The 71,056-nt window shown below is 50.9% G+C and overlaps 1 protein-coding gene and 1 long non-coding RNA gene across 2 annotated transcripts in view; one reads left to right on the top strand and one right to left on the bottom strand.

Moving 5' to 3' along the window:
* Positions 1 to 16,802: 16,802 nt before the first annotated feature.
* On the bottom strand, positions 16,803 to 52,329 carry SFRP1 (secreted frizzled related protein 1). Its single transcript, XM_032468788.1, has 3 exons — positions 51,552 to 52,329; positions 46,893 to 46,970; positions 16,803 to 20,354 (listed from the first exon to the last, which is right to left on the bottom strand). Exons 1-3 carry the CDS (start codon positions 52,075 to 52,077, stop codon positions 20,032 to 20,034), a joined length of 927 nt encoding a protein of 308 aa, XP_032324679.1. The 5' UTR covers positions 52,078 to 52,329; the 3' UTR covers positions 16,803 to 20,031.
* Positions 52,330 to 66,990: 14,661 nt separating this feature from the next.
* LOC116659972 overlaps positions 66,991 to 71,056 on the top strand; it is a 5,600-nt gene continuing 1,534 nt past the window's right edge. The window contains exons 1-2 of the long non-coding RNA XR_004315318.1: positions 66,991 to 67,917; positions 68,595 to 68,686. This is a non-coding gene — a long non-coding RNA (uncharacterized LOC116659972). The remainder of the gene's footprint in view (positions 67,918 to 68,594; positions 68,687 to 71,056) is intronic.

The following is a 71,056-nucleotide window of genomic DNA, read 5'->3' as shown; positions in this document are numbered from 1 at the left end:
AGGAAAGTTCACCAAGTCTTAGGTATTCAATTTGCTATGTTTTGACAACTGTATACACTCTTGTAACTACCACCCAAACCAAGATACAGAGTATGTCCACCACCATCAGCACCTACTGACATCTTTCACTATAAGATTACATTTGGATTTTTATAAAAAGAGGAATCATACTTTTTTGTGACTCTTTTTGCTCACTTAGCTAAAATGTTTGAGATTCAATCATGTTGTTTGGTTTCTGAGTAGTTCATTCTTTTCTGTTGCTGAATATGCTATGAATAGACAAACAATCTATTCTATGAATATCTTATGTAAATATAGTAGGTTTTTCCATTCTCCTGTTTATTGACATTCGAGTCGTTTCCAGTTTGGGGCTATTAGGAAAAAGGCTAATATGAATATTCTCGTAGAAATACCTGTTTATACACATGATTTTGTTTCACTTGGAAGTGGAATTGCAGGGTCATTGAATAGGTGCGTGTTTTAAAGCTAGGGTTTGCAATTTGACTAAACAAACCAGGCCCTAGGCTGTTAAACCACACCGTCTTATGGTTACCAGGGGAAAGGGATAAATTTGGGAGTTCGAGATGTGCAAATATTAGCCACTATATATAAAAATAGATTTAAAAAAAAAGTTTCTTCTGTACAGCACAGAGAACTATATTCAATATCTTGTAATAACTTTTAGTGAAAAAGAATATGAAAATGAATATATGTATGTATATGCATGACTGGGACATTGTGTTGTACACCAGAAATTGACACATTGTAACTGACTGTACTTCAATAAAAAAATATATAATAAAGTAAATCTGGGGTCTGCAATTTGATTAGGCAAACCAGGCCCTAGGCTGTTAAACCACACTGTCCCTCAGAAACCAGGAGATCAAGTGCAAATTCGAGGTCTTCCATTTCCTTGCTATGTCAGCTTGATCAAGTGAAATCACCTCTCAGTGCCTGTTTCTCCATCTGGACCAGCCGGTCAGGTTGTCATGGAGATTCACTGAGTTAGCACAAACAAAACACTTAGAATGGGGGCTGGCTCATGGTTCATTTTTATTGTTATTGTAATAAGAGAACGTGTCTACATTCCCATAAAGTCAGCTGGAGCTGACACCTAAATGACTAGTGTCCAGACCTGCTGGCCTCAAGCATCCTGGCTGCTCTGAGGGTCTCATTCTCTAGTTCTTGCGCTCGTCCTTGTCTGGTTCAGCATACACCTAGCCCTCCTTATCCTTGGAGTCCACATCACAGATTCAACCAGGTGACATTTCACATAAGGCACTTGAGCACCCTGGGATTTGGGTGGCCGTGGGAGTCCTGGAACCAATTCCCTGTGGACACCGAGGGATGATGGTACACAGCTCTCCATCTCGGTGTCCAGCCCCAGCCAGCCCTTGAGGATTCACTGCTCTTAAATCCCCTTACACATCTGAGCAGGAGCCAATACCTGGCTGCACGTCTCCCCCCTGGGCAACAACCACATTGCCCAAGACTCCATGGGTGCTGTCCAGTCTCTGAGGTCCCAGCCTGAGGTCAGTCCAGGGGCAGGTCTTCAGGAGGTCCACGTTAGTGGCCTGAGGTAGTGCTATTGGACTGAACTGAAGAACACCTTTCCATCCTGAGGAATTCCTGTGCCTTACGGGACATCATCCATTCTGCCCTTCCCCCATGCCAGGATCTCCCACTGGCCAGTGAACTTCATAAGGGCAGAGTCCAGGCTCTTTATTTCATGCGCAGTGGCACACCGAGTGCCTAGCAGGGACTGGGGTGCACAGCTGGGAAGATACCCAGTAAGTATGGTGGATGTATAAGGGAAAACATACTTACAGACAAGTACTCAGCGTCTCTCCCGTCTTTTTACCTGCTGGGGAGACTCCCACCTTCCCTCAGAGTTCAACTTCTGGGCTTTTATTTTAAAGATCAGAAAATAGTTGAGAAGGAAAACAGTGCCAAGAGAGACTGCTTAGATTTCTTTGGAAAATAGAAGCAAATTCTTTATCCATCAATAGGAGTATTTATCCATCATATGACATCACTTATATGTGGAATCTTTAAAAATGACACAAATGAACTTATTTACAAAACTGGAAACAGATTCACAGACATGGAAAACAAACTTATGGTTACCGCAGGGAAAGGCGTGTGGTGGTGGTGGGGATAAACTGGGAGTTCGGGATTTGCAAATACTAACTACCATATAGAAAACAGATAAACAACAAGGTCCTACTGTACAGCACAGGAAACTATATTCAGTACTTTGTAATAGCCTATAATGAAAAAGACTATGAAAAGGAATATATATATGTATAACTGAATTACTATGCTGTACATCAGAAGCTAACACAATGTTATAAACTAGACTTAAATTAAAAAAAAAAAACAGGAGTACTTATCAATAAATTATGCTCATGAATGTAATAAAGTACATAGTTTGAATACACAGCCTAACATGCGCTAATCCGTGAACTTTCTCCATGCACGTGTCAACATGGATAATCACACAAGGTTCAGCTTTGAACATTTGGAAAGCGACATATACATACATATATGGGATGCCATTTAAATAAAATTTGAAAAATGCAAAATCATGCTATTATGGTTATAATACATGGTTATGCATAATACTATGTAGAAATACATATATATAAAATAGTATAACGTTTGTAATAACCTTTAATGAAAAAGAATATGAAAATGAATATATCTGTATGTGTATCTGTATGTATATATACATAAAACTGGGAAATGATGCTGTACACCAGAAATTGACACATTGTAACTGACTACACTTTAATAAAAACATAAAAATAAAATAAAATAGTATGAAATTGAGAAACATCAAATTCAGGTCAGAGGTCACATAATTTGGGGCCAAATTATATGATAAATGTATTTTATGTGTCGAGCATCACTGTGTATTGAGGGATAGAGGTTTTCATTCCATGTTCATCGAGTGACCATTAGGTGTCAGGCCCTGCTCTAGGCACTCCGGATGGCTCAGGACCAGACACACAGAAGCCCCCATTGTCACTTGCACCCTTGTTTCCTAGCCTGAGGCAGAAGAGCTTGTTTCTGGGCAGTCCAGCTGGCAGCTAACCAGGGAATGAAGAGGAGGGTGGGGAGCTAGAGGTCACAGGGGTGGGGGTGGGCAAGCACAAAGCTGGTTAAAGGTGCAAGGTCTTGGTAGGGGAGGGGAGGGACAGCCTCACGTAGGAAAGTAGGGTTTTGCATCTGGGGGACCCGAAGGCTGGGGTGTCCCTGAAAAGAACAAGGAACACAGGACAAGAAAGCAGGGACTCCTGCCCTGGGTCTCGCCCTGCAGCAGAGCCAAGTTCGGCAAAAACGGAGGGCGCGTTCCCTTGCCCCCAAAGAGCTCGCAAATTAGTTGTGACAACCATTCACGCGGCAGTTCGTACAGCAAATACTTTCTGAAGAAGCGTGCCGACATCTGCACTGGGGAACTCGTCCGACTAGCAACCCAGCCAGAACTTGACACACAGCCCCTGCAGGCAGGGGTGCGAGGGCGAGCTCCGGGCGGGGAAGGACCCGGGAGAGTTACGACGCGCGCTCGCCTCTCGCCGGACAGAATCAAGTACCCGCGCCTGTCTTCCTTAAACATCGTTAATTCCCGGCGCCCTGGTCCCTTGCTGGCTCAGCCCCCAGGAGCAGCAGGCCACAGCCATAACTTTGCAAACTCAAAACATCCACTCAGGGAAGATAAATTCTGCTTCGGGGAGGACCCTCTGGGAAGGGCTGTTACAAAGACACACCCAGGGCGGCTGGCTACCGAGGGTAGCTACATACTTGAGTTGCAACTTTCATAATACCTTAGTCCCTGGTTTTGCCTTTTTGGTAAAATTGTACCATCACTAATTATTTATCTTATATTCTCTACATCAAAGTATAGTGTTTTCTGTCTCCTGCTGGGACAGATCACCTTCCTCCAGTTTAAAATGATAGGAAAAGATGTGGAGGGAGGGGCTGGTGACCACATTTCTTTTTTTTTTAAGTTAGTAATTTTTTTTAAGTGAAGTATAGTCAGTTTACAACGTTGCGTCCATTTCTGGTGGACAGCGTAATGCTTCAGTCATACATGAACACGCATATATATATTTTCATATTCTTTTTCATTATAGGTTACTATGGGATATTGACCATAGTTCCCTGTGCTAGACGGTAGAACCTTGTTGTTTATTGATAATGCATTTCTTTTTTTTTTAACAATTAAAAAATTTTTTTTATTTGGGGAGAGGTAATTGGGTTTATTTATTTTAATTTTTTTTTTAATGGAGGTACTGGGGATTGAACCCAGGACCTTGTGCATGCTAACTAAGCATGTGCTCTACCACGGAGCTATACCCTCCCCTTTGATAATGAATTTCTTGAAGATGGTTGGTGGCTTCATCCAAGTAGATACAGAAGGACCCCTTCCCTCCTCTGTCTCCCCACCTCAAGCAAAAGGGCTCTCGGACTAGAGCAGAGGTGGTGCGGAAGTTCCGAAGTTGCATAAAAAGTGTCCCCCTGGAGCTGGGATGTCCTGAGGTCTGGGTCTTGACAGGAGACCTCTGAGGGCAGAGGGTGGTTGCTATTTGGGAAGGTGGCATGATGGGAGGGCTGTCCTCTAGAGAGTGGCCTTCCAGGGCCTGACAGGGCCATCACGCCAGGGTTTCCTCTGGGCCAGAAATGGTGGCGGGGAGAAGCCCATCTAAAGAGCTACATCCTGAGAGCTCCCTCCAGGAGCAGGTGACCCTGACAGACAGCTTTGGGCTATACTCCCCTAAGCAGGACCTGAGCGGGTGGCTTGTCAGCTGGCAGATGAGCAATCTCCATGAGGAGCAGGGAGGATTTCCAATAATTCTTAAAAATCCCCATGAGAGGAAGAGCCTAGTTTGGGGCACCATTCAAATATGAGGACCCCCATTCCAGACCACTGTGCACTAGAAGGGGGAGAACATATCCCATCTGGAGCTCCCAGTGGGGAGGAGGCAGGACCGGGGGACAGGACCGCCTGCCCTTTCTCCCCTGTAGGTTTCAGAGGTCATGGAGGCGGGGGAGTTTAACTTGAATAAGAACTGAGCATCTTTGGACAGCCTGGACTCTTTGGTACCTGAAAACAAGATTGCTCCTTAGTCCCTGGAAGGGACCAGAAAGCTCTGGAAGCTGCATGAGTTCCCGGGAACAGGAGCCAACTGAGCAGATGGGAAAGGCAACAGTGGGGAAGAGAATTATTTCCTTATGGCAGCCTAAGTCCAGCTGATTCCGTAAACCAGTTACAAATACTAGGGATAAACTGGGAGTTCGGGATTTTGCAGATACACACTACTGTATATAAAATAGATAAACAACAAGGCCCTACTGTCCAGCACAGGGAACTATGTTCAATACCTTGTAATAGCCTAGAGTGGAAAAGAATATGAAAAGGAAAATATAATATATGTATACAACTGAATTGCTATGCTGTGCATCACAAATTGACACAACATTGTAAAGCAATTATACTTCAATACCAAATAAATTAAAAAAAATACTAAACAGGTGAACGTAGTTTCTAAGAAAAGAGACAGGACTCCAAAGGTCAAAGATAAAGCGCACCTGCAGAGGGGTCTCCCCTGAATCCATGCTGGTGGCCAAACTCAGGTCCAGACCTGCCTCACCACCCAGGGTGCCCATCACGGGGCTGGGGCCCAAAACATCAGCCCCTGCCAACCTGGACACCTTTGATTCAGGTCCTGACCCACTGTATGCCTCCAGCATGGCTGCGCAGACACCACATGTGGTCCATCTGGAGAGAGGAGACAGACTGGGCTTCAAACCTCGTGTGCCGGAGGGAGAATGGGGTTTATTTCAGGAAGAAGGGCAGGCGTAAGCCGGGGTGGTGCTGCTCCAACTATCCGTCATCAAAGACCTAATGGGGTTTTTCTTTCCAGTCTGGTGAGGAACTCCCTATTTTGTAGAATACAATAAAGATGAGTTGTCAGAAAAAAAAAGTGAATAAAAGCAAAGCATGCGAAATGCAAGCTCAAAATTTGTCTTATGAGATTCAACAGACATTACATCACCCCATCGAATTGCAATGTCTACACCTATTTCACGTGTCCGGGGACAGCACTCCCCGGATCGTGCTCTGAGTAGCACTAGCCAGGTCAGTTCAGCGGTGGCCACCACTCACTCCTCAAGCAGCCGGTCATTAAGATGCACAGCACTGGACAGAGCCAGGCTGTGTCTTTCCTTCTCCCTTCTGGGCTCTTGGGGCTCCTTGAAGCAACTTCTGATGAGATCTGTCTCTGGAGCATCAGTCTTCCGTGGCTCCTGCAGCATCAGCTCCAAGCCCCGGTTCTCCCAGTGTTCTCTGCCCAGACCCCTCTTCCTGACTCTGCACATCCCATTCTCCACATTCTCTGGGACCCGACTTCAGTGCCCCCTGCCCTCCCTTTGCCACCCTCCTGGATAGCACTGCTCTCAGGGGAGCTCATTCGTGCTTCTCTGATTTCACACTGTAAGTCCTACCCATCTCTGTGGTCGCTGACATCCATGTCTTCCCTTCCCTATGAGTCTGTAAGGTACCTGGGGACAGGATTCAATTCTGCCTTATCTTTGCCACCTTCATAATAGGGGGGCCAGTGGTAACCCAACAAAGTTGGCTTTGACAAGTGACTAAGAACAACAGAACCCTCTCCCTCCGTCGGATGGAGCAGGCTGGGCAGAGAGAAATGGCTGTTTGTCTGTTCTTCCCACCTTGAGTGCCAGTAAGTTCCAGACCCCAATGCCCCCTGGCCAGGGAAATCCCCATAGTACTAAGGAAAGCAGTTGACAGGGAAGGGGACCCTTTGGAAGGGCTCTGTGCCTCTCGAAGCTCTTCGGAAAATGAGGCCACCAGCTATCCTCTGCCTCAGTCAGGCAGAACGTTTCTTTCATTTCCCTCAGGCCTCTCCCTGCCCAGCAGGATTTCACAGCCCAAGGCCAGTAGTCCCAAGCTGGGGAAGGGACAGACAGAGGATGCGTCTGCTGTGTGTGAAAGGAAGCACTTTTGTTTAGAGTCTCGTGTGCGTGGCGGGCACCAGGCTTGATTACAGGGTGATGAGCTGTGGAAGGAATGTGCCGCCCAGGCTGGAAAACAATTGTGGCTGGTTTTTGTTCCTGCATCCAAGGATGAACCAGGACCGGGGGGCAGGGGGGGCAGGCGGAACATGCTACATTTTACACCTACGGGAACAGCCCACATCCCCCTTTCCCTGGAAGAGGCTGCCGTTCCTCCAGCGCTGCTGCAGTGGCCCAGCCAAACATCAGCACATCAGGCTTGGGTACCCTCAAGTCAAAGGCAGGCTGAACGGGGCAACTGAGAAACATGAGGAGGAGGGCTTCGCCAGTGTAAAGGAGGTTGACTGACCTTCTACAGTGGGGACAGGTTCCCCAAGTGTGGCCCAGCCTGTAGGAGGGTCCCTGCTGCATCGCACCACAAAGCCAGAGTCCCTGAGCCAAAGGTTGTATCTGGCTATGAAGGGATGCTGAGAAAGCAAGGAAGACAAGGAGAGAGCTTGGAAAAGACAGGAAGACTGAGCGTTGGCGTGGGAGGAGCCAGAGGGAGAGCCAGGAAGGAAGATGATTTTTGTTTTGCCTTTGAATTTCTTTCATTGAAATATATTTGACATTGAAATATATTAGACCGCTGTGTAAATTTCAGGTGTGCGACATGTTGACTTGATATATTTATGTGTCGTGATGTGATTGCCATTTCAGCAATAATCAGCACCTCAATCATGTCACATAATTTCTCTATGATGGGTGGAATAATTAAGATCTAGCCTTTCGGTGTGCTTGATGATTATAATACAACATTTTTGTCTATATTCACTATACTGTGCATTAAGTCTCTAGAGCTTAGAACTCATTCTAAGTTTGTACCCAAAGCTCACTGCAAATTTGTGCCCTTAAACCTCTGTCCTATCTCCCCCAACACACACAGCAGGCACGGACGGTGAGAGCATTGTGCCAAGTGAGGTGAATCACACAGAGAGACGAAGGCTGTGTTATCACTGAAATGCTGAATCTAAAAAAGCCAAACTTGCAAAAATGGAAGGTGATTAAAAGAAAAAAAAAAGTGGAAAAGAGAAAAGACAGGGAAAAAATGAGTAGACAAAAAAGGGAAATAAAGAAATCTTAAAAGCTGGGGGGTAGAGATGGTATATCCGAAGTAACATTTGTGGTAACAGTTTTGGAGAGCCTCGTGGATTGATGGATACTGTTGCTTGGTTACATGTCCCCTCCAAGGTGGGGCCCCTGGTCCAAGCTCCCTCTTCTCCCACCAGGGAGGAGCAGGGCCCCGCGGGTGAAGCTGTGAGCTTCTCAGTGATGCCCAAGGCAGTCCCGCCCTCTTCCTCCTCCCAGCACAAGTCCCGGGGCTGGGGGCCCAGGGAGGTGAGTTCAGGGATCCATTCCAGCCCAGCAGGAGGGCTGGGAACCAGCGTCATCTCACAGAGGGCAACTGCTGAGCTGGCTGGAAAAGCGTGTATGTACGTGTTCTGTGACTGTGTTCATGTGTTGCATGTGCGTGTGTGTGCATGAATGAGTGTGCGTGTCTGTGTGGAACCAGAGAGGAGGAGCTTGCCCACCAAGGTTGGAAAATCTCACCACTGCAAGGCCCGATTACTTTTGCTCTGGGCGGAGCTGTTTTCCTCTTGTAAGCCCCAGTGCGGTGAGTGCAAGGAGGTGGAAAAAACTTGAAATTCTATACTCACTAAACAACTCTCCACTTCCCCCTGCACCCCCACCCCTGGCAACCACCATTCTACTTTCTGTCTCTATGAACTTCACTCTTCTAGGGACCTCCTATAAGTGGAATCATACAGTGTTTGTCTTTTTGTGACTGGCTTATTTCACGTCACAGAATATCCTCAAGTTTCATCTACGTTGCTGTATCATGTGTCAGGATGGCCTTCCTTTGTAAGGCTGAATAATATTCCATCGTATGCACATACCATGCTTTGTTTACCCACTCATCTCCCTTTTGGCTATTGTGGATAACGCTGCTATGAACATGGGTGTACAAATCCCCACAAGACCTCACCTTCCATCCTTTTGAGAACCTACCCAGTAGTGGAACTGCATGGATCATGTGGTAATTCTATTTTTCATTTTTTGAGGGACTGCCACGTTATTTCCCACAGCAGCCGTGCCATTGTGTGTTCCTACTAGCAGTGCCAGAGGGTTCCAAATTCTCCACATCCTTGCCGACACGCGTTTGTGTTTTAATAGTAGCTATTCTAATAAATGTGAGGCGGTATCTCATTCTGGTTTTGTTTTGCATTTCCCTCCTGACCGGTGATGCCGAGAACCTTCTCATGTGCTTATTTGTGCATCTTCTTCGGGGATAACGCCTATTCACATCTCTTGTCCATTTCTTACTCACGTTGTTCATTCTGTTGTTGTTGAGTTGGAGAGGGTTCTTTATATATTAGGGGTATTAACCCCTTATCATACGGATGATTTGCAAATTTTCCCCTTACGTGGGCTGCCTTTTCACTCTGCTGATTGTGTTTTTTGATGCACAGACATTTTTAATTTTGACGTAATCTAATTCATCCAGTTTTTTTTTTTCCTTCTGCTTCATGTAAGGAGCAGTATTTTAAGCCGATTTCAATGCCATGATTCTTCTCAAGATGCCTTTAAGTGAGAGAACAAGATAGCACCCTGAGCTGATGATATGTGTCCTGGATCTCAGAGTATCCCAACGAGCACATATGGACCTGGATAGGAGCTAACCTTCCCTTTTGTTACTTTCGGAGTCAGAGTCTCTATCAAGTTTTCAGAAATCCTTTTTTTTTTTTTTCTCTCTCTCTCTCTTTTGCAGATCTATGCTAAACTCAGAGGTTTGTTTCCTGACTTCTTAATTTTGTTGTTGCTGGTTGGGTTTAATGTTGATACTGGTGGTTCTCCCCCCTGCCCCCTCGCCGTCTTCTGAGTGTGCATTTTCAAGTCATACAGCAAGGAATCTTGAAGAATTAACTTCACAGAAAAGATCCACTTACTTAGGAGAAAATATCCCAGGTTTTCTGGCCAGCTCAGATCTTCATGGCTTGTATCAGACAGGATCATCCTAAAAAAAATCAATAAAGGGTTCCCCAGGGGAGAGAGCCAAATGCAGGCAGTTAACAGTTCTGAGAGATAAGGAGCTGAAAACATCTTACAAGAAAGAGCTCAGTGTTCAGGTCCTGGCTCTGTGCTTTATAAGCCTTAATTCTGATCAGTGTCGGTTGCTAGGTCCCCTGCCAAAATAATACTGGAAAGCCAGCTCTCCTCTCATTTCCTTGGTATGTCAGCAGCTGATGGACACCGTCTGTGAAGCCACACCAATCTTTAATACATTCAGATCTACTGGCATGTTTTCACCATCTTCCTCTCCTAATGGAAGAAAACAAAGCTAGTTTAATTGAAGACACCTTCCACCCACTGGAGCCAACAGGAGGTGAGGGAAATCTCCTAGGCAGGGACAGCAAAGCCACTGGGACGCTGCCCAACCTCTCCAGTCACTTTCCTTTCTCCTGGGAGGCTCCACACCTGCAGATGCGGAAGTCCAGCTGTTTGCACCCATCGCTCTTTTTTCTTAGCCATCAATACAAGTTACCCGAGCACAAGCCCCATACACTGAGGGGAATGCAGTGGAGGAGGGCAGCCCCGAACCAGTATCACACAGATATAATGTGAGGATAACGGAATACCATGCGTCACGTATGGTGTAATGTATATTACACTAGTGTTACGCTCATCGGCCTACAAATGGGTTGAAGGGCTCAAAAGACATCCCAGAAACAGAAGTGGCCAATAGGAGACAGACTTGGCCGCAGCACACAACTTAACACTCCATTGTACATTAAGGATGGTGGGCGCTGGCAGAAGAGGGGCCCAGTGGAGGGGGACATCCCAGTGGGCTGGTATTGGAGCCACGTTTCACACACAGACACCAACATAAGCACACACACCCCGACATCAGCTCCTATATGCTCGGACATACACACACGTGTGCATGCACATCCATCTATAGACATCCACACCCTGAAATGTGTGTTCTCAGCACACCAGTTTGGGGATCAGGATTTTTAGGTACCTCTGCTAAAAGAAATGAGAAATGAACAAAAGCTCATGGCTTCGTAAAGAAGTCGGGGGGTCCAAGTGGGAACTCTGGGCTGAATTCACCATCACTCATCAGCCTTTCGCCCCATTCTAAACGGGTTTTACTTGAACCCAGGAAGACAATGCACCCTAAATTCCTGGAAGGGCTGGGCTCTCCGAAGGAGTAAATGTTCATCCCGGAATTCCCAGTGTGCCTGCGGTTGAGTGTTTATTCCTGTGAGTGGACACCGGCCTCTCTTTTCATGGACTCTGGATCATTTTCCGCACAGGTCAAGTTCAAATGCCTTGTGCTGCCTGGACAGTGACTTGGCTGTGAGCAAGTCCAGGTGGTCCTGATTAGGTCTAGAAATGCATGACTTGTCTAGAGAACAGGTCGCTTCCAAAGGTCAGCATTTCCAGCTTCTCGGTCCAAGTTTCATTCCTGATGGAATGTCACTTCGAGGTTCAAAATCAAGATCTTCGATTCCTTCACCCCACCTACACTACTCATGGAAACTCCTAAGGGGAAAAAAAAACCAGCTGGGACTAGAGGCCCTGAGGTTTGTTTGGACATCACCCACCCCTTGTAAATCAACATTTTAATGAGTTAAGTACACATTAAGAAACACAGGGGTCACATTTCCTCTGAAATACTTGGGGTGGGGGTGCATTTAGCCTAATTCTAAACTGGGAGGCAGGCCAGGCTGTTGTCTGGTCTCCCTTGTTCCCGTGTTTGGCCCAGGAAGCCCGGATGTTCAGGACAGAGCGGGAGCTCACAGCCCTGAATTCCTGCTGGCCGATGGGTGACAGCCGCCTGACGGCCTGCGTGGGGTGGGGGGACCCACCCCTGACTCCATGACCCACACCAACAATACCAACAGCGCCAGCATGGCCTCCCCAGCGGGCGGGCGGGCAGGCAGGCGGGCAGATTGGGAGGCCAGCGATAATGAGAACAATGAAAGGGTCTGACATGGAAATTTCAGTAGGAAACAAGCAATTACATGAGAGCAAACATTCCCAACGCCACTCACAATCATCCCAACACATAACAGTGATTAGAAGAATGATAGCAACAAATTTAGACCCGGAGCTGTTTGCACTTGGGGAAAATGAGTCCTGATGGTGCAGAGCTCAGACCCTCCTCGGGCACATGTGTGACTCTGTGTGTGTGTGTGTGTGTGTGTGTGTGTGTGCGCGCGCGTGCACACACATGCGCGTATGTGTGAGGGCCTTTTGAAACACATGACTTTGATTTGACTTGATTTAAATCTGGATATCTTTCTCCAGCAGTTGAAACCAAACCGCTTCACATTTCCATCCACCAGGAGGGGAGGAAATAGTGAGTCAGAGAGGAGGGGAGGATTTTCTCTGGACCTGCTGTGGGTTCAGTGGAGCCCTGATGGGATGTGTTCAGACCCGGAGAAGGACAGACCCCAGTGCAGAGCTGTGCTGGACGTTGGATCATAGCTAGGAGGGTCTAGGATGCAAATATTTGGCTAGGAGTTGATTAAGACCACCAGCTGTCCGTTCTTTTTTTTTTTTTTTTTTTTTTTTTCCCCATCAAGATTCACAGCAGAATCAGGCAAGTTCCTAGGGTTTTAAAGATGAGTTCTTTCCTTCCAATTTGTCAAATGGAAATACAAGCAAGTCTCTGGATCCTGATGTTCATCAGAACAGTCCCCACTTAGTCTCTGTCGTGGGATGCGGAAGCATCCCACGACAGAGACTAAGGAGGCACCATCTCCAAGCTTCACATCTTCAACAGCCTGCAGAGAGGAGGCATCTGAAAGGAAGGAGGCAGCTTGGGAGAATTATGAGAGGGCATGGACTTGGCAAGTCAGGGGCAGAGCTGGGAAGGCTTCCTGCTGACATTAATTGCAGTTTACAGGCTGGGGCTCATTGTTTTCCTCTAGCCGACTCCAAGCTACCTCTTCCTCCTCTTCCTCCTCTGCAGGAGCCTTGGGGCCTCCCCCAGGCCTGGCTTGGATCAGGGCCCCATCTGCCATGCCAGAGGGGACAACACACTGCTGCTAGAAGTCACTGAGGAACCTGCCAAGTCGGGCAGCCAGATTCAGATTCCCAGTGGCCTCTGCTGCCAACCTTGGGAGGGAGTGCTGACCCCAGATGAATCCAGTTAATTCTTTGGAACCCACCCTGGCTGTCTCTGGGCCACATTGTGAAATAGGCACTTGGGTTTGGGCAGGCAACGGCTTTAGTCCTTCAGATTATGGGCTAAATCTTCAAGGCAAAGAGGCAAAATTACCCAGCTCTGCGTGCACTCTCCAAAGAACTAACTAGACAGCAGAAACGGAAACTAAGGCCCTTCAACCATCTCCCACCCCCAATCCATCACAAGGTACAAAGAATGGCAGTGAAACTGGTGTGGATTATTAAAAAGTCCTGCAGAGATGGGATCATGAAAGAAACATCTCATCGGGGTCTCCTTTTCTTTCTAATTCTCTTTTATTTACTCTTTTTTTTTTTTTTTTTTTTTTGAAAAGAAGTCTAATGTACCATCCTGGGTTTTGATGGCTTTATTTAAGTTCTGACAGCTTAAGAATCTCAGAGAAACCCTAGCAGAGAATCCCATCTGGCTAAGTCGATGAACAGGCTTCCTGAGCGTACACAGGTCCCAGGCCCAGGACTCAGGAACTCCAAGGAAGAGAGGTCAGACCTTCCCCTGCAGTTCACAGCTTATCCGAAATCCTGAGGACAGGATCCCAAGAACTGAGTCCTTCACCCCCGCCCCACCCACCAACTCTGGCGCTGCGGTGATGGGGAGGTCATCCTAATTAAAAGCACGTGGTGGGGTTTCGGCTGTGGAAAATTGCTGGATCTTTTCTCCTTCCTCCCACCTCCTCCAACCCTCCTTAAACACACACACACAACTTTCCCTCCCTTCCTTTAAGCAAACAACTCTCTCCGTGATTAAGTACAGCTCCTACTTATCTAAATAGTCCACAGATGTATAAAGACACAGAAGCTTTCGGCTCCTATTTGGAGCTTGTCCTGGTACCCGTCTTCTCCCAGCCCGCAAAGAGCAGCCTTCCTCGGCCTTGGCTGACAGAAATTCCTCACGCCTGTGCCCCCAGTAAATCAGCCCAGCTCGGCAGGCTGTCCGCAATCTATCAAAGAGGTGGGATTTCCCCTGCAAATACTTCATCCCCAATCCCCTCGACTTCTTGTGGCCTCTCCCATAACCTGAGCTTGAAGCTGCCCAGATGTGCACAAATGGAACGTGAAACGTCCCCGTTGTGCTGTCAGATTCTGATATTGTTTGGCGGCCGAAGGAAACACCATCAGTTGGTGAACTCCAAAGACCCTTCCCCCACCCCAGTGGGCGGAGGCCGGGCTGGGGGAGGTCGGTAGGCGGAAGAGGCTGGATGGCTAAGTTTGCGGAGGAAGGGGAAAAAAAGAAAAGGAAAGAAAGAAAGAGATCTGTATTTTCCGGATTAAGTGGAGTCTGAGGAAAAAGAATCAAACCCGGAGAGCCGGGACAAGAGTGAATTCTAATGAACAGATGGAGAGGATGGGTCCCCAGCTTTGGGTTTCTAACCGCGACTCTCCCACAGTTGGATTTGCTTTCTGCCTCAAAGCATGGTTAATACTTCGAGTCCTGGGGAGATGAGCTCTGTCTGGGGACCCCGGAGGTGGCATTACTACCGCAGGGAGCCAGGATTCTGCTGAGCCAGCGGGAAGCCTTTCCACGTGCCCCCTTAGAGCCTCTGTGGACCAGCAGTGCCAGCCCCGCCCCTCACCCGGGAGCCAATCAGAAATGCAGAACCTCAGCCCCGCCTCAGATCTATCCAATCAGAACCTGCATTTTAACTCGGTTTCCAGGTGACTCATATGCATATTAGACTTGAAAAGCACTCCTTGGAGAGCCAGATGGACCCGGCAATGAAAGAGTTAGGTTTATCCCCTCCCTCGTGTATCTAACTTACCGCTTTTAATTAATACTTAGGAAAAATAATACAGAACTTCAGAAAGCGCTGCAGCAATAAGAAGTGAGTAGGGGAAAGGAGATCCCAAAGTCATCTCCGGCCTCTCATCCCCAAGCCACTTAATGTCCTACCAGGAGGTGATGCAAAGAAAGATCCAGCGGACCGCTAGCATCTGGAAAACTTAGAGCACTGGCTCAAAGTTGAGATCTAGGGCCCCACGGCAAACTTCCAAATCTGCATTTCCGGGGGTGGAAGCCAGAAAATGCGTGACACATGCTAACATTTAAGAATGATTCTCCCTGCTTCCTTTGAGTACTGCTGGATGGTTGGTTCGGAATTCCCTTCCCCAGGAGAGAAAGGGAATTGTAGCGCTTCTGGGTTTGTTGTCTAAGAAGCAAGATCCACCGAACTTGGACAACGTTATGATCCTCAGTCTCTTTCTGCCCCTGGGTAGGAGAGTGTCTGTACAATTCCTTGAAGGGGGGTGTGGGCAAGTCTGCTGTTCTTGGTGTTGGGGGCATCTCTTAGGCACGAGGCTCACGCCACTCTGACCCTTGGACACCCCAAATTCCAAGGTGACACCAGCAGCTGAAGGCTTGATGCCTCTTTGAATACTTCATCATCTTCTTGGCGATTTGATTTCTTCTTGCTGTTTTGAATTTTTAAAAAAATTATGGGTAAGTCATGGTAGTGGGGGGTCCAATAAGGTGACAATGATATCCACACACAGCCTGAAAGACATTTTCCTTCTTATTTAACCACATGGGGAACTAAAAAGAAATGCTGACACTTTCCTTGGCTGGGCTGGCATTGTCAGGTCTCAGGTACACTAGGATGGGAAAATCTTTTGACTTTAGAGCACGACTTGGTGGAATTTTTACAAGTCCTCATACCACGCCTTAAAAATGGTGTCTCTGTGCCCAGGTGTGGTTTGGGGGTGACTTGAGAGTATTTGCTCACTTCTGGGTAAAACTGCCAGCTGTCCAAGGTTTGGCAGTGCTTTGTGAATCAGGGAATGACACAAACCAAAGTTGTCACTGTCACTGCTTATAGAATTAAAAGTTACACCAAAGATCTCCTTAGGCAAGAAGCACAGAGTCCAATATGAGACCACTTGGGCTCGGCCAGTGCCAGTCTGGGTCCAAGGAGAGGCTCAGTGGTGATTCAGACCTACAGGACAGGGACTTGGAGCCCTTGGTTCTGGTGCCAGCCACGCCAGTGACCTGGAAGCCCCAAACTCCTCGGGAAATTCTAACCAACCCACATTATAGCTTCTCATCTGTAAATTAAAGGGGCAGATGTGGGTCACCTCTAAGGTTCATGTGGGTCTAAAACTCCAGATACCAGAGTTTTCCAGGTTGAGTTGGAATTTCAACATTGAGTTGGCTGGAGGGGAAAGATAATCTGAAACCGAAAAAACATGGAGAAGAAAATCAGGCAGGGTTGGAAAATACATTCTTGGAGAGCAAGTATTTAACCTTCTCTCTGATCTGAAACACACACAGCCAAACAGCCAGGAGAAACACTTCGGTAATTCATTCATTGGAGCAGGTGGTATACATGGGGCACAGGTGAGGATGCCTGCAATGCCTCCCAGTTTCTCCTCCAGCCCACCATGCCCTGTTACCATTTGAAACCCGTTAAACCAGGACTGGAAAATATCTCTGAACACACTCAAGAGAGGAGGGGTGTGCAGTGGAAGAGGTTGTGTGGTGTATTCCGGGAGGTGAAAAAGTCACAATGCACATAACCGTTGATTAAGTGAGTGAATTTTAGTCGAGTGAATATTGATACATGGCAGAAAAAGCATGAAAATAAAATGAACACACAAGGGAATTACTATTAACATAAGTGATAACATCAAAACATCTGGTAATATGCAGTTCAAAAAAAAAACACACAAATGAAATGGAATGTAAAACATCTTCACAGTATTCGAAGCTTTTGTAAAAGATTGAGACTCTATAAGAAGGGTGCTATGTGAAAGGACTAGAGGGAAAAGGAATTTCGTCTGTGTCCTATGTTTCTGCTGGTGACAGGTCAGAAGGGCCAGGACATCATTCCAGGGGCGTTTCCGAAGGTGCACGTCCACCACAGAGCAGCTGAGCCCAGCATGTCTGTGGAATTACAGCAACTAGGGACTAGGAGTCTGATGAGAAAAACAGCTTCTAGGTTCAGGGAGGGGATTTTCTGTAATTTACAGACCAGATGAAAACTGGAGTTCTGATTGGCTTCTGCCTTGAGAAGCCCTCGGTGCTAACTCACTGGCACCGAGAACCAGGAGTGATGCCGGGTACCCTAAAAATAAAGTTCTTGGAATTCTCATCTCATTTTCTATCTTCTAAGATAAACACTGATATTCTTCCAAAGATTTAGCTGATTTTGGCCGATGGCCTCAGAGGATTCCACCCAGAATGATTATTTTAAACCTTGACAAATAGGACCTTTGCACTAGCAATAATTACCGAATCACAGACAGACCCCTTTTGAAAACCAATGACCAAGTCAATGAGTCTGCACATTGGTTCTGCTATATCCTTTGTTGAAAAAGACAAAAGTTTGTGATAAAATGTAGCATTCGGGCTCAAAGCCTCCCTTTGCCCTTAAGTTGCTGATGTGTGGTAGACAGGGCTTGTCCCGAGTCCACGGTCCTGGGAACCCTGTAGCTGGTGTAAAACTTGCTGTTGCGTTTCACATTTCCAATTTATTTTGAACTCTTTCTGAAACACTGCTTCCTACCTGAGAATCCCCACTGAGAGAGTTGCGCAGCGTGGCCACCTATTCATTCCTAATCTTTCTACAGCAACCCCTCTGCCCCACATACAGCCCTCTCCAAAGACCCGTGCCCAGGACAGAGGCCTTGTTGCATGACATGCTCTGTCCAAACAAGCAGATACACATAAACACTGAACGCTTGAGTTAATCAACCAAAACTTAGACCCGGATCCATGCACTCATGAAATTGCTCTGCATTTCAGTTGACAATAGGAAAGTGGAATATTCCTAATGGACTAATATATATACACATTAAAAAAAAAAAAACCCATCCAAAATTACAGGCGGATCATGTAAGCTCCCCAACGCTTTATGATTAAAGGTCAGAGGGAACCCCAAAGAACGTATGAAATGAAGCATCACTAGTTGTGAGGGGTTCATTTGATCAGGATAACCCTCAGGTAGGTAATGAAGTTGGCAGGCTGGCTTGCGGAGTGGAGTCCTCAGAAGTTAACAGAATCCTCCGTTATTTTGGTGTCAGGGCAGACAGAGCCCTAGGGGTGATAATTCCCAGCCTCACTGCAACATCGGATCGGGGATAAATATTCATCCAGAGGGACAACCACTAAAGTCCTCAAAGTGCCACAGAGAATTACGGATCAGGCTTGAGGAAGAAATTAACATGACTGGCAGAACTGCTTCCTATACATTGTACAAGAGGGGTCAAGTTGCTGAAGAAGTGGATGGGTTTATGTATGCCGCTTGTTAAACACAATGGCTTTGAGAATTACCTTAGGGCCCCTGGGAAAAACTAAAGATGCTTTGCTTTTGAAACGCTCTCCTTGGATGAGGACCCTTGGAACTTAACTTTCCCTCTGCAGAAATGGAAAAAAAAAAAAGTCACACAACAACAAAACAATTTTTTGATGTGCAGGACAGGCAGGCAGGCCATTCTGAATTTCTTTGATCTGTAGGCAACCAAGTTTATAGGAATTAATTTTTTCACAGGAAAGACAAGAATGGGAGCATTGTGAGATTTGATTAGGTTGTGTTGGGTCCAGAGCCACCCAGAACTCCTCAGGAAGGAGGGTCCACCGGCTACGCTACTGGCAGAACCCACCTCCCATGAAAATGCTCAGTGAGACCTCCACTCAGCTAGAAAGTTGCCTCAGATGCACCAAGAGACCCTGGTCTTAGCACACCTTCCAGATGCTCAACAAAGACTTTTTTTTCAACCTTGAAAAGTAAATGGGTTTTTGTTGTTGTTCTTTAAAACAGTGTGAAATGAACAAACAGATGCATGAGAATACTCAGCTCCTCACCCCACGACCATCCACCCCACACTAGCAATTTGCTGGGCTGCTCTAAATTCTTTTGTTTTTCCCCTTTAACTATGTTGCTTGAAAACCAGTAACAGTTGCCTTCTCAGTCTACACAGCATCATCTCTGTCAGGCCATAGGTTTGGTGCCCACGAAGTTTCCTTTTCCCCACCTGAATGCAGGCACCTGCTGCCCTCCAAGTGTCAGGAGAAGTGACCATGCCCAGGGTAGATGGTAACATCTCCAGGGCATCTGAAACTGGCCGATATTCAGATCAAAGACGCACGTGCCCGGGAGGGGGTCGGGTGGGGGCGGGCCCCTCCCTTGGTTTTCACTGTTTCTCAAGCCCCTCCTGGACCTGCCACACTCTGGAATTGCTCTTAAGTGGTAAGGGTGGTGTGGGTGTCTGTTTCTGCCAAAAACACAAAGAGAAACGCCACGCGTCTTATCAGCAGTGAGAATTTTCTAGTTCCAAAGGCAGAGATTAGCTGATCGCTCCACGAGCAGTTTGCAGGTCACGAAGAAAGTGGCAGCACCTAACGTCGTCCGCTGCCGCCTCCCACTGGCCGCCAATCCCCTTTCCTCACTGGCAGCGTTTTCTTTTGGAGGGACTGCGTCTCTGGTTGAGATGGTCCCTGACCCTCCCTTTCCCCGGTGGCCTGCTGCTCCACACTGTCGGTCTTCAAAAGCTTCCTAATCTAAATGGGTTTCCTGACCTGGGCGTGCGGCTTTAAATATCGGCTATAGTGGGGTCTGGAGGGCGGTGCTGGGGGAAAGGTGGGAGGGAGGGAGGGAGAAGGATGCTGCGAGGGCAAAGCTACTGGATTACAAAGCCCTCCCCAGCAGCAGGAGCACGGGTGGTGTGACCCCCGGGTGTGTCCGCTTGGCCCCACCCCTCCTAAGCCACGCCCCAAGCCACGCCCCTCCCCAACCCGCCCACTGAGAATCACTTAAAAACCGACTGAAAAGTGGGACATTCGTGGGTCTTCATCTTCTTCATGAAGTTCTTGAACTCCTTGTTCTTCTTGTCCCACTTGTGGATGGCCGTCAGCAAGTACTGGCCCTTCACCTTCCGGCCCAGGATGAGGAAGTGGTGGCTGAGGTTGTCCAGCTGGTGACAGGGACAGTCGGCCCCGTTCTTCAGGTACAGGACCAGCCTCTTCAGTTCCTTCTTCTTGATGGGCCCCAGCTTCAGGGGCTTCTTCTTCTTGGGGACAATCTTCTTGTCGCCGTTTTCTTTTTTCACTTCTTTGATTTTCATCCTTAGGGCTAGAGAAGGGCGGGGGCGGGGGAGAGGGAGAGGGGAGAGAGGAGAGAGACAGGGGAGAGAGCAGTTTAGAACCCGGTTTTTCACCTCCAACAACCACCCAAGCTGAGGGCTGGTGAAATACGAGCCAAAGGGCATGTAAACAAAGAGGCAGGCAGTTTTCTAGAGAAGGACCAAGGTCCCAGCTCATCTCCATGCACTGATTCTGCCCCTGTTTTGCCTCTAACGATATCTCAATTGTTGCCACCGGATGCCTGAGATTCCCAAATAAATGCTCAAAACCAAATCATATTTCTCTCTCTCTTTTTTTTTTTTTATAACTCAGTGACTTGGAACATCACACAATGCCTTATGAGAAGTAGGGATCATTTAATCTGATAAGATCCACATAATCTAACGCTACAGACCTCAGCACTCAAAGAGAAAACTTACCCCTAGTTTTTTTCAAAGGAGAAAGTTACTGGTTTAGTTCTTTTAACATTCAAAGGACCTCAAATGCCTTGCAAGTTGGGTCCTAGACACAGGACAAGACAGAACCTCTGTGCTCACATTCAGCACTGGGAAGCTAAAGGGAGCTTCAAACTGTCATGCTTGACTGCATCAGATATCAGTGTCCAAGCTCAGCATCGGAGAAACCAGAGTTGGTACCACTGTGCCTCCAGGGAGTTCAAACGGCAGGGACTGCTGATGGGCTGTTCACTAGTCAACCAGTACCGGTGCCACTAATGTGCTAGCCTGTCCACCGTGCAAACCTACAGACCCAAACTCGACTTCCACCTCTTGACCCATTTGAGCAAGTCCTGGTGGATAAATCCAGCTGATGGCCCCTCCCACCCAACACGGTGCGTGCGCTGCTTCTGTCCTTAGCGCAGTCCCCCACAGAAAGGGAAAACCGGCCCTTCTGCCAACCCCACCTTCGCATCTTTTGGTCTCTACAGCCTGAGTCAACATATTTCAGTGTCAGGGTGTGGACCACACGCTTCAGTGCTGGCTGCACAGGGTCAGCTAGTGATGATGCATTAGCGTGGAGGTGCTCTGTACCTTGTAAATGCACCCAAAACACAAACATGGCGTCCCCATGACAATCAACTCCCCGCAAAGAATGCCCAGCCCCTGATAGTTATAAAGGAGATGAAAATCATTTCTAGACGCTAGCCACCAGATGATCTGTCCATCTCCTCTGAATTCCTCTGAATCCAGAATCACCAAGCCCCCTCTTTTTAATCACTCGCTTCCACCTACACTCCACGAGGAAAGACCGGAACCACATAACAGGAGCCAATGATGAAAGCATACGGATGCCAGGAAGGGAGCTGTTTCCCCCAAGCCTTTCCTCTGTTCAACCTAACAACTCCACGAGGAAGGTGCGATTATTTCCCCCACTTCACAGATGAGAAAACTGAGGCGTAAGGGTTACATTTACCTGCCCAAAGTCACTAACCCTAAGTTTAAACCCATGGGCTGAACAAGCACTTTCAACCACTGGGCTGTTCAGGCTGACTCTCTGGTCACAAACCTCCTTATAACGAATCTGAAATTGAGAGCGCTCATTAAACAGACCAAGAAAATAAGGGGGAAGGGCTCAGACTCTTGTCCCTGTTTCATCCACATTTCAAAATGACTTTACTTACAAATTGGTAAGAGTTTCTCCCGGGCGGGCGAAAGGGGCAGCTCTGGCAAAGAAAAAGACTGCATTTGTGAAGGCTTTGTTATTTAATAGTTAGTTGATTACAAAGCACACTCTGGCTAACCCGAGAACAAGGAGGAGGGAGGAATCCTAGGAGCAAACCTTTAGTGAGTGTGTCAAAACCAGAAAACCGAAACTGGTCTCCACAACTTTCTCTTTCTTACACAGAGAGTTCGAAATGTTGCAGACACTGAGCCCCATGTAACACCCCAGGCCTGCGGCCCTTAAGAAAGGCCTCGCTCCCGAGGGTGGCGGGGGTTCTGGGGACTGGCCCGAGCAGCAGAAGGCGCTCCCTGAGGTTAGTGCCGACCTCCCAGGCTGGCCCAGGCCTCCGCACACCGAACCAGCCACCACCCAATGCTTCTGACTTTGCTTGAATCCTCCCGTGTCCATCCCCCACCCCGTGGATGGAGGCAGGGAGACCAGCAGGTGGGCGAGCAGAGATTAGGAAGCAGCTGGCACCACCCCTCCCGGAGCCCCCCCCAGATCTGCCCAAACAGGCCCACCCCTGGCTCAGCTCCCCTTGGTTTACAATCCTCGTGCCTGGTGGGTCCCTTGAGAAACGATTTCACCCGTGTGAGTCTGTGGCTCGCTGAACAAGAAAGCTCTCCGTGGGGCTGAGTGAGGGGCCAGCCAGAGGACACTCACTGGCCAGGCCGGGGGGGGGGGGGGGGGAGTCAGGGCTCCATCTCCGCCCACCCTCTGCACCGCGGGAAACCACTGACCAAAAGGAGGCAGGCGGCAAGGACAGATCTGCTTCTTTCCCATGGCCGTCCAAGAGGTGCCCTGATGGGTCAGGTGAGGCCTGAGCCACTTCCTAAGGTCTGAGACTGCGGACCCACCGCTGCCGTAGGAGGCTGGCTTACATCACCAGGAGGGAGGGAGGCACCCTCGCCCCCACCGCGGGCCGGGCTCCGCTTACAGGACAGGCGCTCCCGGGGTGGCTCCTGACTCACTGCTCACAGCCACCATCTCTATTCCTGATTATAATCAGGGGCTGGACTCGGGGTAAATAATGACAGCAGGAGGCCACAGTTTCTAAGAAGGGGAATGGGACTAGAACCCACGCCTCACCCCAAAGACCACGCGGTGTTCCTTACTCTCCCGGGATGGGGTTTCAAATGATACTGCTTCAGTGGAAACTATTTCCCTCTTTTGATTGTGTTGCTTTTAATCACGACGCAAATCAAAAATTAATGTCCCTCTGCCATGACCGTGTAAAGGAATTTCGTTCAAATGGGTGAGGGGACCGCGGGGAGGGGGGAAAGCCAATGGTGAAAATGTGTTCTGCATTAGACGCTTTATGTCTTGCCATTTGGCTCACTTTTCTTTTTGGAGGTGGGGAGAGGAGGCACATATGGCCAGAAATTACTAACATCTTTCCATCTTTCAAGGGTTTATTTTAGGGATTGCAGATTACCAACTGTTTGGATAGGCGATTAGCCGTCCAAGGTTGATTTCTCCGTGCCTTGTGGGTCTGTGTGCGACCTCCCCCACCACCACGCCACATCCAGGGGCTGCTGGGACGGTAAGGTGGGCACTGATCATCACCTCCTCTCCCCTCACCCAGCCTCCACCATGCCGACAGTGCCCAGGCCCCAGGGATTTGGCCCCATGGACTGTGTTCACTGCTTGTGGTGCAAATGGGCGTGGTGGGCAGGGAAGAGGAGGCAGCAGCTGGGCCCACAGCTGGTGTGCTGGATAGAGTACCAGGTCCTGGGTTCTAACTGCGTGCCCACAAAGGCTGGATCTGAGCTCCCAGAGTCTGCATTTCCCATCTGTAAAACGCAGAGTGCAGTCGGTCTGCCTGCTAACCTGGCAGGTTGACTATCCAGAGGGCTGTGTTGGGCCATCCTGGGAGGCAGCAAAGCTCACCTCCAGCACCATCCACCACCCTGTCTGCATCCTTCCCTCCTTCCCCACGTGCTGGTCTCACACTCATGATAATTTTACAACCGTCTCAGGCCCTTGATCTCAACTACCTGTAACTACTGGACCCCGAGCTAAACAAAACAAAACACAAACTAAACACTGCTTTGGGGGTTTATTTTTTAGCAACAACTTAACATCCTCCAACAGTGAAATATAATTCCCACCTTTCACCTTGCTGGTCACTGCCAGCAAGAATTCAGAACCTTTGATAACCCAAAACGTCAGGTTGCAGTTAGGGGCTGTCGGGGTCTTTCTCTGCAACCTTAAAATAAATAACCCCTTATATTCAGGTAGACCCTTAAAGGTCCCTTCCATAGTTTTCAGTCACTGAAACCATATTTTTTGCTCACAAATTTGACTTCCTTGGGAACCTCCCCACAAGGCCCGGCCACACTGCTGAGGCTGAAATGAAAACAGGAAATTCAAGACATTCACCTCAAACCCACATGCCCTGCAAAGCCATCTCTTTCTCTGACCTGCTTATGCTAATGGTGTCCCCATGTTTCCCATGGCCCAGAAAGGGTGCGGGACCTGAGGCAGCCACTGGCCAAAGGCCATTTATACAACCGACACTGTGGACTTGCTGCAGGAATGAGGGAAGGGTCCGATGGGAAAGCTGGAAGGGGGCTGAGTCAGAAACCAGCTTTGTGAGACAAGCAATTACAGGTAACGGTCACAGAGTCAAGTACAGAGGAAAGGCACGAATGAGGGACCGTGGCCAGGGTGAGAGGACGAAGGGTCCTTGCAGAGTCATGAGGCACAGCTGGAAAACCAGGAGGCCCACCGTCCCCGAGAGCACCGGCAAGAGGCGCTTCATATGGAAGGGAGGTCCCTGAATCCCAAATGCAGCACAGTTTAAGGCTGAGTGTGAGGCCAGATGGCTCACCATGGCGATAGGGAGTGTCGACTGAAAAAAAAAAGCACAACGTGAGAGCTGTGAGTTAAGTTTTCTTTGGGGCAAAATGAGGACTGTAGCCAGGGAGGCAGCCTGTCGGACAGCTCTGAGGAGCGGCCCTGAAGAGGTGGGGAGGTCAGTACACGTGAGATTCTGGTGAAGGGGGGGTCGTGCAGTCAAGCACACGTTTTGGCAGAGGCTGCTGCTGGTCACAAGGAGCAGATGTCCCCATTAGTGATTTCAGTGCTTTTCTAGATATGAGGAGATGCAAGAACTTGGGCTCATAAAATCTTCTGAAAATATCTGACTCTCTGAAGGCCTGTTCTGCCAGTTTTTCCCAGAGCACAGAGCGCCTCATTCCCAGTCTCTACCCTGACCTCCTTTCAGGGTGTGTTGGAGGTCAGCGAGTGCAGTGGCCAGTGACCTAATCCTTGTGGAGGCAGACGGTGACAGTTTTTAGCTGGCAGGGTCACTAATGACCTGCGGGAGCCAGGACCCGAGGGGGCGAGGGTGAATCCCAGAGAGCTAAAAGCCAATCGGGAATGGAGAGAAAAGGTTTTCCCTCCCTGCAACCCCCAAGCGTCTAGAATGTTCGTGAAACGTTACTACTGACCACGTGTAGCCCAACATGCTAGACTGAGCACACAATCATTTCCACGCCTGTAAAATGATACTTTAAAAAAAATTACAAACACTTGGAAGAAAACGGGAAGAGAAACGAGAACACCACATTCAGTGTGACAGAAAGCAAATGGAGAAGAAAAGCTGGAAGTCAGCTGCCGAGATCCACCCGGCAGGACCCAGAACTGCTCGGGATCTGGGGCCACCAGGTGCTTCTGAATGCAATCACAGGGACTGTCTTAAATATGGGACTTGAGAAGTCTGCACAAGCACACTCAGGTCCACGAGCCCGGCCATAAAGCCAGATGACAGCCCCTCACCAAGTCCAGCAGCAGCCGAGAGGTTTATTCTGTACAGGTTTGAACCAGACAGACTGGGCCTGTGGACACAGGACACACAGGAGGACAGGGTGGGAAGGAGCTACACTGACATCAAAGGGGTTGAATGAAAGTCTGCACAGTAAAGAGTGAGACCCTCCGGTCTCAGGACACTACAGCTGTATCCCTGATCAGAGGATTGCAGGGTTTTCAGCTAAAGAAACAAGTGACCCTAAAGAGAAGACCTACAGCTTCCCCCAGAAGAACTCTAAACTGAGGCCCACAAATCATAGGCCACACAGACACACAAAGAGCTCCAGTCCAGTGCTTGCCTCTTAAAACTCCAGTGGCCAGCCAAGGATCAGCAGGCGTTTAAGGAAAGCCTCTAACTGTGAACAACAGACTAAAACATACCCAATACACAGAAAAAAAGAAAGCGGAGATAAGAGACAAGGTAGAGCGCACTGCAAAACTGTTTACAAAGATAATATAAGATACTGTATTCGTGAAACCAGAATGGAAAGCTGTTAACGGGGATGTTCAGAGAATAGAAAGAATGTGTGAAATTTTCAAAGGTGAGCACAGAAGTAAAGGATGCAATACAAGTGCTTCAAGAGAAGGCTGAAAAAATTGCCTGGAAAGCTGAACAAAGTGACAGAGACGGGAAACAGGAGAAAGAAAGATAAAGGGTCAACCCAGGAGTTTCAATATCTGAACACGAGAGAACCAAGAAAACAAACGGGAGAAAAATACCAAAGAAATAATACAAGAAAAATTTCCAGAAATGAGAACATGCGTTCTCGGATTAAACAGTGGCCAGCTCGGTGAATCATGACGTGTGGAAACAGCAGGGATAAAGAGAATCCACTAGAGACAAAGAGAGGATGGATCAACTGCAAAGGACCAGGCATCAGAACGGCCCCGAGTTCATCGACAGCAACACTAGAAGCTGAAAGATAATGGATCAATGTCTTGACAATTCCCAAATTCAATACTGAGCCAAGCTATCAATCAATGTGTGAGAGGAGATTAAAGACCTCTTCAGATATTCAATGGTTTTAAAAAAATATGATCTTCCATGTATTTTTTTCTTAGAAAACTGCTCCATGATGTGCTCTACAAAAATGCAGAACAAGACCCAGGATGGGGAAACTGAAGATCTAACATTAGATAAGAGCAATGGGAGTCTTAACATGGTTTTTCCACAACAACTGTGTGGCAGGCTTAAAGTCTCAACCAGTCCAGACTGAAACAGGAGGGAAGAGGGCTCAGGCAGATTGGATATATACCTGCAGGAAGGTTTGGGGCTGCATTCATCACACAAACATAAGGAACTAGGAAAATAAAATGAGGCAACTACTATTTCAAGGGAAATAGTAGTACAGGAAAGGAAATATAAACGCAGGTACACTACATGGCTCAGCTGCAAATAATATTTACGTAACTATCATAATTTAAACACTGAATATTAATTTAGCCAAAAGTGCGATATAACCATACTGGAAAGAATGGGGAGAAGTGGGGATATAGTATGAGACAGAGTAAATCTTTATTATCAATAATAGAAAATCAATCAGTAGTGTCTAAAAGTTAAAATTAAGAATTTAATTAAAAATTAAGTGTCTAAAAATTAAAATTAAGAAGTAAAAGTAAGGCAGATAAACCTTTGCCTTCAATAATGAAAAATCAGTAAGTCATGTCTAAAAGTTAAAAATTAAAATTAAGTATGCTATTTACTTATTCCATTTTGCTAATTATCATAAGAAATAGCTGAAATACTTGAAAATCATTACCTCTGGGTTGTGGGAATTAGTGGGGCAGAGGACCGAAGTCTTTTGTTAACAGCCTTTTAACATTATTTGACTTTTTAAATTGCATTTATTCTGGAGCAAAAAAAAAAAAACTTTCATTTTTAAAAAAGCAGTTGCCTAGTAAAGAACTGAAATATATATGAAATGTCAGTGAATCACAAAATGGGAGCTCTTAAAAGACACAAAGATTACATTTCCAGGCTCTCCACTCCCCATTCAATTAATTAGCGTGGTGTTAATTAGCACTTCTTAGTAAGGGTTTTGCTTGAGTAAGATTTCTGCTTTTTCAACCGTTTATTTGGGAGGAGGGGGTGGCCTAGAGAGCTTGTCAACCTGATCATTTTTTAGATAGAAATCAATTAGGTTAGACTTCAGATTATTTACTTTGAACGGGATGGGACGTTAAACCTAGTTCAGCTGTGGCCACAGCTCTGCCGATAACCAGCTCCCTGCCTGTCGGCCCAGAGCTCAGGGCTTTAGGCCACAGTTCCTTGGAGCAAGGAGCTGGAAACATGGGGTCCTTGCAGGTTCTGGGACAACAGGACAAGCAGGCAGAGACACTGTCTCCAACAGTAGTGGTGAAAAGTCCGCCTGGGACCAGAGCTCAATCACACAGCCTGACTCCCAGTGACTAGCTTTCTTTCCTAAATTTCTCTTGCACAGAGGGCTGAAGTTCCCAAATGGAGCAGCAGGGGGGCAAGTCTGGCAAACTCTTTACCGAGGAGCCTGTCACCAGTCCCCAGGACCAGGAGGGGCCTGCAGACGAGCCCCCGAGAGCATCGGCCCTTTGGGCTCCGATTACAGCCCTCAGAGCCTCGCCATGAAAAAGCCTGTTTCACATAGCACAGCCCTCGCTAAGCAGTAAGACACAGAGGACCCGATTTCCTCCTTCCTGGCCCCGTTTTCACAAATCTCTTGGGTGGGCAACCCTGAGGCAGAGAGCCCGCCACCCCCAAAGCCAACTGTGCAAATGAGATTTGGTAACAGCCCTGGGTAAGGGCGGGGCTGGGAGAGGCCGCAGCCTCCTTCCAACACAGAGGGTCTGGGCACCGCGCAGGCTGCTGGCTTGCAGGCATTTAGGGTCCAAATGAGTCCCGATGACCAAGGCCCTGCCAAGGCAGCTCCACAGACTTCCGTTCCCAGCAGGGGCCGGTGTTGGCATCATTAATTCCTTTAGCAAAGAAAGGGGCTCACACTTGGTCACACACAGTAACTCAGACTCTCTCCCCGACCACAAACCACATGCCGCATACTTACATGTATCTACTGACTACAGGACAGATGCTACAAAAAAAAAAAAAAAAAAAAGCAAAAACAAAACCAAAAAAATAAAGAAAGAAAGAAGATTGAAAGCAGCTTTTCTTTTTCTCTCGTTTACAAAGCAAAACAAAACAACCCCCCAAAACCAGCAGATGCAGAAAATGCTCCTGAATGACTTATTTGGGGCAAATTATTTAATTGAAACTGTCCTGTTTTCTGAGCCCTGGACATCTCAAGGAGGTGGGGGGGGGGGCAGGGCGGTCCAGGCAGGAGAGTGGAATCTGCAACTTTATGCCCCCGCCCTCAACACACTCACAAGCACTCACACATGCAGCATGGCAGCGTCGATGTCCACCGTCCGCCATCCGGAATCCCGCTGCCTAATTGCTTGATTTCATGGATTGTGTTCAATCCCCACTGATTGAAGCTAATGGTGCAAAATGGAAACCCGGCTTTGAGAGCAAAGGGCTGCCTGGAGTGGCTTTATTCGGGAAGGCGTGTGCACCAGCGGCCCTGGCAGCAGGGGGCTTGGGCCGCAGAGGGGGACAAAGAGGAGTTTTGGCCCCTCTCCTTCCCAGTAAGGATTGGACCCCTCCTCCCCGCGTTCCCAAACAGGCAGCGGAGGAGAATAGGAGACTCGCTTACAGAACGTCAATCACCAGGATTGACTGAATCTTGGCTCCAAGTCCAGGCCAACCCGCCAAGGCAAACAGTCTTCCTGCCTCGGGGTCACCGGTTTTCCATTCCCCTCCGTCCCACCCCCCGGGGTTCGCCCACATGGCACGTCGGAGTGAAGAATGGTCTTTTGGCAGGAAAAAGATGGGGAGTGGGTTTCAAAAACCAATGAATAGGAAAAGCCATGAGCTACCCCCGGCTCTGAGAGCTGCATCAGAGAGGGGTCCTCAGAATCTCCCGGATGGCTTGTTAAAATGCAGATTTCTAGGCCCTCAGAGCTTCTGACTCGGTGGCAATGGGATGGGGCCTGGGAATCTGCATTTCTAACCTGTTTCCCGGTACCGTTGAGGCTGCTGGTCTCGGGACCACACCTGAGAACCACTGGTTCACAGGGTTTGAGGGCGGGGATGGGGTGGGCTATTTGGTCTGCCACCTGGGTTATTCACAGTGGTGCCTTCTGAGGACTCTTGGATGTCATTTAAACTTCCTGGAGGCCCAGGGCAGCCCTCCAAACTCATTAAAGCTCGGGCTGAAGTCAGCAAGACAAACATGGGCATGTCCAAGACCCAGCTGACCCTGGGTAAGCTGGTGTAGTGCCATTTTCAGAATCGCTGAGGTCTGGGGGGCAGAGGTGGAATCTTGCAGCGTCAGGAAAAGCAAAACAAAGGCTTTGATAGCAAGAGGTCGCACATTTCAGAGGAAAGGACTTTACGTCTGGAATCGGCCGACTCCAGCTTCTGGTTGGGACGCCAGCACTAACTTTTTAGGTGCCAGGGGCAGAGAACGTCCTCACTCAGGACTCACTGTCCCCCTTTCCCTCCCAAGGGAGCTCCGGGTATAAAAGGATTCAGAGAGAGGGGCACATCTCCAATTCGTCGCGGATTTCTCTTAAGCCCCGAGCTGAAGAAGCTCAAAAAATAACCCGATGTCCAGAATCCTTCCTTCTAACCATCACGGGATTTGCTCTGAGGCAGAAACAGAAGGCTGGTCCTAGATCTGAGCCCACCCCACCCCACCCCCGACGCTACATACTGTACTTTCATTTTTCTGGTTCTTTTTTTCCAGCCTTTCCAGGCTTTGCGTAAAGTTCAGGGAGGCTTGGAAGACCCTGGTAGGCGCTGAGGTCTAGCCTGAGCCCACTGGGCACACCTTCCCATCCATCAGATGGGGCGGCGCCCGGCTTCGCCACAAAGCCCCAGGGAGGGGCAGAGGCACGTGTGGCTCCCCTGTCGCCCACCTGGCACAGCCCCACTGGAGACAAACTGCAACATACACCCAACAGGATGGAGAGGAATCCTGGTCTCCCAAGGTCAAGTTTGCCTTGGCCTCAGGTAGGTTTGGATGAAGCCAAGAGTCTAAAAGTTAATGGGAGTCAGTACCCAGTCCTCACTCAGAGCTGGCCTCCTCTCCAAAAGCGAACCCTCTGACACTGTTGGTGGGAATGTAAATTGGTGCAGCCACTGTGGAAAACAGTATGGAGGTTCCTTAAAAAACTAAAAATAGAGCTACCAGCATTTCCACTCCTAGATATTTATCCAAAAAAAACCCCTCCAAAACACTAATTCAAAAAGATACACGCACCCCAATGTTCATAGCAGCACTATTTACAATAGCAAGACATGGAAACAACCCAAGTGTCCATCAACAGATGACTGGATAAAGAAGACAGGGTGTACACACACACAGGAATACTACTTGGCCATGAAAAAGAACAGAATTTTGCCATTTCCAGCAACATGGGTGGACTTGGAGGGTATTAGGCTAAATGAAACAAGTCAGATAAAGAAAGACAAATACTGTGTGATATCACTCATATGTGGAATCTAAAAATTAGAACAAAGTAGTGAATATAACAAAGCAGCAGCAGACTCACAGATATAGAGAACAAACTAGTGGTTACTAGTAGGGAGGGGGGCAGGGGCAGTACAAGGGTGAGGGAGTGGGAGGTACAAATGAAAGGATGTTCTGTACAACACAGGGAACATAGCCATTACTGTGTAATAACTGTAAATGGTAAGTAACCTTTCAAAATCATATAAAAAATAAATGAAATAAATTGAAAGCTGGCCTTCTCTCTACAGTCTAGGGTTTCCCCTTCTGCTGAGCCCAGGCGGCGGGCACGCAGGGTGGCCAGCGGTATCGGCCCTGAGCTGGGTGTCCTGACCCCTGACCTTCACTAAGTCTCTTTTCTTTCTCTCCATCCACCTGGAGCCGCACACACAGGTAACGGGGCGGATCTGGGTCCTGGGAGCCTGGGGGAACCTTGGTGTGGGGGAGACAGATTATGGGATGGGTCACCCTCACTTGGGGCTCCTTTCTGATTCTCCAGGAAAGCCACTTATTCAAAAGAGATAAAAACAAAAATAAATACATATATGAAATAGACACAACATTGTAAACTGACTATACTTTGATTTAAAAAAAAAGAAAATGAGAATACCGGCAAAAGATAAATAAAAATTAAATTTAAATCAATCAATCAATCAACAAACAAACTTCCCCATGGCTATGGGAGCCACTGCCCACCCGCCACCGGAAGATGTGTGGGTGGGCAAGGACTTGGCCCCACAGAGATGGGAGCCTCCCAGGCAACAAGTGTCTGACCACATGCTGGGGCAGGGCCCCCAACTCCCAAATGCACGCCTACCATTCAGGAGGCAAGGGCTTTTGGAGTGTTTACCAAGTTCCTGGCTCCAGAACCAACTGATTTCCTTTAATGGGCCCAGTACATTCCATGTGTGTTGCATCCTTCCCACTGAAGACGGTCAGGATCCCGGGGGTTCGGGGCGATGGCTCTGGCTCAGGCCTGGCAGCATCCAGCTCCCCAGCATGTTTGCCCTTTACTAGCAGAGGTCTGGAGGGCTGACCCTCAGGGCAGACACACTTGGTCTCCCCAGGTCCCTTCCCCGCTCCCGTGCCCCCTGCTGAGTGCTCCGTCCCGTCCATGGGCTCCTGCCTGACCCAGGGAGCACAAGAGAGAGGTCTTCCTCCTGCACCTCCTGTCCCAGGCCTCCGGGTACCGCGCCAGAGGGTACTGGTCACACCCACCACACAAGCCTCACGAGCAAGTTCGCACCAGGACAAAGCGGGAGAAGTCAGGATGCTGGGCGGGTCCCTCCAGGATCTGCTAGAGAATGGAGGTCACAGACGGCTCACTCTCCCAGCATCAGAGGACTGATGTCACAGTGGCAGGCAGGGGAAGGCAGGAGCCGGGGATCACCCGGCCTGAGACTGGAGCTACGATACCAGCACGGCCACTTCAGGACACAAAATGCTCGCGGCCTCCCCGCGGCCACTGAAGATCAGCTGGGAAGTGGGAAGGCACCATGTCAGCCATCAGGTGCTGTGCAAACCCCAGCGCCCTGCAGATCTGTCGTAAATTGAGGGTTTGCTATGAAAGCATCCTTGACATGGGTCCACGTGTCACCAACTGTAAGCAGTAGCCGGAGGGCCTGACACAGCCTCTGTATGAAGGATTGCATTTACGGGGCAAGTCAGGAAAGATGTGGCCCCAGGACCCCTGTGCCATGCTGCTGGCTGTGTTCTGGTGCCCTGCGCTCCCCTGATCTCGATTTCGCCAGAGAACCTCCCTCCAGTGGATGCACATTTTGTGCCTAATGTTCAGTAAATAAACAGGTTTGTAAAGGTCCTTCTTTTTCCGAAGAGCTTAAAACGAGCTGCTAGGGAAATTCATCAATGTGCTGGAGTCCCCGGAGTGCTTGGGGTCCCTGTTCACCGCCCTTTAGAACCTGGTTCCTGGGGGTGCCTTTGGGAGCTGACCTTCCTCCGTGTCTACATCTGACTTTTCCTGGTTTGGCAGAGGGCAGATCCCTCTCATCCCAGGTGTGTAGACTGTGCCCCTCCCAGCTCCCAGCTTTCTGCCGCTCTGTTCACCGGCACGCCTGTGATGTCAGGAACTGATCCTGTAACACCCTCATCCCCAGCAGCGAAACAACAGAGCCACTGGCTCTATTGGGAGATGCCCCCTGCCTCCCAGTGGCCACCAGGAGCCAGGCCCTGCGGTATGTGACGTGCAGCCCTAGGGGGTGACCACCTCATGTCCAGAATGTCCTCTGCCTTGCCAGGTACTACAGACCGACAGCACCTTCCCCCTTGGAAATCCCTTCCACGACTCGTGCATCAGTCCCCGCTGCGGGAAGCTGGCTTTCTGTGTCTGCTTGAGTCCATTGTGCCCTGACGACCACTGGCCTCTGCTGCCTCCTCCCCAGTCTGCCTCAGGGACCCCTGGTACTGACCGTCAAGGGCCAGGTGCCGTCCTAAGGGCCTTAGCGTTCTTTACTGTGACCTGGTGAAGCCGGTACTACCAATATTCACCTTTTAAGACAAGAGGATAATTTTCCACAAGACGCCAGCTAGTAAGTGACAGAGAGCCAGGGTTCAATCTCACCCCATGAGACAACCAGAGCCAGGGTGATGCCAGTGACCCCGCAGGCTGCTTCACAAGTAGCCGTGTGCCAGCGCCCTGTGCTGGAGGTTATTTTGTGGGGCCTCCCAGAGAGGAACAAGCTTGGGTTTGGCTCCAGCTTGGGTTTCTTGTTCTAAGGCCCCTGGGGCCAGGCAGGCGCACAGAGAGTTCTCAGCTGGCCCAGACCGGATTCCACCCACCCGCCAACCCCCTGACTCCCCAAGAGCCCCAAGAGTGTCGGGAAGGAGGGCCAGGGCTGGGATGAGGAGCCAAAGGAAAGGCGAACGCTGTTCCCTGCTGGGCCTGCCTGTTCCTCCTCCAAGTAATCATGCAAAGGGAGGAAACCTGCCAGAAGACACATTAAGTCTGTAAGGGAAGAAGGGTGCAGACGAGGAGCTGTCAGTCACCCGGAAATCAACCCAGGCTACAGACGCCCCTCCTTCCCAGAGAAGCCGCCTCTGCACTCTGCCTTCCCACCAGCCCCCCCAGCACGTGCACACGTGCGCGTGTACACACACACACACACACACACACAGTTACACAACTGGGAAGGCGAAGTCACCGGGAAAGCTGATGCCAGGAGCAGAGGTGGAGCAGATGGCCCTGCCTGCGTGCAGGAAAGGGCAGGGGATGGAGGCCCACCTGGGGTCTGTGCTTTATTCCAGATCCGCTGGGCCTCCTCTCTGGCAACTGGAAGACAGGACTGCTCCCCAGGAATCAGGAGCTCCAAGCCACCTGGTCTTCGCCGCAAAGACACGCAGCTCGGAATGGCTTCGAGGTTCTACTTTGCACCACCGGGGCCGGCACCTCCCTCCCGAGAAGCGGGCCCAGGCGTGAGGTCGGGGACTTGAGGGCGGCATCCCGTGTCGCTGGGGGCCCCGGGGTGTCGCACTCCTCTGCACAGCAGCTCTTTTCCACGTGTGCCTGAGATGAAGCCCCATGTCCCCAGAGAGCGCTCCTGGGGAGCAGGGAGGAGCCCACAGAGATGTTTACGGAGAAACCAAGTCACAGAGCTTCGCGGAACGAAACCGTGCGATTTCAGGGCTGGAAAGAGCCTTAGAGGTCACGGAGGGTGGCCCCTTCAATTTGCTTAAGGAAATGGGCTCAGGGACTTCCTGACTGGCCGAGTCACGAAGCTGATTGTGGTATCGCCGGATCAGATCCCAGGACTCCAGGATTGGTGTGACTGTCTCTCAGGTCTCACGTTATCTCCTCACACAGAAGTCTGTATTTTTGGTGTTTGACAGGCGGGTAAACTGAGTCCACGGGGCTTGCCTGAGCTGACACTGTGTGTGGCAGAACCAGGCCTTGAACTCAGGTCCATGTGACACCTAAGGCCATGCCTGTTCTTCCCGATACAATTTTTATATCCCAGGGATTACGTCACGCGACTTAAGACAATCCCTGCTGACCGCTGGAATCCGCTGGGAAGTGGCTCCAGCCCAGAGAGCCAGCAGTTCTACAGGGACTTGCCGCAAGCACTGGAAACTAACAGAACAGGCCCAGCTGGCATTTGGGGGAATAAACAAGACACTGAGGTCACAGGAGGGTTCCCCAACCGGCCAAGGTGGCCCTGGGCGCGCACGGAGGCACCCTGCGGAGAAGTCCGTCTGGGGTTCTAAAGCCTTCCCGAGTCAGAGGAATCAGCCTGTGGCATGTTCTGGAAGGCCTCTCTCTGAAACCACGGGGAGAGAAGAAAGCGTCTGACCTGATCTGTGCAGACTAAGCTCCTGAAAGAGGCCAGGGCATCTCGGAGAGGTGACTGGCACCCACACTGGCCAGGCAGATCCTCTGTGTGCAGACCAGCACATGTACATGCACACGGCTCGCGTCTACACCCGCACCTGACTCACCCACGCACACTCAGATGTGGACACACACACACAAACCACACCCGCTCCCCATCCCAGGCCTCCCCCTAGGGCCTTCCATGGCTGCAGCTCCTCTCACCTCCCTTCTCCAGGAGGCCCCAGACACCCGGGCTGCCTAAGCTCCTCGGGCCCCAGATCTGCCGTCACCAGACCACCGACCGCGGGGCTGGCTGGCTGTGTGCGCCACCTGCCTGGGCCGCTAACAAGGTCTGGAGAGAAGTCGGGGACTTTATGACAGCTCCTAATGGCCACCGCCCTCGGTAATGCCCAGCTCTGCGGTGCCCCGCGTGTGAGCTGATTACAGGCTTTGGCTCCTGCTCCGTGCATCCCTAGCAAAGGTCTCCCAGGGTCCCTGACCACAGCAGATGGCCCTTCCCCAGGTGGCTGGGCCACGGGCTGGCCTCATCAGAACAGCCTACAGGGACACCTTCTAGTGGGTGGCCCATAGCTGGTCTGGGCCCGGCCAGCACTGACCTGAGCCTGCCGGCTCTCCTGTCCCAAACATCTCACCCCGAGGCCTCAGGCTGTACGTGGCATCACTTTGGATGAATGAGCACCTCTCCAGGTCTCCTCCCCTCCTCCCCCTCCTCCCCTCCCCATCTTCCCCTCCTTCCCTCCTCCTCCCCCAGCTCCCCACCCAAGGCCCTCTTTTAAGACGTGAGTGACAGTAACATTTTTAAAAATACTCTCCTGATGCCTCTCATTGCCAACGAGACGAATGCCCCTTTCTTCAGCATGGCGTTCAAGGTCCTGCGCTGACTTCTGCCGACTCTGTCAATCTCGTTTCCAGCTGCTTTCCCCCCCCGTGCGCCTTAGAAGACAATCACGAAGAGAGTCCCCAGTCCCCAACACACAGGTGGCGTCAGCCTCCGAGTCCGGTTCTCTGCGGGCTCCTCGGCTGAGAATACTCTTCCTCCGCCCACATTTTCAGCCTGACAAACTCCAACCAACCCCTTGGAGGACACCACCAGGCGTCTTCCCTCGGGCGCTTCCCCCGACCTGTCCCCAGAAAACGGCTCCCTCGTCCGCGCTCCCGCAGCCCCAGCGCTGACCCACCACAGAGATTTCGGCGTCTGACGACACGGGGTTCTGTTTGTTTTCGCCTCTCCATCCCGTCTCCGCGGTAAGCTGTCAGAGGGCAGGAACCACCCCCGACCAGCTGCCCTGCACCACCGCCCTTGGGTGCACCAGCCTGTGAGTCCGCACGCGATGTGACGCAGCCTCCATTCAGTTCAGGGGCACCTGCTACCACTCTAAGGCCAGCGCCTGACTGGTTCGTTGAAGTGCTTCCCCCTCAAGGGCAGAAAACGCCCCACGGACTAGCACAGAAGTGTAGGGTGCGAAGGCCTGAGAGGCAGGACAGAAGCCCCTTGGCCTCTAGCTGGCCCTGGGAACAGGCAGGGGGAGGGGCCCTGGTCCTCCTATGAACTCACCAGAGACACACCGCCTCCCCCTCCAGCGCTCCCCAGCTGCCGACCGGTCTGACCCAGGCATGAGCGTCAGGGTGGCTCAGAGCGGGCCTTCTCACTGAGAATCCAGCCCGAAAGGCTGCAGGAGAAAGGATGGACGTGGACCTCCCCTGTCTGCACTGATGTGCACAGGTGAGAGCTACGTTCGGGCTGAGGGTTCAACAGGTTTATTCCAGACTCCATTTCTGGCCCCGCTGCCACAGCCACGGAGGCAGGGATCTCACCCAGTCACAAAGCCATATCCGAAGCTGGCCAGATTTGCTGTGGAAGACACAGCAGAGGGAACTCATTTTCAAAGGGTGCACAGAGAGCAGAGAACACATCTGAGGGGCTCCCAGCAGGAAATGTCCAGAGAAAATGAGAGAGAGAGAGAGGAGAAAGATAGAAATCCCCTCTCGTAACCCCGCCTGAACGAGAGAGAGCAGAGTTGAGGGAAGCTGGGTCCTAATGGTTCCCCGCAGCCAAAGCACACTTTTGGCATCTCTTTACGACTCACAGACAGCCTTTCAGAATTTGCTGTGAGAGCTCTCCCTTCATTCCTGCCCTAAGAAATACTCCTTTATTCCCCCAAATACCTGCAGGCCGGTGAGCATCTACAACCCGCACAGCAATCCCTAAAGAGCTGTCTGGCCTCACACACCAGCCCCTCCAACCATGGGAGACCGACCCCGCTCATTCTCAAACGGCAACCCAAACCCCCACCCCACAATCCTCACAGGTGACACAAACATCATCTTTTCTCAGGGTCCTCACTTCCCCTCCCTGACCCGCCGAGGAAGTCAGGATGGGAAGGACCCAGGATGGGGCCTAAGTCGCGGGAGGTACCTGCCAACACCTTCAACCTCCGTCCTGCTGTAAGGACCCCGATCAGGGCTGGGGTGACCCCGAGGCTTCTGCCTGGGAAGAAGCAGTTTATAACTCAGCAGCCCCTCCCCGAAGAGCCACAATAGAGAGTGGCCTCAATGTCTCCCTCGGAAGGACCTGGGAGGCTCAGCTCCTTCACTGGTTCCCTCAGTCCCGCCCTCCTTCTCACAGGTGCCACTCACAGGCCTGGATCTGCCCTCTTTGTTCCCAAACGGCACTCTCCCAGCCCCCAACAAGCAAAGCCAGAGACCCCGGGCAAGCATCTGAGCGCCCTCTGCCACCACCCTTCATGCTGGGCAGAATCCACCAGCGATGTCACCCCCACCCACCACCGCACCCGCCCCGGGGTCCAAATCCTTCCACACGTCCCAGGCCCCTGCCAATTTGCTTCCGCCCACGTCTACTGGCAAAGAAACGTAAGCTGGCGGCTTCTGGTTCTCTTCCCTCATCACTCTTCACGGGCTGTCGGGGTGAGCTGGCGGACACCACCCTGAGACCTGCCCCCTCTGAACCAGGAAGTCCCCGGTGCCAGCACTAAGCGGCCCTTGAGCCCAGGGAGCCCTGCACCGCAGGGGCGGCTCCAGTACCCACCGGCCCAGGCCCAGTCCTGCATCTGGTGGCCCCGCCGGCCTGGCGGCAGTGCCATGTCCCCTGGGGCCAGGCGGGAGTGACAGCGCTGGTGACAGGCCTGGCCTCTGACATAGCGAAGCTGTCGCTCCAATATTTATTGTATGTGTCTGGCTTTCACACGGAATCTGCAACCTGCCAGTTACCAGTGTTTACCTTGGTAGAAATTCACAAGAAATCTTAGTCTGAACAGGCCCGGAGTTTATTTTACTGCCAGATAAACAACTTTCTTTGATAAATCATCCGTGTGACAGTGTTCCTGAAAGACTAAACAAAGATTTCAAGTGCAATCTATAGGCCTTTGAGAAGCCTTCCTAAGCTAATGCATGCTTAATTGGCTGCTCCGAGCAGGCTGGGGCAGGGCGAGGCCCTGATCTCTTTGGCCATTTGCTATCCTTTGAAAAATAAATACGGATTGGAGCTCCTGGCTCGTTTCTGCGAAACTGGACGAAATCTGCCAATATGTAAATGCTCGCGTGCTTCTGAATATAGCCTATGTTTTGGCTAACAGGCGTGCATCTCACAAATGTTACAAGGCAGCTGTTGGAAAAAAAGTGAACAGCGTCCCAGAGACAGTGCTTGAGAAAAGCTGAGAACATCCCAGGGCTCTCAGGGCTCTCTTAGACCCAAGCAATTATGAGCAGAAAAGCTCATATCAGGAATAAGATTTCTAAACATCACACAAACACTCAGAAGAACAACCTTCAGCAGGCGCACCCTGGACTCAGTAAATACTTGGTCCAAGCTCCACATGGTGTAACTGTCTGACGGCTTCCATTTTTACAGTGACCTAAGGGCGTCATTTAACGGAAGTCCAGACCGCCTCACTTCTCTTATTTACAGGGTTGTTTCTGGTTTCGTTTGGTTTGGGTTTGTTTTGGTTTGGTTAACTCCAACACCTTGAAGCCACAGAAAACTGTTAAAGTTTTCTCAAATGGGTTTTGTTTTTTTTTTTTTTTAAGAGGTTGTTCCAGTTCAATCCTCCTGCAAACCAGAGAATTAATCAGGACATTCCATTCCATTTCCTAAAATTTTTTTGCCGAGCAAGCTAACTCCATTAGTGCTCAAATCATCCTACCTAGGCCAATTTCCATCCTGAAACAATTTTTTTCCAATAAGAAGCAATAATGATGCTTATGGGGACGGGGAGCGTGGAGGGTGTAGTAGCGTATGTGCTCAGCATGCACGAGATCCTCCACATAAATAAATAAATAAATAAATAAATAAATAAATAAATAAATAAATACACCTAATTACTCCGCCCCCCCAAAACAAACTAAATAAATTAAATATTTTTAAATAGGAAATTTAAAAATAGTAATGATTATGGATTGAGCAGCCAGCATGTTCCAGGGACTGAACACACTTGATTGACCCAATTCTCCTCCCAACACAGTCCCAGAGGAATCACCTTCTACATTTTGCAACTGAAGGGACAGGCTCAGGAAGGTTAAGAAACTTTCCGGTGGTCACACAGCTTATGAGGTTGGGATTGAATTCAAGTGTGTCTGGCCCAAAGCCTGCATTCTTTCGACTCACCGTCTGCCTCCCCACAGAGAAAGAGAGCAACGACCCCCGAGCTCTTCCCCCGTGTTAGCGCAGACAGCAGTCTGTTTATATCCCACAAACTCTGAAAACAGCGCCGGGGCACCCAACGCCCCTTCCCAGAGAGCGTCCTGCACAGTTCCTGGCAGGCGGGGAGAGTGATGAGCATGAGAGGACACGAAGGAGGAAGGGTGTGGAATCTGGACTGGCGACCCAGCGGAGAGATGCTGGGAACAAAAACTGGACGGGATGCCAGGGGAGCGGCCTTGGGCAATCTGATGACTAACTCCTTTACCTGAGTTTTGTTTTCCTCGGTCTGTAAGGTGAGGGCCCTGAACTGGCTAATCTTTGAGGTCCCTCCCATCCAGCTCAACAGATCTTGAGAACGCCAAAGGGGTACTGAGGAGCTGACAGCACCCCCACCCCGGCCCCGATCGCAGCTCATCCCTCGCCCCCTCCTCCTCTGCCCACCCCTGGAAAAGCTGCAGGGGACAGGGGTGAATTTGAGGGTAAACCCTTCCCGTGATCTCCATCCCCGGGACCGCTTATATATACATCAAATGATAAGGAGGACATTTTGCTCAGTGAAATAAGCCAGACACGAAAGGACAAATGCTGTAGGATTCCACTTACACGCGGTCCCTGGAGTAGTCAGATTCCCAGAGACACAAAGTGGCCTGGTGGCTGCCGGGAACTGTGGGGGGATGGGGATCTGGTGATGGGCACAGAGTTTTCAGCTTGGGATGGAAAAATAGCCAAAGATGGATGGTGACAATGGAAGCACCACAGTGGGAACGCACATAATGCCACTAAACTGCACACTTAAACATGATGAAAATGGTCAATTTCAGGTTCTCTGTATTTGTCCACAATACATTTTTTTTTAAAGATAGGGAGGGTGGGAGAGTCCCAGAATTGCAGGCTGGAGGGCACTTCAAAGGACACACACACCTCACAGGTGGCCACTGACTGTCCCGAGGAATCACCTGGTTGGAGGCGTACTCATCCGCCAAGAGGGAGAAGCCATATGTCACCCAGTCCCCAACCCACTGTGCCCACACCCAAAGGTCTCAGGTCAAAGAGAGCGATCATTCCAGCAGGATGCGAGACAGAGCAGGGCTGGAAACAGGAGAGTCCCACGGACCCGCTGAGAGCAGAGCCGAGGACCGAGTCTCTGAGCTGCGCCCCCACTTCTTTGGTGACAAGCATGGAAGGAGACCTCATACTCTGCCCCTGACAAGACCACCAGGACAAACACTGAGTCTGGCCCCTGTGCTGGGCCCCTCACCCTAGCTCACCTGCTCCTCATCAAAACCCGTCCTGGATACTCACTGCAATTTCATACAGAAACTGGGGCCTGGAGAGGTCAGGAGGTGGCCCTGTGCTGCAGGGCGTCCAGAGAGTGGCAGGGGGAGACCTGAACCCAGCTCCCGGCAGTATGGCGCCATCTGTGGGTCCTGGGTTTCTGTACCCTTTCCCATGCTTCGGTCCACTTTTCATAGGTTCGAAAAGGCCAAAGAAAATGTTTTTCGTTGACATTTGCCTTATCTTAGTATCTTCCTGCTAGTTACACTCAGGAGAGAATTTGATGTGGAGAGAGGGTGCACCCTGCTCACCACAGGGGAAAATCTCGCTCTTTTTCCCCTGCTTTTCCTCACGGTTCCTCGATGTAGTTTCACAGTGCAAGGTGGTCCCTGAGGAACCTCAGCCCGAACTGCCCAGGACCTGATTCCTCCTGCCAGACCCCCAGGTCCAGCCTGCTAAGGAACTCTCCACTCGGGGACTGTGGCCGGGCTGTCACAACCCACCCGGCCAATTCGAAGACTCCCAAAGCCTGGCCCAGCCGTGGTTTCTGCCTGGAAGAAGCCGCCCCCATCGTGGGAGGGGTACTCGGGAGCGGCTGCGGGCCTCGAGCCGCGAGTTGCACTTGCAGGGTGCGTCGGCCCCACGTTTCCCCGAACATCAGGTGCCGTACGATTCCTTCCAACTATTGACAGATCTGCGCACAGGATGTGCATTCTCGAGATCTTCAGTGACAATAAAAACCAGTTGTTTTCAGCTGCCAACTCCCTACCTCGGGGTTACGGTTCCCTCCTCCGTGCCTATTGAATTTTACTTAGATTCCTGGACATTAAGGCTTTTTTTTTTACATATACACTCAGTCACCCAAAACAGCGCATGTAGTTTTCCTGGAACGTCAACAAGTTTTACACATTCATTTGGGAAGGCACTTTCTCTTCTTCCAAAACAGGAGTCCAAACCACCTCCCTGCTCTTCCTCGTCCTTTGTACACGTGTCTGACCAATTTTTGTTTTATGCCGACCGTGCGTAAGACGCCGTGCCAAGGACAATTTAAGCCCAAACAGGCCTTGTTTTGTTCACTCTAGCACACAGACCCTCCGCGCATTTTACCGTGAAGTGTGCTTCCTTCGTCGGCGGTGCATCTCCCGTGTGATGAACAGCTCATCTCGCCACAAAGCGGTGTCTTACACTAGGTGGAATACGGTACCAGAGACAGACCCCTGCTCTCAGGCAGCCCCGACAGACGTTGCAATGACTGCGCTGGCAGCCACTTCTCCTCCTCCTCTGCGGGAGGAAACCCAAGGTTTAGCTTGGAAAGGCTGAGCCTACTTTTTGCAAGAAATCAGACTGCCCCTTCAGAAGTAAAATACTGGGCCTCCCGACGGCAGCGCAGCCAAGACACCTTGAAGGAAGAGTGAGGCAGAGTGAGACCAAATTACTGAAGGTGCAGGAAGCTGAGAATGTTTCTTCTAGGAAATAGTCCCAAATACTAATAGCGAGAGCCGATTTTTTTTTTTCCTCTCTCCTATTTGACTCATTTTAGTGTTGCAACGTACAGTTTTACCCTTTATGAGGAAACATATAAACTAGGGGGTGAAAAATGCTTCCAGAAGGCAGGGAAAGTTTCTGGGGGCCAAGAAATCTTTTTCCACCAGCAAGGAAATACTGACCTCAAGAAGTTGTCCCCTGAACTCTCCAAAACAAAACAAAACAAAGCAAAGCAGAAGCCAATACAAACGGAAGCTCTGAACTATCTTAGGAGAATATTACCCTGCACATTTCTACCAGAAACGCTTAAGGGTGTTTACAGATCTTGGAGAAACTAGAGAGAGTGGCCAGAGGCGGGGTCCTAACCTCCCAGCCACGCTAAATCAGATCTTCCCATCCGTGGGATAAGCTAAGCTGAAGGCAAGACGGTCATGGGCGGCGAGCTGTGAACAGCAGGATTATTACTGTGCCAGCTTGCAAATAATATATTGACCTGTCGAAGAGAAAAGAGCAACCCCCTGTTGTCAGACAGCAGGAAAAGCCGAGCGAGAACAAAACGCGGGGCTGGGCCTCCTAATTGATGCCCAGTGGGCAGGAAGGCTGCCATGTTGAATTCAGAGACTTTGCATCATCTAACTTCTGGCTTCCACACATCTGGTGCCTGATCCAGGCTGATCCAGCTGCATTCCTGAACATCAGCACGCAGGTGTTTCTACTGATGCTTTTCCCTGTTGGGGGGAAAAAGTGCTCTGAACTCAGGAGGTACAGTGCAGGGGTGGAGAGACTGGTGGCCAAGCAGACCCGCCGGGGAGTTCAAAATGCACGCCGCCTGGGGGAGGCGGTAATGGGTTGGGCAAGTCCAGCTCCTCGGCGGCGGCGGCAGGACGCTGAGGCTGCACAGGCAGAGGGCGAGTGCGTGCTGACCCAGAAGGAATGCACCCTTGTTCCTGGAGCTCCCAGAGGGCCCTCCGACAACCTGATGTCATCACACCGGGGATGTCAGGGCTACTTAATGCAAAGTCTGATCCCTGGAGTGGGGACTAAAACATTCTTTCTCTTCTCCGTTGTGTGTCAGCTGGCATTGCTGAATTTCTTTGTTTCCTAACCGAATCCCATCAGCGTGGCTGACTGCCTCGCTTACTTGAAGTGAACTGAGCTAGGAAACAAGTTTCTCAACAAGGCTGCATTCTCTGGGATGCTGAGAAGGGCAGAGCTGAGCTCAGCCTCTGCAGAGAAAGAGATAGAAAAAAAAAATCCTATTTATTGCTCGATGAGAACATGACAAACGAAAAACCCAGAAAAATCTCTCCTGCACCCAGAAAAAGACGTCTGGTGTCCAGCACATCCGTGCAGAGGAGACACATGCCTCTAGGACCAAGCCCAGCGGCTGCTCATCTTAAGTGGAGAAGGCAGCATGACAGAGCAAAAGAATTCCAGCGGGGAAAGTCAGATGCTTTATTTATGAAATAAGTGGACTTGATAAGATGACCTGGAGGATCCAGAAGAACTCAAAAGTCCCAGGAACTCAAGAAGATAATCTCAGAGCGAATGGAACACAGGCCCAAACTGCTAATCACTCAGATTCGCTAAGCCCTGTGTGCTTAAAATGAGATACATTCCTGGCGCCGCACGCAGGGAGCTGGGGACTTGCTGACTGAGTAGGCGTCCACTGTGGTGGGGAGAGGATGTCCATCCCCAAGGGGGTCACCTGAGCACCCTCTAGACTGTTGCCCTTCACCAAAATGGCAATCTTCACATTCAAATTCTTTCCCAAGGTTTGTCTCATCAGCCCGTGTCTAGGGAATGGCTCTTGTTCAACTAGCTGCCACAAAACCCCCAGTGAATCCGGGTTAGTAAGTTCCAGACAAAACTTCTGAGCATGAAGACGTGGATTCTCTTCTCACAGCTCCGGAACATGAACTTTGCCTTGAGTCCCACAGCCGGTGACTTATAAAATGACCCCACGATTCTCTAGGAAAGCACTGATTCGTGTTTGGTCGGGGTTAAGAAACTATTGAAATGAAAATTTAATCTATTCTATTCTAGGTCAGTATTTTTGGACACAGTATTTAGCACAGCGTTCTGCACTCAAAAAAAAAAAAAAAAGACACATGCACCCCAATGTTTACAGCAGCACTATTTGCAATAGCCAAGACATGGAAGCCACCTAAATGTCCATTGAAGATGACTGGATAAAGAAGTTATGGTATATTTATACAATGGAATACTACTCGGTCATAAAAAAGAATAAAATAATGCCATTTACAGCAACATGGATGGATGTGGAGATCGTCATTCTAAGTGAAGTAAGTCAGACAGAGAAAGAAAAAATATCATATGATTTCATTTATATGTGAAATCTGAAAAAAAAAAAAAGACACAAATGAACTTACTTACAAAACAAAGACAGACTCACAGACTTATGGTTACCAGCAGGGAAAGGGGGTGGGGAAGGATAAATTGGGAGTTTGGGATTTACAGATACACACTACTATATATAAAATAGACAAACAGCAAGGTCCTACTGTATAGCACAGGGAACTATATTCAATGCCTTCTAATAGCTGATAATGAAAAAGAATATGAAAAGGAATATATATGTATAAATGAATCACTATGTTGTACACCAGAAATTAACACAACACTGTAAACTGATTATACTTCAATAAAAAAAAAGACCCAGTTTAAAAAAAAAAAAACCAGAAACGTTGAATGACTAGACATGTGGATCAAGGAATGATTGGACAGCAGGAATTTGATCCCCCAGTGAAGGCAGGACCCGCCCCCACACACTCAGTCCCAGGTTTCCCACCACGCTTCCCACAGGGGCTGAGCCGGACAGAAGTCATCTGAGCATAAAACATCAGCTAATATACTACCTTTCAGAGTTATTCTAACATGATTCCCGGGATTTGCTGACATGTCAGGGAGCCGACTTCTCAACACGAGTGTGGTGATTTACGACATACGAAGAGGGTCAGTGAAATCTAACAGCGGCCCTTGAGTGTCGTCTCCTGTCAAGATCCTTCGGGACCACAGCCCCAACGGGGAAGACTCTTCCTGCTCTCCCACCCCTGCCCCGCCCTCGCCCCCACCCCCATGCAGCAAAAGACTTCTCACCAGGATTTCTGAGAGATTTTATTTACATCCTTTTTTCTTGATGCCCTTGTGTGTCTTTGGGAAGGAATCTCAACCCAGTTTGTGGAAAAAAAGCATGTCACTCAGGCAGTGTGGGGCTGTGGGACTCTGCAGACTGTCTCTGCAAGACCCCCTGAGATCAGCCCCGCGGGGCCACATCCAGCCTTCTCCTGGGGCTGCAAGCACTGATCAGAAATTCCTTTTTAACCCGGACTGATTTGGGAAGAAGGAAGGGAAATCTCCCCATGGTGGGGCTGTCAGCTTCCTTGCCTAGAAAGACCTGACAGCTGCCCCCAGCTCTGAATGCCCTAAGCCTGGATGCTCCCCTCCCAGGTCCTGGGCAGAGTAGTGCTGACACCTAGGGGTGGATGGAAAAAGAGCCGTGTGGAGAGGCCAGCCAGAGTCGCCCGCGGTACCTCCTGGTTTCCCCCAGTTCCTCTCCAACTCTCCCCAAGCCTGCCTTCCTCCACGCCTACAGAAGGTCCCCCCAAACCTGTCCAGTGATCCCACACACCCAAGGGCAGATGGAGGTAGAGAACATACAGAAAGATGTTCCAACAGGCTCTGTGCACCAGGGATGCGGACCGGGAAGAGCCAGGGGTGCTTTCTTACCAAACTCGCTGGCACAGAGATGCTCAATTATGGCTTCAGATTTCAACTCGTTGTCACACGGAGGACACACCGGCGTGCCTGGGGAGGGAAAGGGGAGAACAGGAGCTGTGAGTTACAGGCGTGGGGCCGCAGGGAGGAACCACCCCTGGGGCAGAGATCAGCCCTGGGACCAGGCTGAAAGGAGTTAAAGGTCTTCTGGAATTTCTCAAGGGCAGCCTGAGACAAAAAGAGTCCTGGAGGCCATAAACAGACACAGAGTTTCTTGAAAATTGGGGGACTAGAAGCTGCTGAATATGATAGTGATTAAGACCAACATATCTGGGGCTGAATGGGGCAGGTCCTATGAATCATGGCTTGACCAGGTGTGGTGAGCCTCTAGGAAAAGCTAGCTTGTAACCAAGCCACGTCTACCCGGTGTTTGTGTTCTGTTCTTTCCCCCCTTTCCTTGACATACGCCCACCCCATTCCTGCCCCCTGCTGGTTCCCAAACTCCCCACCAGACAGCAGATCCATCCAGCCAGCTCTCTGGGAGCCAAGAAAGAAACTCAGCAGGACTCACAAACTCCAACCCCAGGCCCTGAGCCCTTCTCCCCAGAAGGCCTATTGCTGGGAGATCCTACGGGGCGAGGGCTGGGGTCGGCACCAGCCGTGCAGCCAAATGGGAGGACACTGCGGGACCAGACAGGAGAGACCCTCTGGAGGTGTTTTCACACTGTGAAGTGCTTTGAAGAAGAGGTGTGTGTGCCGCAGGCGTGGGGGCCACTGGAGGCGGCTGCGCCCGGGGGAGGAGGCTTCGCAGAGGCCAGGGCCAGCGGCTCCTCCAAGCCAAATGCTGCTGGTGCTGGAGGGAACCCCAGGAGGTAAAGGGGCTCCATGGAAGGACAGGGAGGAGGCAGCCCAGTGGCATCCCCAGAAGGTGAGGCAGCTGTCGCCGCCGCCACCATCTCACCATCATCCTCATCATCTATCAGACCACCTGGAGCTGAACCCATGGTCTAGGAAGAAAACCTTCCTTCTAAGAGCTCGCCACCCGCAGCACAGCACTGGAGGCCACGCCAGGCTGGAGCTGCAGGAGAGTCACCCCAGGGGAGGATACTGTGCTGAGCAACTTCAGCTCTGACATAAGGCTCTCTGTCCCCCTCCTCCCCTTCCCTCCCCATGGCTCCTATGGCAGCATCCTCTTGGGCTTCCAGACCTCCTACGGTTCAGACATGTGAGCAGAGCCTCCCATGGTGGATGAGGAGGGAGCTGCACAGCTCTCTCCAGCCAGTGGGCCCCCGGGACACAGCTGGTCCCGAGCGACCATCCCCCACTTCCATGTAGGGTTCCTGCGAGGCCTGGCAGAGACCGCCCGTGCCTTACTCTTTATGGACAGATTCCTCTCCCACCTTTAACTCTGTTCCCGGGGCCAAACACAGTCCAGATTCTTTCTGCAGCAAGAACCACAGCCACGCTCCAAGCAGAAGACTGTGGGGCTATCTTTTGGCTCAGATGTTGGAAAATTGCTTTTCAGCCAGAACTTCAGACTGGATTCCAGAGGTCGTGTTTCCGACAAAAGGGAAAAACTTACCCAGCATTGTGGTTCTTGCTTCCGTGAGAAGAAAAACAAGGAAAGGAAGTCCCATAATATGGGAAGGACCACGGTCCCTACATCAGGAGGGTGAACTGTGCTTTGGGGCTTTCCTGGTTTGGATTACTTTTTTTTTTTTAAGTGGAAGTCATCACGCTGCAAAGTTCTATGCATATAATAACCTCGCCCACAAGTAGCAGGACAGGACTACCAGGATATAAACACCGGGTCTCCCTGCCCTCCGCTCACTCACATCATCTTGCCTGGACACCCTGAGGTCCCCGATCCGACTGGTGGCCGACAGCTCTGGCCACCACACGGGCATTTTTCTCAGTCCCATCTGCTACATTTGGCCTTCAAGGTCTCCCAGGGGGGCAGGAGCTGGCCGGGGTGAGCTCCGTGGGTTAGCGTGGCTTTTCCCTACCTCAACTTTTCTCGCAGCCCACTCTGGAGCAGCTACACACTGTGTGGGGCAAGTTCATCTGTGCCCTCTCCGGATCATCCTTTGGGGCCTTAGCAGGAGAAACTCACCCAGTCATCCATCGGAGGCAGAACTAAATCGCTATTTTAAGATGTATTTCAAATAATATTTAAAACCAAAGAACCAAAAACTAAAACGGGGAGGAGAGTAGAAAGTCCAACACTGGAATCAGGATTAAGTGAATTAAAAAAAAAATCAGCGCAGATGTATGTACATGGCACATCCCTCAAACACACACACGCACACAAAACTGCCTCTCCCATAACAGACGCTGATGAGCCTGGGCTTCAGCCTTTGGCAGTGGCAGGGGGTGGGGCAGTGTCCTTTGACTCATTTCTCAGGATCAAGTTTATCTTTAATAACATGTGGCCGTAAAGTCCTGCCCAACATCCCCAACGGCACTTGCCCAAGTATGTGAACAGAATCCAGCCTACGGCATGCAGAGATATGCCGCTGCTTGGAAAATTCAGTTTTAATCTTACAGAATAAAAAGAAGAAAGGATGACAGTCGTGCAGGTGCACGCAGTCTCAGCCAAAAGTACCAGTTCTTACTCCAGAGCCGCCAGCCGCAAGGTTACGAGGACCAGCAGTTGTGTCTGTCTCAACCCTGGGCGCGCAGCCCTCCCACTTCTGTGCTGACAGCCGGTGGCCAGAGCAAGTCCTGGGGGGCTCCCTCCCACCGAGGGGCTCCAGTCCTGGGGAGCAGCGGTGCCCTCTCAGGGCAGAGCCTCGCACCAAAAACACGGCAGGGAGAAAACCAGGTCCCAAGTCCCCCACCTGTCTGGTCCCTGGTCCCATCACCGCTGTTCTGTTTGCAGCTTGGCTCGGGAAGGTGACTATCTGCACACTCCTGGGATGGAGGGAAAGGACGGAGGAGATGGTGCAAAGGTCAGGAGTAAAAGGCTTCAAGAAGACAGCAGTTCTTTGGTTTCTGTCCCACGATCCCTGACGTTCCGGGGGGGGGGTGGATTTGGGAGGATTCTTGTTCCTTCAAAAGTATAGGCACCCCTGCCAGTCCTTCTACCTTCCTGTCGAAAGGCAATCCACCTGGAAAGTTTCTGACACTGACTGCGCCAGAAACAGACAGTTGGGAATGCACTCAGCCCCAGCAGAGCTGGCCGCGGCCTCTCTGGGCTGATCTCCCGGCCAGCAGCCAGCGGCAAGGAAGGGGAGAAGGCAAGCCCCGTGCGTCGCACACGGACAGAACACAAAGTGCTTTGTTTGCTCCAGGTAACGGCTCGGCTCAGCTCTCCTCAGAGGGCTGCACCTCCCCAAGGTTAACCCTGTGCAGACACCCTCAGGAGGGGACAGCAGCGGTGCCCGGACCTGGCCACTGCGGGCAGGCTGCTGTCTTTCCCACCCTCGGGGCCTGCCACCCCACGTCGGCCACTCTGGACCCATCTCCCCCTTCTCTGGAATAAGCCGGGGCATTCAAAGTTGAGGGTGCCCTTTCCCCAGACCACCCCACCCTCACTCCGTGGAGCACACTCCTCGGTGGACAGTTTGCCTTGGCATCACTTGAAGATAAGCTAAGCCAGCAAGCAGCGGGTCCCCCCATCCTAAGCTCTTCCCTAAAAAAGCCCTTGGAACCTGTGCCCCGCACCCAGAGTCCGGCTCCCTGTCCCTGACAACCTCCACATCTTTGAGCCTCAACTCTGCTTCCGCCGAATTCCTGGCGGAATTCACCGTGCTGGCTTGTTTTTGTTTGTTTGGTTTTTGGTTTTTGGTTTTTGGTTTTGGGTTTTGGGTTTTGGGTTTTTTGGGTTTTTTGTTTTGTTTTGCTTGCTTGTTAACTTGTTTTGTTCCACTTTGTTTTGTTGCCTCCCCGGGATGATTTTCCCCCTCTCCCTGAAGAACTGCCCTTTAAGTGGGAGGGGGGTTCTGAGAGGAACCTCGCTCCCGTCGGGGAGGCTGTTAGGAAAGTCTCCAATTTGCAGAGCCCCGCTCCCCGAGGAGACCAGAACAATGAGCTAATAACAATTTTATCTTTCTAATTACCTGCGGATTTGTGTAAATGAGAGAAGCAGGGGGTATGCAGGAAAGAGTGAGAAGGGACTTTCCATCCCCCAAGCCTCTAGAGCTGTTACCTGGAAGGGGTGGAGAAACAGAAAGCCCTACAGTTGCTGAACTTTTTTTCCTCCGGCCAGTTCTGCACCAGTCCTGCATCTACTTAGCGGAACGACTAGCTAAGGAAAGCGTTTTAAAAAAAAAGAAAGAAAGAAATCCTCCTCGAACCTAAGAAAATAAAGCTGCGCCTTAGCATTTTCTTGGCCCTTCTGAGCTTTCCAGATTTGGGGTTTGGGTGTTTCTCCCCCGGGGCATCCCATCTGAAGGGCTGAAAACTCCGATGGGGACTGGGTTCCCTCCCAGAGGAGAGAAGAGCTCGCTCTCCTCGGACTCGGAGCTAAGGCTTTGTTTCAGGTACCGACAGAGCGAGACTGGACCCCGGGACAGCGGCTCCAGGACCGGGACCGGGTGCGCGCACCGCCCCGGACCGGCTGGAAGCTCCTGGGGCCGCTCCGCGCGGCTGAGAGCAACCTCTCCGGAGCAAGTCCCCGCTCCGGGGCGCGGCGCGGCGCGGCCAGCCCCGGGGGTGCCCCCGCCTCACCTTGGGGCTTGGAGGCCTCGGTGGCGTTGGGCGGGGTCATGGCGATGCAGACGTCGCCCTCGGGGAACTTGTCACACTTGAGCATCTCGGGCCAGTAGAAGCCGAAGAACTGCATGACCGGCTCGCACGAGTCGCGCACGGCCTCGCAGAGCCAGCGGCACGGGTAGATGGGCCGGTCCAGGCAGACGGGCGCGAAGAGCGAGCAGAGGAAGACCTGGGTGCCGATGTGGCAGTTCTTGTTGAGCAGGGGCACCCAGCTGCTGGCCTGCTGCTTCACCTCGGCCATGGTCTCGTGCTCCAGCAGGTTGGGCAGCACCATCTTCTTGTAGCCCACGTTGTGGCACAGCCGCAGGTCCACCGGGATGTCCACGCACTGCGGCGGCTTGGTGTAGAAGCGCCCGCTCTGGTACGCGCCGATGTCCGACTGGAAGCTCACGTAGTCGTACTCGCTGGCCGAGCCCGCGGCCAGGAGCCCGGCGGCCAGCGCCAGCAGCACGCCCGCCGCGGCCCAGCGCCCGCCGCCCATGCTCGGCGCCCCGGCCCCCGCGACGTGGGGCGTCCTCGGCCGCCTCCCCGCGCGCGTCCCGCCGCGAACTTCCAGGAATCCCCCTCCACCCCCCCGGGGGGACGGGACAAAAGGCGCCGTCCGCACCCGCGCCCGGCTCGGCGGCCGCGCGCTCCTGCCCGGCGCTGGCGGGGGCGGCCCTGGGGAAGCTCGCGCGGGGAGGCGAGCGCGCGGCCCGAGTGCGGCCCGGCTCCCGAGGCGGCGGGACCCGAGTGCCCGGCGCTCCCGCGGCCGAGCCCTCCGAGCCCGCGCCAGCCAATCAGCGGCCGCCGCCGCGAGCGCACTCGGCCCGCCCGTCAGTCACCCGCGCCGCCAGCCAATCGCCGGGCGGGCAGGAGGGGTCGGCTCCCCTAGAACTCAGCGCAGGTCAACACCCCTTAAAAAACAAAACCCAAAAAATAAATAAAGCAAGGAAGAAGGGTGCGGGGAGAGAAGAAGAGAGGTGGGGGAGGAAAGAAGAGAGGGGACGGATAGAAGTGTGCAGTGGATAAAGACGATGTTCAACGCTGCGATTAACTTGACTCGGATGGCAGGAAAGTAAGGAACCTTAACAGTCCTTGCCTGTCCAGGAGATAATGAAGAGTTGTGTTTTTTTTTAAAAACACTTTTCCCTAACTTTACGCCGCAGCCCAGCAGCCCACCTCCTCGGTTTTGTTTTCTGTGGCTACGGTACGAAGATGGGCCCGTTTCAGACAAACCCAGGCTCAGAAAGGCTGCAGCGAGGGAGGTCCGCTTTTAAATCCCCAGCCCGTTGGGCTGGGGTCCCGCAAAGACCAGGGGAAGGTGGAGTCCGGCTGTTTGTTGCCTTAAAAATGCACGCCTTTCCAGGTGGGGCAACCGGATGATGGCCCTCCGACAGACAGCCGGGAGGCAAGTGTGGCGGGAAAGAGTGTTCACAAAGGTGTTAGCTTTGGGGTGGGGGGTGGGGGGGCAGTTTTTAAAAAGAAGGAAAGAAAAGAGAAAAAAAAAAAAAAACACCTCTACTCAAGGCCCAGCCCGACAGCACGTCTGCGTGTGCACGCATATGCACGTTGACATGTTTGTGGTATTGAAAGCCAAAACATTAAAAACACATGTGCACTTATCAGAGTGGCTTGTGTAAATATCAAGTCCATTACTCAGGCACACATGCTACATTCAGAGCTGGCCGACAAACCTCAAGTCAGCAACCAAGGCTCCTCGTTAAGGCTAGAGGAGACTATTAGCAGAAACCCAGCCCCACCTTTTCGTCCAGCCCCCCAGGAACAGAAGTCCTCTTGCCACCCTCCACCTCAGAGTTCCTGGCGATTCTTTGTATGTTTCAAACGGATCCCTGAGAGGGAGGGGCAAGTTCCTGAAAGCTAGACTGACCCCAGGGACAGGAGACAGCCACAAGCTGTTCTTGAGGTTCGCGGGGTCTCCACCCTGCTTGTGTCCTGACACGTGGGGCGGAGAGAGGCCGGGAAGACTGAAAACTGAATCTGCGCAATGTGGCATCACCCCAGGGGGCAAATGGGCCTCAGAGCTCAGAGCTCAAGGCAGACACCGGAGGAGGTGCTGTCTTGCTGGGCCCGCTTGTTTGTAAAACTCTGGGGAAGCTTGCTTTCGACTCTGCAGACCAAATTTCTTGATGGACAGATTCCAAGGAAAACGGCTAGAGTTTTTAAAGAAGTGAGCCTCGTTTCTTAAAGCGCTCGTGCCTCTACAGAGAGGGGGGCTCCACCGGGCACACAGGAGCCATCTGCAGATGGCCCGCTTCTCTGTCATTTCTAAGCTGATGAAAGGGGCCTTAGAGCCAGAGGGGCAGTGTGGAGGGAAAGAAATGCAGAGAGAGCAAGACTTTGGATGGCAAAGGGTTAATCCCTAAACAATTGGTAATGCTCAGCCCTGAGAAGCTGGGGAAGACATTCCTCACAGACACAGAATAGACCGCAGGAGACCAGGCAACTGTATCTCAGTTCAAGGGGCAGTTAGAGAAAAATGCGGTTTGGTATGGGTCCTTTTCTCTCCTCCAGCCAGGCCCTCCATCCCAAGGCAAATGTGTCTGTTTCCTCACTCATTGCCAAGAGTTGCGGTAGCAGGTAACATCCTCTCCCCTCTGGATCCAAGCTTAACCCACCTCTTGCTCGTGTTTGCACAATTTCCCTAAATGCTAGGAGGACTTGGGTCTGCCCACTGTTAAAATTCTGGAAATTAATCCAGTTGACTACATCTCCACCAGATCTGGGGGTCTCGAGTTAGGAGGAAATCTCACAAATCCGTTCATGGGAAGGTCTAGCCTAGGGCTGGTCATTCCCCATTGATTATCATCCCCAAATGGCCTTACTGCTTTAGTGAGAGGCCCCTTGGGGCATGCCAGGGGACATGATTGTCCCAAGGACATAAGGGGAGTGTGGGTGGAAGACCCCAGCATCCTAAACCCAGTGCATTTCTGGCTCCTCCCAAGGCCCCGCTGGAAAGGAAGAGCTCAAGTCTCAGTCTCACTGACCAATTTTAACCCACAGCTGGGATTTGGGAGAATGACTGCCCATCTCTGTTCAGTCCATGTACTGTAGAACAGAGCCAGGCAGACTTTGTATTTTAGGGGTGCATGCAATGGTAAATTTCTTCTTTTGTTCTTTTCCATATGATCAAAACTTTGCCCTTTGAAGCCCACTATCCCTTCCCCTAATGGCAAGAATGTGCATGTAGAGGAGAAAGTTCTCGAACAAAGTTTCTTTAAGCATGTTATAGGCATGACAGAGCTCCCAGAAACCAGGGATCTCCAGGTATCCCGGGAGCTGTGAGCCAGGAGAAACATCTTTCCTCCTTGAATGAATGGGGGCAAAATACAACTTTAAACTTGAGTTTTCCATTTCAAAAAAGTTCTGATTTTCTCACTGTGCCAGATGCCTATACATAAAAATTGGAAGTGTGTTTCCTCTTGCTACATCACCCCAGCTTAAGGAGGCATTCTTCTGTCTCTCCATCACCCAAAGCTGACTGTAGGCCAAGCAGGGTCCCCCGGTGCCTGCCTGGTGGCTCTTCCCACACCCTGAGCTGCTGTCTGCCTTCTTCTAGAAAAACAAGGCGGGGGTGGGGTGAACTTTCTGGTCTGTTTCTCCTATTCCATTTCATTATCAGATCATCAGTGATTTTTATGACCCTCTCTCAGGACACTCCAGCATCCTCTCCATCAGCCAGGAACGGTACAGCAGGGCAGGAGGGTCTCCTTCTGTGGCTGGGTGGGGGTGGGTCTGATGCAACATGGAAAAAAGCATTCTGACCCAGAGTCAGGAAATACAGGGTACCGTCTCAGTTCTGCTCCTTATGGGCTGGGTGACTCCCACTTGCCTCACTGGGCTGAGTTCTCATCTGTAAGTCGGAGCTATTAATGCCAGTCCCGCTGCCTCAGGAAATAAAATATGTGGATTCTCAACATCCTGTGTCAGTGAGGCACACAGTTAGGCTCTTGTAGTCTGAAGCATTTAAAGGGGTGATCTGTACAAGACACCACGAGGCACAGTAATGTTCTGGCTTGGACAGACTTCTCTTACACCCCGCTTCTGTGGAGGTGCTAATACCACGGGCACACTGTGGCTCCCAAGCCCCTCTGACTCAAGTGCTGGCCTGACTTGCTGTCTGGGATTTGGGAATATCCTGGAAGGATCATAAAAATTTGAAGTCAAAGGCATAGTCCAGCCCCTCCTCCTCCCAGGGCAAGCACCCCTCTGCATCTTTTTATTTGTGTTTTTTTTTTTAATTGGGTTAAGAACACTTACCATGAGAGCCACCCTCCTCACAGATTCTTAAGTGGGACAAGACAGGATTGTTGAACTTCTGCCCCTTTCTCGATGGGGGCTGGCTGAGCACCTGCCACCAGCACTGGACCCTTTCACGTCTTTGGGACCCAGCCGCCAGGCTCAGGCAACGTCAGTGGAAAGTTCTTCCTTTCCTGAAGGGAGACTCTACTCCCTGTAATTTCTCCTCCCTGGGCCACCCGAGCATCAGTGCCCACCCTAATCCACCAGCAGTGGACTTGGGGAAGTGCTGTCAGCCATGCCCTGAAACTCAAGGCCACAGTCACACAGTCCCTGTCCCATCGCTCAGATAGACCTGCCCTCTCACTCCCCAGACAAGGCTTTGCCAAATTGGGCTTGGCAATCTGTATTCATTTATGAAACTACTAACATATTTATAAATATATAAATTGTAGCATCGTTATATCACCTTCCAGAAAAGAGAGAAACTAAAAACACATACTTTTAACATAACATTTCAAACGAACGGGCTGTTTCTCTGATTAAAATCCTTGCAGACTTTTAGACTGTCTACAGGAAAAAGTCCAGACTCCAGGAAAACATCAGGACCTTGCCCTCCAACGTGGAACCAACCTGAATGCCCATCGACAGACTGTTGGATAAAGAAGATGTGGTACATATATACAATGGAATGTTATTCGGCCATAAAAAAGAATAAAATAATGCCATTCAGCAACAACATGGATGGACTTGGAGATGATCACACTAAGTGAAGTAAGGCAGACAGAGAAAGACGAATATCATATGATATCATTTATATGTGGCATCTTTTTAAAAAGGATACAATGAACTTATTTACAAAGCAGAAATAGTCTTACAGACATAGAAAACAAACTTATGATTAGCAAAGGGGAAAAGGGTAGGTGGGATAAATTAGAAGTTTGGGATTACCATATATAAAATAGATAATAAACAAAGACCTATTGTATAGCACAGGGAACTATATTCAATATTTTGTAATAATCTATAATGGGGAAGAATCTGAAAAAAATATATATATATGTATGTATATATATGTATAACTGAATCACTTTGCTGTACACCTGAAACATTGTAAATGAACCATACTTCAATTTTAAAAAATGAAAAAAAATCTTGCCCTCCAGTGTCTCTCCAGCCTCACCTCCTGCCCCTACCTCTTCTCACCCTCCAATTTCCCAACTCAACAGCCCGCTTCTTGCTTCCCATCCTTTGCACGTGCTGTTTGCACATGCTTTTTTCTCCGTAACACCCTCCGTCACCTTTGAACAAACTCCAAGTCCCGGAGTTCCCAGATTAGCAAATGGAAATAGAGGGTGCCCGGTAAAATTTGAATTTCAGATGAGCAAGAAATTTTTTTTTAGTACAAGTATGTGCCAAATATCGCAAAGGAGATACCTATACTGTACATTGTTCCTCGTTTATCTGAAATTTAAGTCGAAATGGGTGTCCTGTATTCTACCTGGCAAACCCATCCTGCAAGCATGGCCTCCTCCCAGCAGCCTTGCCTGACCCCCTCTTGGCCCATCATCTCTCTCTTCTACCCCTAGTCAGATTAACCGCTCTCTCTTCCCTGCATCCAGAACGTCCTTCATTACCACACTTGTGCTGATGTTTTGTAACTGCTGCTTTGGAGTGCCTACTGCATGACTAGGAGCTCTTGGAGGGCCAACGTCGTGTCTTATTTTGTCTCAGTTATCTCTGCAACCCCACGACCAAGCATGGGGCCAGGCATCCAGAAAGTGCTCATTAAGACCCTCCACCCAACTAAATGCATAAATATGTAGTAAAAGGAGGCAGATCTGTGAAAAACCCAGGTGAAAAGTGGTACAATGCTTGAGCATTGATTTTGCGTTGCATTTCCTGAGAACCAGGGCAAGAAGTACGCATGAATAACTCACATAGTTCTCTTTGTAGGAAAGGATCATCTTTCCTAGATCTGAATCCTAAGGGAACTGAGGGTCAGCTACTTATATACAACAATGGCAAACGGGGCGTGGGACTTCTGTTAAGATGTATTATCATCTTACCGTTTGGGAAGTCCGACTTCTCTCTGGGCTACAATCAAGATGTTGGCAAGACTGTGTTCCTTCCAGAGGCTCTAGGATTTTTTTCTGCTTTTTCCAGCTTCTGGAGGCACCCACATTCCTTGGCTCGTGGCCCCCTCCTCCATCTTCAGAGCCAGTCATGGCAGGTTGAGCCTTTCTCTCCGCATCCCTCTGATTCTCAGAGCCTACCTCGTGGACAGATACCGGTCCAGATCACCTCTCCCCCAGGGCCTGCACCAAGTAGGCCGCTCAGCAACGGATGGGCGGCGGGTGAGCTGGTGAAGATACTGGCAGATTCCTGGAAAATAGAACCTCCTGTAAATCCTGTGTGGACACTGACCCCCAGATGCTAACGCAACCTTGTTTAAAACGGTCTGGTACCCAGAAGGTGGGGGTTCCTGGGAGCCTCTGACAGCACCGGGGAGGGAACGAGGGGCTAGAGAAGCTAGAAGGGGCTCTGCAGAGTGAGACCTCGTGCCAGGGCCGGCTTCAGAGCTCCAGGCTTCGCTGGGACACCAAAGAGTAGGGAAAATGGGCCTTTAGGAAGCCCTCCCCTCTGGCGATCTGGGCGGTAAAAGTGAAGTGGCACATACTTTCGGTGACAGGAGGTCCATAAATCTGCGGGGATGCCTACAGGGAGGGGCGGGGCGGGGGTGCAGCCAGAGGGGACACGTTCCCTAAGGAGCTGTGTGCTTATTTACCTAACCCTCCCAGGGATGCAGGCGAGCCAGATGGCCCCACCGCCTCCTCATGGGTTTGATATAAATGAGGAGCTGGGGAAGGATGGGAGCATGCCCGGCAGGTCTGGTGACCACACCTGTGCTGGGAAGGCGGCCACCTCCATGGTCTCCATCCACAGTGGGGAGACCCCCCTACCTCAGAGTCCCTCTGCCTGAATAACGCATCCTGTCTGAGAGGCCCTGCCCATCTGGGTTCAGGCACACTGTCCTCTCCTCCCCAGTCATGAGCTGCCTCCCTGCGGTCTTCCGCAGTTTGCACTCTACCCCGTGGTATCGCATTTGGGCCTTACAAAAAGCCTCTGAGCTGGCAGAGAAGTTCATTATTCCCATTTTACAGAAGACCCGGAAGCTCTGAGTGGTGGGACCCTCACCAGCAGTCTTGCCACCACTGTGCTCCGCTGCAGGACAGACTTGGGTCAGGAACACCCAGCTTTGGATTCTAATCCTTTTGACTCTGCATTGGGATTAATTGACAGAAACCCAGAGAGCCTTTGGCAGTTATCAACATCATCACAAGTCCATTGATCAGACCCTTCCAAGAGGCCAGCTAGCAGGAAAAGATGGTTTTCAAAGAGGGAGGGATGGAGAGATAGGTCTGGACATGGGCAAGTGCCTGAGGTGTCTTCCTGTAGGTCCTGGGACCAAAGAAGAGTAGGATGGAGTAGCGAGGGCCTGCAGGGGGTCTGAAGTGAGGGGGCTTTGAGATTGCAGCAAGGAAGGGTGACCTGGCCTTTCCTGGGTTGCCAGGGAGAACACAGTGCTCTGTGCAGGCAGCTGCCCCCAAACCATGTGTCATCGACCTGCCATCGTGTGGATGCCCAGAGGAAGGGCTCCAGTGGAGAAAAGACTGAGCCATGCAGAGGGGAGGGCTCCCTGCACTGGTCCAGGGTGTAAGGCAGGAGGTCTATGGTCCTCTCTGGGGCCTGAACATTTTGAGAGCGCCCTGGTCTTCCCAGGGGTGATATTAAGAATACTTAAAACCCAGTATGGCACAACCAATCAGATTGTATGCCAGACAAAAACCACCTGTGCAGCCCTACAGGTGTGCCGGTGGCATCCCAGCATTGGAGTAGTTCCAACAGAGGTGGGAGAGGATGTGCTGTTCCCAGAATGCACCAAGCTGCCTCCCGCCTCCTCTTGATCTCATGCTGTCCCCGCAGACTGGCTGTCCTCCCAGCCCATACCCAAGACTCAGCTCCCCTGCCTTCTCTTAACTGGCCACTCCCCAGGGTCTCCCTGCTAGAAGTGGCCAGGACAGTCCCCTGTTTGCCCGTGGACACCACAGCTATATCAGCACCCCTCCTCAAATACTCTTTGCTTGTTTACATGTCTGGGGCTTCTCTAGAAGCTTTGTGAGGACAGACGCTATATCCTTTTTGTCCTTGTGTCTTCAATGCTTAGCCTGCCGGGTTAATCAACATGGGATCACTGAATGAGACAAGTCCCAAGACCCAGCCCCGAGCAGTGAGAAGTAAGTGCAGGTTAAGTGGGGCAACCTGGAAAGCATTTTGAAACAGATAGCCTTAGAAGGCATGTGCCTTGGCCCTCTCCTGCTTCTGCCTGCCTGGAATTCAGATGTGTTACCAGGAGACTCAGCAGCTATCTTGCAACCATGAGACCGCAAACATGCAGATAAATGACCACACACTAGAGTGGAGGGACAGAAAGATGGAAAGAGGCTGAGGCAGAAGCAATGACCTGAGCAGCTGACCCTGGAATTCTTGTCGGGCGGGACCTGCAGTCTCTCTGCCTCACATGTGGAAATCCACTTGGGTTGAAATCCAGCTGGAAACAAACCTAAGTGACACAGGTCTCTAGTTTAGAGACTCTCACAGCAGACAGGAAACCCAAAGGCTGAAAGTTTTAATTTTTACTGTTCCCTAAGACTTTACTATTCAAAGTGTGGTCCCCAGACCATCAACATCAGTATCTTCTGGGATCTTGTCAGAAATGCAGAATCTCAGGCCCCACCCTGAGATTCAGAATATTCAGTCAGAATCTGCATTGTAAAAAGATTTGTAGGTGAATCTCCTGCATAGTTCAGGCTGAGAGGCACCATCCTGAGAAATTCTTTCACATGCTTGGAAATTTGTGTGTCTTTCTCCTTTTTGGTCCCTCTGGCTACAAAACACCCTATTTCTAGGTGTCAGTGGATTTGTCATACATGGGCACCCACATTGCTCTGTATCCCTCGCTTTAGCAATCCACTGGGAGAATCTTACAGATCCCTACTTTTCAGATGGGGACGCTAAATCACTGAGAGGTTCATATGCCATCCCAGGTACAGAGCATTCAGATGCTTTTTTGACCATGAAATCAAGTTCACAGGCTGAGAGGGTGGACAGGCAGCTCTCTTTTCTTAAGGATACGGCGCTTCAGGGGTGCTAGCAAGCCAAGAGCAGGGAACACAGAAGGGCTGCCCCGTGGCCCCTCCGAGACTGACTGCAGCAGCCAGGGGCAAACAGACCATGCTTGCTTACCCACATGCTGCAATGTAAACAGCTGTGTATCTGGAGGCTTCTGGAATCTTCCAGCAGTTCTTGGTTTTATCATATTTAATATGTCACTAGACAAGCATTGCCTTTTATGGGTCCTTCTAACGTTTACAGTGTTACAAGAAAGCCATAATCCTTAAACACAGGAAAGAATCATTTGTCCATCCAACCCTTTTGTTCTTTATTTTTAACTGCAGTCTATTAACCAAATTGCTTAATACACAGTATAAGCACCATTAATATCAACTTCCCCAGTAATGCCTCTCAGCCTTGGAGTGCTTTCCAAGGTCTGCCTGAACTCCTCTGGCGTGAAAAGCTTTCCAGCCATTTCAGTCCCTCAGTATGTAACTGCCCACTCAAGGACCTACTGTATAGCACAAGGAACTATATTGAATTTCTAATAACAATATTTAATGGAAAATAATCTAAATATATATGTATGTGTATATATAACTGAATTGCTTTTCTGTACACCTGAAACTAACATTGTAAATCAATTACACTTCAATACAGTATCTTGAAGAAGGAAAAAAAAGTAGCCAAGATAACACATAAATTGGTTTTGAGAGTAAAGGAGTTCTGTTGAATAAATGAAATTAAAATGTTAAAAAAAATGTATATATAACTGACCACTTCCAGAATTGCTACAAAATAAGCCTTACTACCATCACTTGTGGGTTTTTTTTCATTTGCCATTATCATTGGGGCTTTGACAGGAGAATAAAATATTCTTTCTGGAGGATGAAATGCTCTGCTTTATGCATGATTTTAATCCCCACATCCCCAGATTTGGGGTTTTGTTTCCACCTGCACTGCAAGGAAACTGCCTTCTCGTAATCAGTGAGGATTTCAGATCGGGGCTTCATTCCGTTCTCACTCTTCTCCTGACATAAGCCAGGTCCTGTGGGGAAGAGAGGACATCTAAGATGTATTTGCAGTCCCCTAGAGGCTGTAGAGAAGGAAAAGAAAAACACACATCAGAGATGACCGAGGGGACAGTGTGGAGGCGGGAAGAGCGTGGGTGACAAGCTGTCAGTCAGTAGGGACAACGTGCTTCAGTTGGAGATGCATCTATCCACCCACTGTCCAGCAACTCAGGGAAACCAACAAACATGCTAGGAACTTGACCCCAGCATAAGCCCCCTAGGACCCTCCCTGACCCCCACTGTGGCGTTGGGCACACAGAGACCCCATTTCCTCAGGTCCCACATTCTGGCAGGTTGGGAGACAACTAGCTCTCTCTCCCCATCATTTTGTCCACCCTCTCCCCACCCCACCTGAACTATCCTGAGCAAGTAGGCTCTCAGCCTTCTGACACTGCTCCCAAAGTTTGGGTAGTTGTTGTCATCAGAGTAAGTACATTGGTAGCAGATTAGAGGGGGTGGCAGGGAGGAAGGGCCAGGCAGTGCTAAAGTCCAAAGGAAATCGAACTTCCAAACCTTTGTCTTGTTAGGAAAGACATCTCAACCAGTGGGCCACAACACCCTGCCTTCCCTCCTTCCCCCCCTGGCTGGGGTCCCCTCCAGCACCCCAAGGTGAGGGGAAGTCCTACATGGAGGCTCAGCCCTACAAAACACAAGGAACCGGAGGGCGTCTCCCAAGACTCACACAAACCCCTTCTTTGGGCTTAAAAGGGTGTCTATGATAAATGCGTAAGCCCCGGCTCTCGGTCTACAAGCCCCTCTCCTCTTATCTTTCACACATCATATTTCTCTCGGTCCAGGCATAACTGACCCCGGCCACAGAGATCTGCGGGCTGCTCAGAACAAATCCTGTGACCTCTCTTGTCCTCGGAGATGGAATGTTCCTGATGGGAAGTGGATTGCAGAGGAGAAGGGGCTGCTTGCCCCTTCTGAATGTGCCCTGCGGGGGAGGGGGGAGCGGGGGGGCGGGACGGGAACACCGGGGTGATGTGCCTGGTGCCACTCCCATTCCTGGCTCTCTTACTGGGCTCCTGGCCACTCTCAAGATCCTTCCTTCCCTCCCTCAAGGGGTTCCAGACAGGGTGCCTCCCCACGCTGATTTCCAGGGGCTCTCCCTGGGGGGTGAGGCACCCATCACCCCCCAAAGGCTGGCTGAGCAGCTCCCCTCTGGGGCCAGCGATCCAGCGCTGGGGGAGGGAGCGTCTGCGGAATGCAGCCCCCTCCCCAGGCTCAGAGGCCAGCCCGAGGGGCACAATAGAATGCATTAGTCCCAGAGCCCTTTTGGCTCTGCCTCTTTAAGAACAATGGCGGCAACTGAGCTGATTTTTGCCAAATGACTGGCTTCAGTCCATTCGGAGCAGAAACCAGACAAAGTCCATATTCAGGGCTGCAGAGGGGTAGGCCCATGGGCACTGAGGCATCAGCACAGGCTACTTCCTGGGACCTGCACTCAAAGCATCCTGACGCCCGGGAAAGAGCCCAGAGGCCCAGCCCAGCCACCCAAGCCCATCCCCATCCCGATCAGAGCCAGGCCGGTCCTGAGACAGGCCACCACGCTGCCACCCCGGACACAGGCAAGACAGATTTCTCCCTTAACTTGAGAGGCCTGGTGCCAGCTTCCCTCCAGAACAACCTTTAGGATTTGGAGTTTTACTTAGAAAGGACCCACCTGGCTGCTGAAAGGGAACAGATCTGGAATAACACGAACTGTGCGACGTTGAGAGTTTAGTTTTCCATCCTGAGGAAATCTAGTGGCACCTCTTTTCACCTCTCTGAGCCTCAGGGCCTTAATGTGTGAGGAAGTTGAGCTCCTTACGCTCTCGACCCCTTCCAATCTTGACATTTTATGTGAAAAGGAAACTCTGGCCATGTCTCTTTACATCTCACGCTGCGTTAGGAACTCCGAAAACACCAGGACTTGGAAAACTCAAAAGCCCAGGGCAAGTGTTAGTGATAATTATGAGCTTTGGCAAAGATCACGGGTGAAAAAAGCGAAGCCACCACCAAAAATACAGCTGTTCTGATGTGATTTTTAAAAAAATTCCTGTAACAAAGTGGAGAAATGAAGGAGCCATGTCACTGGCTTAGCCATAAGGGGCAGGTGCTACCATGTTGCCCTGAACCCCCGCCCCCGCCTTCTCCCCCGTCATTCTCTTCTCTGCCTTGGACGTGCTCCGATCACCCCAGTCCTAAGCTTTTAGCATTTTGCTTTGCAATTTTCTTCTTAGCTCTTGCATGATCAATAGGGCAGACACAAGAATTTTGTCTAGATATTTTGTGCACCTGAGAAAGTCATTTCAAGCACCCAAAGTCTAGGTATTGAAGACAGAGCATCTCAGGAGGGAATAGTGTCCAGCCAGTTCAGCCTAGATATCACCTGAGCGAGAAGGATTTTTCTATTTAAAATTGCACCCCGCCTCTCCACCGCTACCCCGCCCCCTTTCCTGTTCTCTTTTCTTTTTCCTACTTACCTCTAATGATCTAACACACTACATGTTTTCCACATTTATTTTATTGTCTGTCTCCCCCTACATCACTACCAAGGCTTCCCAAGGACAAAGATTTGTATCGTTTTTGTTCACAACTTCAACCCACAGAATAGAGTCATGTTCCCTAGGATACATTCAAGATACAAAAGCTTGCTGAATGAACAAACGAAGGAAGGAAGGAATGTCATACAGAGAACAGAGGATACAGACATATATGTAGCATGATTCAAAGTTTGCTGAAAGAATAGAAGGAAGAAAAAGGAGGGTATGATACAAACTATATACGTAAAACAGACAAGTAACAAAAGTCTGTTGTATAGCACAGGGACTTCTACCCAGTATTTTGTAATAACCTGAAAAAAAAAGAATCACTTTGCTGGACACCTGAAATTAACACAATATTGGAAATCAACCATACTTCAATTTAAAAAAAAAAAATGAAGGAAGGAGAAAAGGAAAAAAGACAGCTAAAAAACTGAAAATAAGTGCACTGAAATGTTTATTGTTTCTAGTTGTTGAAACCATAGGTGGTTTAAACGATCTTCTTTTGGCTTTTCTGCATTTTCTAAAATTTCTGCAATGACCATACATCACTTCTGAGGGGAAAAAAAAGATAAGAGTATAAATGTTAATTTTAAAGAAACAAGGATCAGCAAAGAAAACAGCGTAACTATTTTTCTCAGCAAAAGGAACAAGTTGAGTTTTTAGTATCAGCCCTAATTACATAGGTTCTTAAAAATCCTGCTTCATTTTAAATGTCAGGTAATGATTGCAAAAGACCTCGTGTGGGAGGGGGTGAGTGATGGCTCACAGTTTCTGGATAATTGCCCCCATTGTCCGGTTCACGATGCGTACAGAATCCTATCTGCATCTGTCTTCCAGACCACACAGAAGGAAAGTCTGGAGCGAGAACTCTTAGGGCCAGCCATCAGTCAACAAGTATTTAATGAGCTCCTACTATGTGCAAGGTTCTGTACTTGCTATGCGTCCTCACTTGCCCTTGTGCATGCAGCTTCCTCGCTCCCCACCCCACCCTTGACCTCTCACCACCCCGTCTGCTCTGTGTGGGCTCCCTGCCCTCCCAGGGCATCCCAGGCTCAGCCTGGGCATCTGTGCATCGGGTCATGCATCCCCTAAGGAAGCTACTGAGTTTCTTCCACCTGCTCTGACTCTGGGCGGAGTCTGCAAACCAGGAGGGTTTGAAACAGGCTCAGAGGTCACACAGTGGTCACTGGGGGATGCCAGGCCTCTAAAAGCCTCCCAGCAGACTCGCCTCCAGGCCCTCCACCCTCCTGGCCCTACTGGGTGTGGCACAAGCACAGCCAGAGGTGACCCACCCCTGGGATGGCCACGGTGAGGGGAGCTGTGGAAGGCTGTATACAGGAGAGCGCTTGGCAGCCGCCCTTCCCAAGCTGCAGGAATTCATCCTGTAATAACTTGCCACACAGAACACACCTTTCCCGTTTGGACTGGACCTCATCCCAGGATGGGAGAGGTGAGAATACTTCCCTGAGAGTCATGGAGGGTACCTGGGTTTCCCCACAGGGGCCCAGGGATGTTTGCTCTGCAGAAATGCTGGACCAGCCAGGTGTCACCAACAAGAGAGGGGAGGTGGAGGGCTGGGGGTTCGGACATCAGGGCGTGTGTCTGGGCATGTGGCGGGACCCAGCGAGGCTGCACGGATTTCCTGCCAAGCTAATGAGGGTGCTGGCAGCCGGCAGCAACCACTGGCAGGAATTCTTGCTCTAATTGGGACTCAGCCTTGGCTCCTCCAGAGGCCGGCAGCGTGCGAGTGCTGGGGCCCACCCATCCTCCCCAGAAACTTCCTGCCCCGCCTGCTAGGCCCCACGTCTAGCACAGACCTGGGACACTCTGTAGTATGTCCCCAGCCTCCCCAACCAGTTTCTTCTCTTCCCTCCACTTCCCCCACATCAAAATGCTTTCCATGTCTCCCAGGTATAGAGCCAGGACCAGAGGAACCAGACCCCCGCTTCCACCTGCCCCCAGTGCTGTGGGCTCCAGCCTAGTCTCTGTGCCGCCCACCTGTCAGGGTTCTGATGAGAAGACCTGAGCCCAGTGTGCTCTTTCCCTTATTCCTCCCTACAGATGGAGAATTTTCACCAGAAGGGCATCAGCCTGGCCAGCAGAGTAGGGGACCTGCTGTAGGGGAGGGGAGGAACCCCAGGGCTGGTGGGGCCTCCAGTGCTCTGGGGAACATTCTCCGGAAGGAAGGACAATTCCCCACCTTCCAGGGAATGACCAACACTTGATCTGGCCTTTCGGTCACTGATTCTGGGCTGGGCCCCCAGAGGGTAGGGTGGGGAGCAATCAGGGCAAACTCGAGGGAGATCCAGTCTCAAGGCAGTCCAGCCTCCTGGAGACCTCATCAGCTGAGATCAGATGCTGTTAAGATTTGCTGAATGCCCTCTTTGTGGCTGATACTCTGACAGCCGTCTATCTGTAGATGAGCGTAACAGAACCTCAGCAAGTCTGGGAGGTAAGTTAGTTCTGAAGATGTTGAGGGTGCAGTGTTAAGCAGCTTGCCCCAGGTCACTCAGCTGACAAGTAGAAGTACCTCCAGGGCTGGGAAAATCTTTTGACAACGTGGTGGCTGGGGCGGGATTGGGGTGGAGAAGGGGAGCTACTCACTGGGAAGGCTGACAAATCTTTCGGGGCCCTGATTTGGGTATGAGGTCCCGTATCACTAGGTTAGGCGTCTTCATGCTCGAGCCGGGCCACATGCGCTCAGGAATCAAAGGCTCTGGCTAGGCTGGGCGCCGCCCCAACCCCCACCTGCCGGAGAAGTCACCCCGCCCGGCCCGCCCAGCAGAGGACCAGGGCACCCCCAGCGCTCCTCCCACAGCTGTGGTCGTGGTGCGCCTTCCACGGGGGGCGCGGAGGTGGACGTTTGGAGCGGCTTTCCAGTCTGTGCGCCTTTTTCCTTTCTGTCTCTCTTTCTTTCCTCCTTTTGAAAAAGCAAGCAAGGTCTCCATTGTGTCCCATTGTGTGCTGGCTGCTTGGTTGCCGGTATTTTCTGCCCTGTCTCATTAAGATGGATGGGGTTGCTGCCTTATTAATAATTGGGAAGGTTGCTCTTTGTTCCTCCTTCCTCTCCTCACTAACGAAGCTTGCTCCAATGACTCCATAAAGAGCCTGGCAGCCCCCCCGGGCGCACCCAGCACCTCCCCTGCGTGCGGGGCACCGGCTGCCAAGGCAGGTCCGTTGGCCAAGCCAGAGAGCCCTAAACGCTCCCACCTCCAGAGCTCTGGAGTCCCAGGAAGACAGGCTGCCGTCACCCAACCCCCGGGGAGGCTGATGGATCTGCCTGGAGTCACCCATGGTGTGGAGGTGAGCACCCCAAGCTGCAGTCCTGCCCCTGGCCCGTTCTGCACGGCTCCTGGCTGCAAGGAGCGCTTCTAATCTGTTGGCAAACAGGCATCACCATTCTAGGCACTGGGGCCACCCTAGTGAACAAAGCAAGCCAGTAGCCTCCTTGCCTTACTTCACAGTGCAGCGAGACGAGAAAAGAACACACAAGTGAACAAGATGTTGAGAATGTGGGATGTGCTATGGGGAAAAACCCAAACAGGGTGATTCAGTCCGAAGGGCTTAGATCAGGAAGGCTTCTCTGAAGAAGTGCCGTCTCCCTGGAGAGCAGTTCTAACTCCCCAGCAAGAGTGAAAGTCCTCAGGGATGGGACTGTCATGTGTGGAACAATGAGTGCCTAGCAGGCATGATGATGGGTGGGACTGGCACTTAGCTGGACTTGGCTGGAGGTTTCAAGAAAGAGGCAGAACCGACTCTGGGTTACATGAAGGCCAGTGGGAGAAAAGGTTGCGGGGCGTTCCAGGTGAGGGAGGACTGAAGATAGAGCCCAGGACAGAAAGAACACTGCCTGCCATGGGTCAGGAGGTGACAGACTCGGTATGTGATAGCCACTGCCTCTTTGTCCTGAGTCTCTGTAACCAGTGGGTCCGGGCATCTGACCACCTCCCCCTCTCCCCATCCTGCCTTTGTCATTCCAGATGAATGGGACCCCATCCTGGAGGAAGGACCCCTGGGGTCTACCTGGTCCCCTGCTGTGGCTGCAGAGTTGGGGAGAAACAGAATAGGGCAGGTAGGCACATCCAGGTAAAGGAGGACTCCACACAAGAAAGGCGGAGGCCTCACCAGCTTGCCAGAATTTTGTAAAAGCCGTTGGCCATAGGAATTATGTTCTGCACACAAGTTTAGACTTCACCAGGCCTGCCCTCGCTGTCCCTCCCGCCGAGACCATGGGTATCTGTTCCCAGAAAACACTTCAAAATGCTTCCACGGGAGCAGAGTCCCCTCCGTGTCTGCCCCACCCCAACCGCCAAAAAAGCAGTAAGAGAAAAAGGGAGCGGTGATGTTCCCTTTTTGCAAGGCTACTTGATTTTTTTCCAGCGCCCCCCCAACTCCCACCCCTGACTTTTCTGTGTCCTGGGCTTACGAACCAAAGCTGATTCACACAGCCCAAGAAGACAAGGGTCTCTCGGCTCTCAGGGATGTCCCCTGGGAGGGATTCCGGCCCCAGCCCCCGCCCCCGCCCCCACCACCGCCGTGTCAAGAAGATTAATGCCCTTTCTCTCACTTGTGAATGGGAGGCTGCGCTGTCAACGACTTCCAGCGAAGGGGAGCCCCGCGGGTTGGCAAGGGGCTGGGAGAGCTCGGTTGAGTGCACGCACGTGCGTGAGCACGCAAGGACGCACTGCGTGAGCACGCACGGACGTACGCACGCACGCATCCTCCCAGAATCCACCAGGAGAGGCTTGTATTCCCAGCGCTGTGTCTGGGCTGCCGCAGAATTTACCATGCCGTCCGAGTGGCGGAATTAGATCGACCTTCTAGCATCTTCCAGGGCTGGCAGGTCCCAGGGGGAGGAACCCCAGGCTCCGTCTGATGAGTTAACCCCACCAATTTGGTAGACCTCGGCCTTTGCTCCTTTGAGGCCTGTTCCGTGGATTAACTGACGAGAGAAAAAGAGCAAATCCCGCCAGCCCTGACGGAGTGATGCGCCTGCGCCAAGCAGCCCGGGGTCTGGGGGTGCCGCCCACCCCAGCCCACTCTAGCCCACCCTCAGGGTCCTCCCTGACTCCCATCTGCTTTGTTCTGCCCTCGGGTCTGACTGCATTTTCTCGTCCTGACCTCACTCCTGGGGTAGGGTTTTCGAATGGCCTTCCCATCTCATAACCCCGCAGTTATAACGTGGACACTGGAGTCTGGCTAAGTCTGCACCCAGCCCTTCTCCAAACCCCGCCCGCCTCCCAGCGCTCCTTTGCTTGATTTTTAATACTATGTATATGTATTTCTGAGCATGCGTCTCCAATCTGAAACAGCGATGATCCTAGTAGCTGTCTTATCAGGGTGTATTCATGCCTTTAAAGGAGATAGTGCGTTTAGAAGCAGAACGATGCTGGTCAAACAGTCCTCACCACCCGCTAAACATTAGAGATGCTTCTTCTTTGCGGGATTGCGGGACAGACTGAGCATCTACACCTGCTGGGATCTCCAGAAGGTGGATCCTGGCTGCTTACCATAGCAGAGCCTAATTTCACCGCCTTCTGCGATTTGCCTCAAATCTCTCCCTCCAGTTTTGCCTCCCACACACTCCTACACCATGGCCAAACCAGACAGCTCCCTTTTCCGTGAACACTCACAGCCTCCCCACCTTCCAACTTTTACCTTTGCTGTTTCTGTTTCTTGAGTGGCTGATCCTGTCCCCACCATCGTTTGAAATCCCCTCTCCACTCTGTCCCTCCAGGTTCCGACTCGCTCATTCCCACTTCGTGACTCACATCAGGGGGACCTCTTCTCTGAATGCTCCTGGCAGGGTATGTGCGGCTCTGCTGTCCTGCTGTTTTTCTTCTTTGCTTTATGTGTGTGTCTCTCATCCATCTTCCTGGATTGGAGGCTCTTAAAGGGCAGGGACCTAGTCTTGTATATTTCCTCCACAACTCTTATACAAGGTCATAGATGGATGGGAGGATGGATGGATGGATGGATGACAAAAAGGAGGGATGGAGGGAGGAATGAGCACAAGCATGAACGAATAAACAAAGGACCCTTGCCCTGTGGACCCACCAGCGTAGTCCTAGGTATTAACCTGGGAGGCCTGGATCACTGAAAATGGGATGCTAAATGTGCAGGCCCTTTTTTCAACTGCTCGCTCCTGCCCCTCCATGCTGCCTGGGGCCTCCTTCAGCAGCATTCATCACCTGGGCCTGGGCTCACTGAGGAAAAAATATGCAAAAGAGCAGGGGTGGCCTTGCCCCGTGAAATCCTCTTCTTCAAGGACCACTGCCCCCACAGGAGATCAATGAGAGGCAGACCCACCTGCTGGGCCCCTTTATCCCACAGCCCTGACACCCCGGAAGCTAACTGTGACCACACACAGCAGGAGACACACAGTCGCCTGGTTGTCACGGGTGGAGGCAGATTCTCTGTGCTGCACAGACACACAAAAGCC

Source organism: Camelus ferus, chromosome 26, assembly GCF_009834535.1.
Source record: "Camelus ferus isolate YT-003-E chromosome 26, BCGSAC_Cfer_1.0, whole genome shotgun sequence".
In the NCBI taxonomy this organism is placed as follows: Eukaryota; Metazoa; Chordata; class Mammalia; order Artiodactyla; family Camelidae; genus Camelus; species Camelus ferus.
This window is presented reverse-complemented; position numbering and strand designations above follow the sequence as displayed.

Coding starts and splice junctions, on each gene's coding strand:
- SFRP1 (XM_032468788.1), bottom strand. CDS start 52,077: ATGGGCGGCGGGCGCTGGGCCGCGGCGGGCGTGCTGCTGGCGCTGGCC. Junction 46,971..51,551: donor CGAGGCCTCCAAGCCCCAAG/GTGAGGCGGGGG, acceptor TTCCCTCCCCAG/GCACGCCGGTGTGTCCTCCG. Junction 20,355..46,892: donor TCTCTGTGCCAGCGAGTTTG/GTAAGAAAGCAC, acceptor GCCCTTCTCTAG/CCCTAAGGATGAAAATCAAA.